Consider the following 60,948-nt stretch of genomic DNA (forward strand, 5'->3'; position numbering starts at 1 on the left):
TTATAATAAGTACTATATTAAAAATCGATCAAAATTAATTAAGTTATAATTACAATTCTCGCCTCTTTAAAAGTAAAAGTGTAAATGTGATTTTTATTAAAAATATTAAGAACAGTGAAAAAAACCGATAAAATTGTTCATTAAACATTAGGGTGGGTAAATTTAGGTTGGTCAACAGGAAAGAAAATTTCCCCAAGAAGCTATGAGTCTAAAATCAAAACCCAGCTCCCGCTGAGAGACTTCAAAATACACATTTAAGAAATTTCACTGTCCAACACATTGAGACTTTTTGATTGGAAAAGAATAGCGACCCTATAATAAGTTAATGTCTGAGAGATTCTTATTGTCAGAGTTATATCGTGGAATTTTATGGGGATAATTTTTGTGGAAGATCTTAACCCTCTATCTCCACTCTTTAGGGGTCAATTTGACCCTTTTCTCGAGAAAATCAAAAAAGTCCTTTAAAAAAGGACATTTAAGGATTAAAATATTCTACGAAAATGTTTGCCGGAAAATTTTAGTGGAGGTCACCAAAGACACCAAAGTGTTAGATAACGCTCTTTACGATTTTGCTATACACTAAGGGAAAAAACGTGCTAAAATCAAGATTTTACGTCCTAAATCAAAGCATTTCAATCTTAATAGTCTGTTAAATGCGAAAATTCTTAATTCAAGAATATAATCTTATTTTTTTACGATTGCTTATTTTAAGATCGTATTTAAGATTGTGTTCTTATTTACAATCTTAAATTAAGAATACATTTTGCAAAATTCAAGAATGTAATCTTAACGAAGTTCTTGATTTGAGATCGATTTTAAGATCATAGTCTTGTTAAAAATCTTAATTTAATCTTAATAATTAATATTAAACAAATTGAATTAGAATGTCGAAATAAATGTATTATATTTACATATTTATGTATTTAAAAAAAACGCAATTATATTATAATACATACTTAAAATTATATCAACTTTGGTCTTACACACACAGAAAAGAGTTCGATTGGAAATCAGTTCCCATTTTAAATATTTAATAAGATGAACTGAAATTAAGGTATCACAATTAAAAAACTATAATTTCAATAGATTTTGTATGATAGGAATTTTAAAAACACAATTTCAATCGAATTATGGTTCTGACAATACTAAAGATAGTCACATTAACCAAGTTAACGTTTTCTAAAATTTAAGTTCTTAATTCGTCTGCTATGACTAAATTAAATTCAGAAATATTCGTTTAATCCCCAAATATTAGTGGTTGTAATCGTAAAATTCGATTACGATATGAAAAATTCAAATTCGGTGTTCTCAACCGAAAGAAAAATTTCTATCTGTAGAAATTTTTGACAAAACATGTAGTTTGTATAAAATAAATTAAAATTCAGAAAATAATTTATTCTATTTAAAATATTTTTTAATTAAAAAATTTTAACAAATACGATCAAATAACTTTTAAATTAAACAAATGAGCATTAGGAGATGGACATAAAGGGTGAGTTTATTGGATTTATCTGAAATTATTCACTAAAGACGTGTTCACATATTTTTTTAGGTTTCATAACAACAATCACATCTGTATGATAAGGAATCGCTTAGCACTATATCCCATATTGGACGTTAGTTGCGAGAAGTCTGCCTATGAACGTCGATATTTATTTAGTTTAATTTTTCTACGTATTAAAATGTATGTTAATCTTTCGTTCTTATATTGTCTTACTGAATGTATTATTTCAACCATTTTATTTAAGGACGCAGAAAGGTCAATATTATTCAAGTTGTATACCAGCATCATATACATACATGTTTACATATCACCACCTACCATGCGAAAGAAGCAACTACCTATTGAAAAAATTCAAAAAAGTGAAATTACTGTAATGTTAATTACGCACTTTTACACATAAGATGAATTTTTCTTTATATATTAAGATTTTGTACATATTTTAAGAATAAACACATTCTATTTTTATCAATAAAAGGGAGAAAAGTTAAGAAAGTCCTTAATTTATTTCATGTGATAGAAAAAATCGTAATTATCCCTATTAACAGATTCTGCCCTTACTACCGAATTATTTTATTTCAAACAGTTGAGTCTACTATTAATTCAGCAACAGAATAACACAGCTACCATATATTCAGCCATCCCAATCGAATTTTGTGATAGTACGTGCAACCGACCAAATTCGATTGGCGACAAATTCGGTTGTGAACACGAATCTGTTTTCTCTGTGCATACATATATTCTTCCATTATTGATTGGATATAAATGAAAAGGAAGGCTAACAAAATCAGAAATTTTAATAATATAAATTCTACTAAGTAAATAACCAACTTCATAGGCTTGGGAGTGTTTATCGAACTCTTTTAAGGATTGCGTTGCAAATAACATAAACTTCTTCGTTTTGAATTAACATAATTTGAAATTCAATTTTAATCTGAAATTTGTAAGGGAAAATAACTTAATCTGAAATTAGCAATCGAAAACAACTTTCTCACCAATTCCGGCACTCTTGAATGACTTATTTTTGGCCACCTTCGTAGTAACTCAAGACTTCCTATTTTTGCCAAATCTTTCTGGAGGACACTGTATGTGAGTTTCCATTTATGACAAACTTCCTCCCAATCAGCGCTATCTCTGTTCAAGTATAGTTTATAAGCAGCTGCAACTTCGATTTGTTGATCACATTTCAGCAATTTCTTCTTCATCCAAACGAGATGAGCTTGTATCTAGGCTATAGTTGTTGAATGATGCAGCTTTAATAATAATTTTGTAATAAAATTTATAACGAAATTACCTTAAGTTCATTCTCAGTGGGAAAAAATTCGCCAATATCGGCCAAGTATGAAAGTGTATCCTTTCTTACGGCGTTCTGCTCAGATGATATTGTCCCTCAGCCAGCGTCAAGAAATCTTCACTCACAGATATACATACTTATAAGAACTAGTTCGTCTGAGTTCTGATTTTCTATTATTAATTAAATATTTTGTTCACTTTTTTTAAACACGTCTACTTCGATCAGCGTTTTGCAATTTATAACACAACAAGCTTTCATTATTGTAAAATTTCTTAAAAATCAAGAATTCAATCTAAACTTTGAGAATATGATCTTAAATACAAAAATACAATCTTAAAATTAAGATTATGTTCTTGATTTTTAGAATGCGTTCTAGAAATCAAGAAATTATTCTTAAATTTGAGAACGTAAATCTTACTGACCATAATTTAAGATTAAAACTTGAAAAAGTTTGCAATCTCCATTGAAGAATTTTTTTTCTTAAATTTAGATCGTCATATTTCTCTTAGTGTACGCCCGAACTAATATGTATTAGTTATATGTACTTATATATTTGTTTGATTATTGAAAATAACAAAAAGTTTTAAAGTTTGTATAACTTTAAATACACGAATCCATCCAAAATTCAATACCAATCAAGTATTAAGATAATATAATCTGATAAGATCTAGATAGCAACAAAGTCGGTTAAAAATATGTTCACTACTTATACTACGTTTATACTTAAGGTAGGATCACACGATTGCCACAATGCACCAATTATTGGTCTATTTTATACGTCAATCGTGTGATTTCACAACTTATTGGCTCATATGTCAAACCACAACAATATTGTGCTTATTTGGCCCAATCAAATGCAACCCTGGTGCGGCAATCATGTGAATGCTTGATAGGCAACATGCACCAATAAAAATGTTAAAAATACACCAATATTTATTGTGTTCTAGTGCGGCAATCAAAGAAGACAATTAGCGCCAATATTAATTTTTGTAAATGAAATATTGTTTTTGTGAGCCACTCTCTGACCCACATACATCTTTTAACATTTCTTTATTAATTTTTTTATATGATAATTAAGGCCGACGCAATTTTCTTTTTTTATTTAACAAATAATTTTTTCAAAAATAGATTGTTTTTACATTTATGTAAACAAAACAAAATTTAAAATCTAGCACAACAGCTGTTTCTCTGAGTTGCCGTAAACTAGAACAATCGTGTGACTGAAATGCGACAATTATTGCCACTAAATCGCTTTGCGCCAATTTACGACAATCAAATTTATATAAAATGAAGCAATCATGTGACTGCAGAGAATTTGATTGGGACAATTTCTTTATTGGGCCCCAATTCAGCACAATAAAAATTGTATTAAATTGGTTCATTGCGGCAATCGTGTGATCCTACCTTTAGTCTTTAATTTGCGTAGATTTACATAAATGGAAATAAAATAGTTTAATTTTATACAATGTTTTGTAATTTGACTTGTGCTGCTAAACGTTTATAATTAACACACTTTTAACTTAAATGTTAAAATGAATAGTCGGTCAAAACCGACCATAAAATACACTTCACCAGTTACGAGTTAATAAACGCTAACTTACCCTTTATTAAGCCTCACATTATTTAGTATAGGTAGAGTCCGCTCGAAGCCGAATCAATACTCGACTTAATCGAAACCTTTTTAATATACTAAACACTAATACATTTCATGTAAATTTACTACTAAGTTTCCATGTAAAATAACAGAAAATGCGTAAATTTAAGCGCAATATGTTGTCATGTCACGATATAGATCACCAGTAATAGTCAGCCTCATTTTCGAAATAGTGTAGTCCAATGACGCCTCAAGTCCAAAATCCGCACAAAACAATGACAATTTGTGGATTCAGCATCAAGGTGAAAATGTGTTTCATCTCTTAGTATGATTTTGACTTTCATTATTTTTGAAATATTGTTCAACAATGAAAACGCATTAAGGGTCCTCATGTAAACGCTTAAAAGCCTCGCAAACTGTGCAATCTGTGCATTTTTACACTCTCGCAAATGAAATGTGAAAAAATGTATGGAAATTCGTTTGCACAACTCCGATAAGTTTGCGCGACAATTTAGACTCGCAAACTTGAATTTATTGTGCATTTGATGAATCAGCTGCTTTTGTTTACTTTTATTTATAAGAAATAAAAATCAAATAAAATATAAAAATTTTGTGCATGTGAAAATTGTGTAACTTTGGAACAGAATGATTGTATTAAATGACATTGTGTATGAAAACATTAACCAACAGCTAGAACATAAACAAAGTCCTCCAAACTATGTATACCACCGTTTGTTCCAACGATTTAACTTTCATTCAACATTTTAAAATTAAAATTTATACAATTTGAAAAAAAATTATTAATGCTTTTGTTGAATTTATGTATTTTTATTTGACAAATATAAATTTTCTGTATAAACTTGCACAAAATTGAAAAGGTGGGTTCATGAAACATGTCGTGCAAATTTGCCAATTTGCACAAATGGGAAACTTAAGCGTTTAAATGAGTACCCTTATTGTTTTCTCGTGTACTGCACAAATGGCTTCAAATTTAAATATGAAGCTATATATAAGTTTGTCAATCCGTTTGTAATTTCCACAATATAATTTTACGACCCTATAAAGTATATATTGTCACGTTTTAACCTTTTCAAAACGCTGGTTTATCTATTTCCTTTAAATAAACCGGATACTTTTGATTGCAAATAGAAGCCGTTTAGTAGTTTAAAAATTGTAACAACTCTTTATTTATTTAAAAATGTACAACAACCACAGAATTAAATAGTCACTCAATGTTTCTTTATACACGTTTATAAATTCGCAGAAATACAGGCACACTTTAAGGCACTCGAATTCACTTGAAAAACATAGCACTCAGTTGATGTTTGTTCGAAAAGCGTCTCTGATACACTCACTAACGACTGCAACCTCTGCCAATATTTATAACACTGCATTAATATCTAGAAAGCTCTATTTCTACAATGTTCTTTAACTGAATATTCGAATTCGAATATATGGTCGCAGCAAACAGCGTTGCCAACTTACGATCAATGGTCAACTGAAAGCTTTTATTTAATAATGCCCACAGATATGTTACAGTTTGCTATTACAGTACTGTTATTTGAAAGCATTATGCTACTTTTAAATCAGCCCTTAAAATCGTTATATTTGAATTCAAGTACAATTTCGTAACAATATATTCTGGATCCTTATAGATAGCGGAGTCGATTAAGCCCCCAAATAACTTACATACACGATTCATACATCAATATCTCCCGAATTCTTCCGGCTCGGTGGCAATTTAAAATCGAGAAAATCGGTCCATAAATGGCTGAGATATAAGAAAAAAACCAGGACAACCTGGTTTTTTTGCAACGACGTATATAAGACCATAGTAAGTTGGACCTACAATGGGTTAAAATCGGAAAAAAATATTTTTTTTTTCACCAAAAGATTTTTTTCGTTAAATATTAAAAAAAAATTAAGATTTAAAAAAACAATACGAAAAATTTTTTTTTTCCAAAAAATGAAAAAAATAAATTTTGTTTACCTTAAAATATTTAAAATTTTTATTTTGAAGTATAATTTGGTGAAGGGTATATAAGATTCAACACAGCCGAATATAGTACTCTTACTTGTTTTCATTTAATTTAGAACAAGTTAAATGCCATATAACAAGTGCAGGGTACCTATGATTGTCGGTGATTTAACAATGTTTTCTTTAACAATAGTTTACCAGAGCTTCGAATTAATTAATTCAATTTGAGCTTAATTCACTAAAATATTTATTTGGAGTTAAAAAATATCGGCCGTCATTCATTCCATAAATTCAATCTCAACACCTAATTCTTTAGCTTCATTCAAAGGCTTTTATTTAAATAGAATTCATTCAAACTTTGAATGATTAAATGTTTGTTAATTGAAATCTAATTTAATAGAAATTGTCATTAAATTTTGGTTTGCTTTTAATCATTTACATAATGAATTGAAATATAAATAACTTCAAACTTTTTGTAATGGATTTGAGTTCATGAGCATTTTAATGGTTTAATAAAGAATTAATTCTATAAAGAATAAATTCTCAAAGGAATGAATTCAATACATTTGAATTACAAAGAAATTAAGCCTATTAATTATTTCATAATGAATTCATTAACGGAATGGTTAAGACATATAATTAATTTTCGGATTTCGGAAATTTAATTAAGAATTAATTCTTTCAAACCTTTGGTTTTTACATTGTTTTTATTGCCAATAAATATTATGTATAAATTATATTATTTACAAAGTAAAAGTTCGTAATGGAAATTTAAATATGATTTTTGATACGAGTATTACTTAAATGTTACACGTGGTTTTAATTTAATTTTAGTCAGTTCCATTTATAATTATTAAAGTGCAAGTGATACAACTGTTAATTATAGACAACAAAAACTGAATATTAAATCGACTGCTACTCGTTTGTCCTTATTATTATACTGTTCAAAATTTACGCTGCGTAGTATGAAAAACAAAACTCGAAACTGACAATGCGTAAGCAGCACACACAGAAATGTTTTTGCTGCTGAAGTCGTGTAATCACTGATTACTAATCAGTTCGGTAGAGTTGAAAACTGAAACATGGCGGCTGCTGATTCGTTTGGCTGCTGGAAAAAAACAAAATCGATTGCTGCTTGCTGTTATACTTGCCACCTTTTGAAATTTCCAAAACGGGACACCACTAAATGATCAGAGAACGATGGAAAATGACCTAGTGTGGGTTATAGACTTGCTGAGTACATTACAAATTGTGTCAAAAAATTTCAGAAACACCTTCAAATTCAGAAGTTATTCTGAAAAAACCGTTTACAGTGATGTTTTTCAACTTATCGATCTGTAACTCAGTCAGTTTTTGTTCAATTTTTATTTTTTTTAACGTGTTGGGAAAGACTTATTACGCTTCAAAATGACATGCATTTATTGATACATTTGTAAGTTATAAGTATTGTTTTTGTTACGATCTTTTTTGATTTGAGTCGCTTTTCATTGCTTATTTTGATATGAAAGCTTATAAAAATTTATATCAATGTATAAAGAAAAGTTCTTAATAAAACATGGTTTTAATTTTTCAAATCGGATGAAAACTGTAAAACTTATTCAACTTTTCATTAATACCTTTTTGAGTATTTTCTCCCCCAGCGCATATAAATGTAAAAAAAACTGGGTAAATATTTTCGAACTTTTTTCGAAAAAGTTTAATAACTTTTGCAAATATAAACCGATTTTAATAAGTAATATCTCCTTTTTGTCTATATAAAATTGTCTTTAAAGCACTGTGCAAAAAATGTTTTAAGATGTCTGAGTTAGAGGTATTGAAGTACTACCTACCCTAAAACACTTGTTTCAAAATAACTAAACATTTTGAGGGTGTTCAAAATCTTTGAAAACGGTTTTAGCATGTCCTCACCTAGGCATACAACCTCCATTAGGTCGCTTTTCAAGTTCTGACAAAAAGTGTTATTTTGAAGCAGTGTTATTATCCTATTTTATTTATTAAAATCAACAATAACACATTCATTTTAATTGTGTAAAATCTGGAGAACTATTACTGTGAAAGTCTTCGAACTTTATACAGGAGTAAATAGTTAATTTCGAATATCTGGAGTACTATAATTGTAAAGTATTTAAACTTTGTATGAATCAAATTCTCGTCACTATACGGAGATTGGCTGAAAATGGGCGAGATTGAATTTTTTAAAGTAAATAGTTATTTTCAAATATCTGGAATACTATAATTGTGAAATTCTTCAAACTTTATATGAATCAATTTCATATCACGACATGAAGTTTAACCAAATTGGGAAGAATCGGAACAAGGTTTAAGTCACCTACCACACAAAGGAAAATAAATATTTTCAGAACTATAATTGCGAGATTCCTCAAACTTTGTCCGATAGCTCACTTATCATTTTACATAGTTCGGCTGTAAAATGGTCGGGATTGGATTAGTGGGAGTGACACCTCCCATACAAAGTATATAGTAGGGTATTCATTCGACTAATGATCGTTCGATTAATCGAATAATTTCTTACGAATAATTATTCGAACAATTTAAAAATAGCCATTTTCGAATAACGAATAATTCGAACAATTTTATGTAGAATAATCGAATAAAACGAATAAATGTTCATATATATTTAAATTAATTAAATTGCTTAAAATTTTTCATAATTTCAAATTTAAATAAGTAATAATGACTCACAAAAATTGTATTGTTTCTGAAATTCGACAAATAACTAAAGACAAAGGGACTTTCGATCACCGTAGATGAGTGTTCCGATAGCTCCTTCTATAAATATATAAATATTACTGCAAGAAGTTACAATTCTAAAATCAAATCTTTAAAAATTTTTAACTTAGGACTTGAACCAATGAAAATAAAAGGTACGGAATAAAATATTTGTTATTTAGCTGGCGAAATATTAGAAGAATCGCAATTAATAATCAAAATTTTTACTTAGATTAAAGTGGAGTTGAATGTGACGGAGAATGTGATTTTGAAACGGTCGTCGAAAGTGATATTGAGGATGACATTTATAATGATTACATTGAAATAGATGAAGGCCATGATCATAAAATATATGTATATAAGTGATGTTATTAACCGCATACGTAAGTGTTGCAAAATATTTAATAAATCGAATGATAAACACAAATATTGCAAACAAACGTTTTGTTGCAAGAAAAGCATGGAGTTCGTCTTATACATGATTTTGAACATCGTTGAACATCTTTGTCTAACAGGATAATAAACTTTTTGCGTATTTGTAAATGCGTCAAACATGCACTACCTGACTTCAAATTAGCCACGTTCACTGACAATGATATCAAACTTTGGACAGATTCCCTTTATTGTGTAATTCCCCAAGACCACTTTATTAAGCAAAGATTCGGCAACGTTGATAGAGCTTGATGTATAATACAATTTGTTATAAATAATTTAGAAATAGTGAATAATTAATTCACTAAAGAATTAGTTACTCAATTTAAAACCCGAATTAATAAACGACATAATAAAGTTCTTAATACGTTTATATTATATTTGAATTCAGGATCAATGTCCAACTAGTTCAAATTTTTTAAAGCATAGCTCCAAAACGGAAACTAAAGGGTTTGCTAGTCAATTCTTTTGTAGATTGTTCGGGAGTTAATCTGATCACAATATTTCTGTTGAAAATTTAATGATGGCTTTTGTTTTTGAATGTTTTTAACGTTATTTTTTGTTTTTCTTTAACAATAAAATATTAAAAAACCGACATCAAAACTTCATTCATTCCTTTTTTAAAAAAATTTAAATTATTCGAATAATTCGATTAATTTTAAACGTGTGATCGAATTATTCGAACAAGTTAAAATCTTCGAATTATTCGTTTTATTCGAATAAGAGAAAAATCGATTAATTCGAATACCCTAGTATATAGTTAATTTCGAATATCTGGAGTACTATACTTTGTATGAATCAAATTCTTATCACTGTACAGAGTTTAGCTAAAATGGTCTAGATCGGAACAGTGGGTGTGAAACTTTCCATTCAAAGTACATAGTAAATTTTGAATATCTGGATAATTAAAATTGCGAGATTCTTCAAACTTTGTCTGAAAATTTATTTTTTATAATTTTACCTAATTTGTTTCACCTCATTACAAAAATAGTTTATAAAATCTTTAAAATTTTTTTATTTTATTTCTTAGGAGTAACGAAGCGCAGCGGGTTATTTAATAAAGTTTACCTATTTCAGTCCATAATTTAAAATTTATATTTTTAATCGCTTTTATCAGCTTTTTTATTATTTGAAGTAATAAATTCAATAAACTCAGTCCATTTCAATGGACCAACAACTCACCTTTAACTAAAGGTACAAGCATCCTGGAGCGAGTATCGTGCCATTTATTTTTCATGAAAGTTAAATAATGTTTACTAATGAGTTTATTGAATGCACTAAGTACCTATGTATATTGTTAAATAGTGATATTCAGTTTTTAGAAAATACTATATTTCAGAAAATAAAGCATCCTCTATCGGTATTTCCAATTTTTGATTTTTTTATATTTTTTATGGTAATTAATGAAAAAGTTATGTTTTTTTTTTTTAAACGGGACAAATGGCGTCCCGTTCAGAGTATCGCCGGGACACGGGACATTCGACTCTAAAACTGGTCTGTTCCGACGAAAACGCGACGGTTGGCAAGTCTATTTGCTGTTGTAATGTGTGTGCACAGTCAACTGTTTTCAGTAACCAAGTGATAAAAAACTGAAACTAGTTACTTTTTATTAAGCATGGGACTGTAAAAAGTTAACTATTCAGTAAAATGCGACTGCTTTTAGTAGTTCTTCGAAACTCTGGTTCAAATAACTAAAAGTTCTTGATTTTCAAAGACAATGAAACTGATTAATAGTTTTCAATTAACCGAAATTCTATAAATTTTCAGCAAAAATTCTTTTGAATAACTTAAAATATATGCGTAAAATTCATAATTTGGGACTTGCTATCTATCCGATTACACAGGTCAACAACAAAAAAAGGCTTCACTAACCACTATATAGATTTGATGCATCATGGTTACCTAAGTACAAAAATGGTAAAATTTTTAAATTCTATGGATAGATTTTTTTTTTAAATTTTTTTTCTAAAATTTTGAATTTTTTTTTTTATGTTTCTACACATAATTTATGATAACTCAAAAACGGTTAGTCCGACATTACTGAAGTAAACTTAGAAAAGTTCAAATTTACATAACCTTTAATCTGTTTATATATTGCGTTTTAATCGGCTCAGTAGTTTCGGAGTTATAATAACAAATTGAAGCCAAAAAATATATTTTTTACGTGAAAATAGCTAATTTTTGTATTTTAAAAAACTCATGAAAAATCGAAAACGGCAGAACTTGTTCAGGTTTATTACTTATATAAACAGATTAAAGGTTATGTAAATTGGAACTTTTCTAAGTTTACCTCAATAATATCGGACTAACCGTTTTTGAGTAATCTTAAATTATATGGAGAAACATTTAAAAAATTCACAATTTTAGAAAAAAAAAATTTTAAAAAAAAATCTATCCATAGAATTTAAAAATTTTACCATTTTTGTACTACTGGAACCACAATACATAAAAATTGTGTAATGGTTTAAAAAGCCTCCAACATTTTTTCCATTTTGTTGCCCTGTGTTATTAAATGATTAAGTTACAATCCATAATATGAATACGTAAATACGAGGGCGTGTCAATAAGTCCGTGCCTTTTTGAATGAAACACAGGTTTTTTGATAAAAAAATTATTTTATTTTTCAACACAGTCTCCTTTGAGATCTGTTCAACGTTTCTCCAATTTTTTTCATTTCTAAAATATTCCCTCTGAGCCGTTTTCTATAACCAAAAAGATAAAACAACTATATTTCTTTAATTTTCACCAAACCCCGAGAGTATTTTTCTTTTACTCTTTCAGCCACGCTTTTTTGTGTATAAGTTCAAAATCAAAACAATTGCATTTTTACTTTAATCAAAACATGAAAAAACCACTCCATTCCAACGTTTTTTGTGTAGTGAAAAATTAAAAATAACTATGATACAAATTTTTGTCTCGTATAATTATTTTTGAAATCGAATATTTTTGACTAAATTTTCTGACCAAACAACCGAAATATCAAAGTAACACTGAATTCGATGAACAATAAACACTCTGTACTTTTTTTTATTATATGAGTGAAAGTCTCTTAAAAAAACAGATTTTTACAATATTTTCAAATTAATATATTTATCTAACCAGAGCACCCTGACGGCAAAGTTTTGCAAGAAAAACATAAACGAAGACTTCAAAAAATATAATTGTTTAGCAGAATGACAATAGATGACAATAAACTATGTTTTAAAGACTATAGAAAATGTGGTTAGTAAACTAACCACCAAACCGCAAAGAGTTAATGTATACTAAGCTGAAGGTTACATAAGATTTAGCACATGATTAGCCCATAGTTTATTATACTAATAAATCAGATAATTATCATGCGTCATGTTCTTATTAATTAAATTATAAATTTTGCGATACATTTTTAATTCATACTTACTTCATTCATTTATTAAGTAGCGCAATTATAAGTAATTAGTTATTAATGAGTTTAATACAAATGCGGAATTCTAACGGTCTGCTAGTATTAGGTCTTATTGTCATATTTGACCTAATATATTATGATAGTTTAAAATTTTTTTTGCTGTTCTTCAAACAAAAAAGTTCTAAACTAATAACACTTTTTTAACTATGTTTATTGTATTGTCATAAAATAACACATTATGACTTAATAGCAGACCGTTTGAATCCCCCAAATTTAATTTAAATTTGTTGTAATTTGTATGGGTAAAAAATTTTGTTCGAATTTTGAACGGTGCCAGCCAGAATACTGTGTGTGTTCACTAGGTCTAAAAGTTAAGTGCTGAAAATTTGAGACGCGCATTGAGGTCAAAGGTCAGATATATGCAAATTTTACTATTTATATGAAATAAATAAAATAAAACTCGTTAACCTTCTGCATTATTTTACAGAAATATGTAGATTTATTTATTTTAATGAAAAGTTACAGTAAAATTAATCTCTTGGAGTTTAACCCTTATATCTCCTTTGGGTCAATGTGACCCTAAAAAACTGAAAAAATTTTAATATGGTGATTTTCCATGAAGAAAAATATAAAATTTGAATTAATGTAAAATTCAAAATTCATAACGAAATTTGGAACTAATATAGACTCAAATATCCTAAAATCAGTGATTATAATTTTTCAAATTTTTTTATTTTCTAATACCAAAATTCCTGAAACGGAGAAAATGTGTTCCAAAAACTGAGTTTTTTTTAGAAAACTGCCTACATAGACGTTATTTAGCGTGCGATAGTAAAAAATCTTTGCAAGTATTTAAGAAACATATAGGGATATACCAATATGGAGCTATTTCGAGGATAGATGCTTTGACTTTTTAAAATATTTTACTCAAACCAAACATCTTTTTTAAATTGGCCAAGTTTGGGTAGGTCTGGGGCGACTAGGTCCGCTTAAGTGAGTCAAGTTTTACTTTACACGCTTTTGCATTAGGTTCTCTTTCGGATCATATACAAATTGTATATAGTTCCGAAGAAAATTTTTTTCTACAAAAGAAAAAATATAGGGACTTTTTTTGGAAAAAAAAGTAAAAAATACGGCCCTTTTTACATGTTCCAAATTTGGATGAGTGTAAGTTTTTATAGGGACGACATAACTGTTAACAAGTTGTTTTTATTTTATTTAGAATTTTATCGCCAATATATCTGATATTGTAAAAAAAAAATCGACCCTCCGTTGGCCCGCCATATCTAAAAAACCAGCAAAAATTAAAAAAGAAATAAATCAATAAACCTAAATATCTCGCGTATTTTTTTTTATAAAGCGTATTTTTGGTAGATCTTCTCAAGGACTATTTATATTTTAAATTTCAGCTCATTCGGATAATAAATGGATTTTTGGCGATTTTTTTAAAAATTTGAGACCCGAGGTATCCAAATTTGAGGAGCCACGTACTGGTCCCCATTACCCTAGAAGCTGAGTAACTGTAAATCAACTCGAAAACACTTCAGCTCCAACCATGTGAAATTTCTTAATAATATCTCTAACAGTTCCTGAGATACCGTATTGTTACGTTTTAACCTTTTCAAAACGCTGGTTTATTTATTTCCTTTAAATAAACCGGATACTTTTGATTGTAAATAAAAGCCGTTTAGTAGTTTAAAAATTGTAACAACTCTTTATTTATTTAAAATGTACAACAACCACAGAATTAAATAGCCACTCAATGTCTTTTTATACACGTTTATAAATTCTCAGAATTACAATTTATAATGTACACGAATTTACATGAAAAACACAACACACTTTAAGGCACTCAGTTGATGTTTATTCGAAAAGCGTCTCTGATAAACTCACTCACGACTGCAACCTCTGCCACTATTTATAACACTGCCATCTGCACTCGAATATTCTAGATTGCTCTTTAACTGTCAAAGTTCGAATTCGAATACAGCGCTGCCAACTTACGATCAAATCAACTGAAGCTTTTATTTAATAATGCCCACAGATATGTTACAGTTTGCTATTACAGCACTGTTATTTGATACAGCCCGTAAAATCGTTATATTTGAATTCAAGTACAATTTCGTAACAGTATTATTGCTAAAAAATACGTTTCTGCACCACTGTGAGTCGTAGGAAATCTTCGGTATGTGTGAAATCAGTACGTCTTCGCCTTTGAATCTGCCAGCGATGATTGTTGCCTCAATTAAATTTAGTATGTTACCAAATTATTCGCTTCAGAGTAAAATATTGGCTTCAGAGTACACCACTGTGAATTAAAATTTTCACAATGATATTATCCAACGAAATGAAAATTGTCATTGTCTGAACGTTGGAAATGAAAAAAAGCATATATTTCTCGAATGAAAAAAAAATTTTGGGTCGACAAAATTTATTTTTTTCCAAAACAACAACAACAACAATCTATTTGTTGACAAAATATTTCTTTTTTTTGATGTCATTAGCGGTGTAGTGTAAAAATTTGATTTTGCCACGCCCCTCCGGCCACAAATCAAAAATCTGACTTTACATTGTTATAATGATTTCGTAACACATTTTAACTGATAAGTAAAACACTGCAAAATATAAAAATACATTTGTGTGTAGATCACTTTTTTCAAATAAACCCAGCAAGTGAAATTGATTAGCTTTCATTCCCTAATTTAATTAAAACGTACTTTAATTAACTCTAATATCTCAACAACTTAATGTATCTACTACTAGTTTAATACAATTATACACAAAACTCGTAAATATCGCTAATTACAACAACTTACTTAGGTAGTTAGTTAAATTGTTTGAGTTATAATACTCTAGATAAAATCTATTAAAATTAATAGAATTATAATTACAATTAGCGCCTCTTAAAAATAAAAGTGTTAATTTTATTTATTTTAAGAATATCAATAGAGTGATCAAATATTTGACATATCGGAGATTTCATGCCAAGTGAATTTTTAAAATCTATGTCTTCCGATCGGTATGAAATTTGCACCAAGGTTAGACCTATTGGATAGTAATTCAGACACAATTTTTCAACAAGTTCGGTCAAGAACTCTCTGAGTTATAGGGTGTCAAAATTTTACATTTTGGCCAAACATCTGTTTTTTCTCATCCATGTAACTTATTACTTATTGTTCTTAGCAAAATGTGTCCCAAATAGTTTAGATAGATATTTCTTCAATCTTTCGAAAAAAAAAAATATTTAAAAAATATAAAAAAAATTTTAATATATTTTTTCCGAAATCAAAAATTTGTTTGACTTTTTTATTCAAAATGGGCCCTTTTTTAATTTTTTTTTTTTTGCTCAAAAGAAAGCTTAGATATTTTACTTGAAGACCTTTTTAGTCGCTTAGTGGGATGCGAGTGGGATATCTATCAAAATAAATATTTTGTAACTCAAGACATACAATTTTTGATTTTTTTGCAAAATCTAACTTTTTTCCCGATAGACCCAAGGTCTAACCTTGGTGCAAATTTCATCCCGATCGGAAGACATCGATGGGGACATGAAATCCCCCATATACATTTGGTTTTGATTTCGAATAATTCGAAAATGTGTATGTAAGTCGCTTAGTGGGATGTGAAAAAGCTAATTTTGAAAAAAAGGCAAAAAAGTTTTTGATTTTGCCAAAAAAAATTAAAAAAATTGTTTAAGTTTCAAAGCATTTGTTTTGATGGATATCCCACTCGCATACGACTAATCGACCAAAAAGACCTATGATTTATTTTGAGCTAAAAGCAAAAATGGCCCATTTTGGGAAAAAAAAGTCTAAAACGGCACATTTTTGAAGAAGAAAAAAAGTCAACAAATTTTAATTATTTTGCATAATTAAAAATTAAAAAAGTCAAAAATTGTACGTCTTGAGTTACAAAACATTTATTTTGCTAGATATTAGGGTATTCGAATTATTCGATTTTTCTCTTGTTCGAATAAAACGAAAAAGAGATTCTAACTTGTTCGAATAATTCGATCATACGTTTAAAATTAATCGATTTATTCGAATAATTTACATTTTTTTAAAAAAGTAAAGAATGAAGTTTTGATGTCGGTTTTTTAATATTTTATTGTTAAAGAAAAACAAAAAATAACGTTAAAGTTAACAATTCAAGTATTGATAATGTTAAAAACATTCGAAAACAAAGTCCATCATTAAATTTTCAACAGAAATATTCTGATCAGATTAACACCCGAACAATCTACAAAACAATTGACTAGCAAACCCTTTAGTTTCCGTTTTGGAGCTATGCTTTAATAAATTTGAGCTAGTTGGACATGATCCTGAATTCAAATACAATATAAACGTATTAAGAACTTTTTTGTCGTTCATTAATTCGGTTTTTAAATTGAGTAACTAATTCTTTAGTAAATGAATTATTCACTATTTCTAAATTATTTATAACAAATTGTATTATACATCAAGCTCTATCAACGTTGCCGAATCATTTCTTAATAATGGGGTCTTGGTGAATTATACAATAAAGGGAATCTGTCCGGAGTTTGATATCATTGTCAGTGAACGTGGCTAATTTGAAGTCAGGCAGTGCGTGATTGACACATTTACAAAAAGTTTATTACCATGTTAGACAAAGATGTTCAACGATGTTCAAAATCATGAATAAGACGAACTCCATGCTTTTCTTGCAACAAAACGTTAGTTTGCAATATTTGTGTTTATCATTCGATTTATTAAATATTTTGCAACACTTTCGTACGCGGTTAATAACATCACTTATATACACATCACTTATATACACATCACTTTTATTCATCTATATCAATGTAGTCATTATAAATGTCATCCTCAATATCACTTTCGATGACCGTATCAAAATCACATTCTCCATCACATTCAACTCCACTTTAATCTAAGTTAAAATTTTGATTATTAATTGCGATTCTTCTAATATTTCGCCAGCTAAATAACAAATATTTTATTTAGTACCTTTTATTTTCATTGGTTCAAGTCCTAAGTTAAAAATTTTGAACGATTTGTTTTTAGAATTGTAACTTCTTGCAGTAATATTTATATATTTATAGATGGAGATATCGGAACACTCATCTACAGTGATCGAAAGTCCCTTTGTCTTTAGTTATTTGTCGAATTTCAGAAACAATACAATTTTTGTGAGTCATTATTACTTATTTAAATTTGAAATTATGAAAAATTTTAAGCAATTTAATAAATTTAAATATGTATATATATGAACATTTATTCGTTTTATTCGATTATTCTACATAAATTTGTTCAAATTATTCGTTATTCGAAAATGGCCATTTTTAAATTGTTCGAATAATTATTCGTAAGAAATTATTCGATCGATCATTAGTCGAATGAATACCCTACTAGATATCCAACTGCAAAAAAAAAGTCAAATTTTGACCTCTCGAACTCAGAGTGTTTTGGACCGATCTTATTGAAAAATTGTGTCTAAATTGCTATCCAATAGGATTAACTAATTTCATAACGATCGGAATATATCGGTTTCAAAAGTTGGTTCATTTGACGTGAAATCTCCCATATATAGATTTGAAATTTCCACATGACACTGCATATTGGCGGATATTGAATAAAAAATGCCAGTGTTTATTAGTGTTGTTAATATTTATTTCTATAGAATACAAATACATTCTAAAATTTTATTATTCACATCTGAAAAAAAATAAAAAATGGAATTAGGGCTATAACTTTTTTACATTTTTTGTAAATATCAAAATGGCCATATCATAGTCGAAGAGACCATTGAAATTTATTTAAAAAAATGGTATTACTTTGTCAAAAAAGTTCATCGACAAAACACGGTAAAGTTTGGAGATAATTTTTTTATCCAAAAAACGCAAATAGATTTTTTTTTATAAATATATCAACTATAAACAAAATAAAAAAGGAATAAAAATTTAAGAAATTTTTTACTTAAAAAATCGTGTGATTCTAGAGGCAAAATTTGGTTATAGCCCTAATGTACATATTTAATCACTCTGGCAATTGAGAACAAAATTTTCTATTCGCCATAATATGTTGTTCTTAATAAGGCAAAAATCTATAAGACATGCTAATGACCTGAAAATGAAAGGAAAATAATTAAAAATAAATAAATGGCAAATATAAATTAACAAGTGACACCCACCTTCATATACGACTCAAAGGACACGGCAGCAAAAGTGGGCGGTGTTATACACGAGGGTCGTTGACATCGGCTCATAATTAGCAATATCATTTTCTTGTATGTAATGCTGGCATTAAACCAATTTTGATTATAGGCAGCATCACCAACTTTTAAGCTCTGCATTCGAAAAATTAAAGAACTAGTATTACTATTATTCAAAGCTCAGTGACATTACTATAAACTATATTTAACAAAATAATATATGAAAAACTCTCAGATTAATTCAATTTGAGATTAATTCACTAAAAAAATATTAGCCATTTATTCACTAAATCTATTCCCAAAATCGAATACTTTAGCTTCATTTAAAGGCTTTTATTGAAAAGGAATTCATTCATCGTTGAATAAATTCATAATGGATTTAATTCCTAACAAAAATTGAATCATTTAAAGGTTGAATTAAATGATTAAATTTTTGTTTATTCAAATCTAATTGAATTCAAATATTTTTTCTTCGTTCAGTTTTGTTTTGCATTTAATCATTTACAAATTGAATTGAATTTGTAATAGATTTGAATTGAATTCAAGAACATTTTTGGGATTTAAAATGGAATTAATTCTATAAAGAATGAATTAACAAAGGAAGTACAAATGAATTAAACCTATGAATTAATTCATACTGAATTCATTAATGGATTAATTTGATTTCGAAAATGGAATAAAGAATTTAAATTTAAAATAAATTAAAAATGTTAAATTATAACACTTACCGCCGTCATTAGTTCATCTCCATAGTGACATACAATGAACACCTGCAACATGGAGGCCAACAAGAATATACAATACATTATAATCACTTCCAGACTAGAGGTGGTCACTTGGAAGCCGATAAAACAAATCGTCAATGAGGCAGTAAAAAAATTGAGCAGCAGTGAAAAACTATCGACGCACAGAGGGTTGAAATGTACCAAAAGTGGCGATTAATTCAAAAGCTGAACTTTATCTGTTTCAGTCATGTTTGGTATTGGGTTAAAGTGCATTAAATAATACATCACAAAATGCTAAAATTACAGTTGTGAGTAACTTACTTTATTGGCAGTGAGCGGTCAAAGTCAAATAATTTTTACAAATTTTGCGTGCTGTGTTTAAAATTGAAAATTGTGATATTTCGAGAGCTTATATTTTTTGTTAAATCTGTTAAAAGTAGAAATATTAAAATGGAACCATCAACTTCAGGTATTTGAGAACATAAATAAATAATTTTTGTTTAGATAAATGTTTTGAAAATATTTTTTAAGATTTTTTTTAAAGTTCTCCATTATTGGGGTTTTTTCGATATATAGATTGAGTTTAAAAAAATCAGGGCGAAATTGGGTAAATTCCATTAAATGCGCTTAAAATATGAACTTTCAGCTTCTATATACAGAAAAAATATCGTGCGGGTTTATTGAGGTTTTTTACTTATTTAAGTTATAGTGAAAGAACTCCTCTTGCTAAAAAAACATATTCTGATACAAAATAGGTTAAAACATTTTTTTCTTACATTTTTTTTAAAGTTGTGTTTTTATGTATTTATGATTGTTCATTACAAAAATTTATAATATTGTCTTTTGTGGCTTTTTTTAAAAAAATTTGTACATTTATAAAATTTTGTGAAAAACAAAAATTAGATTTTAAATTAAATTTATACTAATATAAATACATATAATAAATTTATAATTTTATTTTATTTTTTAGTAGCACATGAAGTATGCTTTAATTTCCAATTTTATTCATTAATTTATCGCTTTCCATTCCAAAGTTATAGTATAAATTGTGAGCTAAGGACTTTTTTCCAAAAAACACTAAAATGCATTAACGGGTTAAAAAATTTTTTTTTTTAAACTTTTTTTTCTAAAGTGCTGTGTTTTTATGGATTTATGATTATTCAGTACTAAAAAATTATAATATTCTCTTTTATGACTTTTTTGAAAAAATTTTTAAATTTATACAATTTTGTATAAAACAAAAATTGGATTTTAAATTAAATTTCTATTAATATAAATACATACAATAAATTTATATTTTGAATTTTTTAATAGCACATTAAGTATGCTTTAATTTCCAATTTTATTCAATAATTTATCGTTTTCCATTCCAAAGTTACAGCATAAATTGTGAAAAAAGGTCTTTTTTTCCAAAAAAGTATAATGCGCTTAAAGGGTTAAAAAAAAATGTTTAACCTTTTTTTTCTAAAATGCTGTGTTTTTATGTGCTTATAATAACTCATCAATAAAAAAATATAATATTTTAAAACTACGGCTTCTATGAATTAATCGGCACTTTGGGTACCATTCAACCCACTGTACGACTGCTGAGTCTGTGGCAAAATTTATAATGATATTTTTAATTTCGTTTGCAAATTTTCAAATAATAGTTGAATAAATGAATAAATTTATTGGGGTGATCGATTCTTCGAAAAATAGCAATTTAATATAAACCGGTTTCGGTTTTGTTATAATAACCGGTTAACCGGTTTTTTCGGCAAAATATGAAATAATAGTGATTACAACATTTTTGATTACTTTTTTTAAGCTTCACAAGGTCTTTGGTTCAAATTTGGCCCATTTTGAAATTAATATTTAATTTTTTCTAAAAGTGAGTGGTTGATATTTGTGATATTTTATGAATTTTATTTTATTTCAAATGTCAACAACTACGTTCTAGGATTTTAGAAAAACAAATTGGCGAAAAAAATATCTATAAAATTGTTTGGACTTAAGGTCTTTGGGTCGTATTTGACCTGTAGCAAAATTCTTTAATTTTTGTTACGCACAATTAAGTTAAATGTTTTCAGAGCTTTGGTAGCACTGCAATATATCATTGGTAGCTCTAATATATGTATATCTTTCACTTTTCATTATAGTTGCTGAACATTATACGCGAATGAAAACTGGCATTCCTTGGGTAAATACCAATGCTATGTTTTTCTTATCCTTCATAAGGTCTTCGGGTAAAATTTTACCCATTTTAAAATTAAAATTGAATTTTTTTTATGATACTACATTCGTTTACTTACTCCAAACTATTTATATGCTGCTTAATAATACGATTTAAAAACTCCAAATCCTTCCTCTCATGATTTTCATCCGGTTGATATTGTTCCAATTCCATGGATAAGTAATTAAAATGCATATTCAGTTGAGTGATCGAGGTAACCAGCAATAAATCGGCCGACAAGAATGCCACACCAGCCAAATAGGCACCATGAACCTGGCCAAAATATGTCAACCAATAAACCCAAGTTTTGCCTGTCTCATCATAAGGATACCAAATTAAGAAGCCCAGTCTACGCTCAAATTTCTCGGCACCCAAAAAATAATACTCAACGAATGATTTACAGGCGGGATACAAACTGAACGTTGACGTATAGGCCAGGCATAATATAGAGAATATAACCATCACACGATGCATAATATGTTCGTGGTGGTGCAAACGATTTAGCTCAGTACAGTACAGTATTATGCACTAGAGCAAGTTGCTTGAAATCTGCCACCAGCGAGGAACCAATACAGTGGGCCACAGCTATAGCACCCAAAACTGTGTCCTTGGACTGGACGGCCTTGTAGAAAAATATTATTTCGCCCAGCACCAAGATATTGAAGTTAGCAAAACCCTCATAAAGTAAACACTTTAACATTAGACTCAAACGCCGCTTATTGGAACGATAATCGAAAATGTCTTCTCCAATGGTTTTATAGAAAACCACCGGAATCTTCATGAACTCCACGTAGCTGCGCAAATGCTTGGCCATTTCTTTTTATGACAATGTAACCGTTTTAGTTTGACAAGTTAAAAGAAATAAATTTATTTAAAAACTTGCTATCGTTTTTATATCTTTTTCAAGGAGTGCTCGTTATAAAGCGTTATTAAGTTTTAATAAGCATTTCCGTACAATGTATTAGAAATTACTTAAAGAGGTGGAGGTGTTTATGAGAATTTTCTCAGTTGCTTAAAATAGTTTTATAACACCTTAAATTTTTGTGTAAACTTTGTATAATTTAATTATGTGTTAAACAATATATTGAGTGCCAGCAACAATTATTATTTTTAATAACTATGTACTTTTAATAAACAAGTATTAATGAACGTTTAGATGTTTTATACAAACCCCAGGAATTCTTTTTATATTGCAAACTACATATTAATTTTTAGGAGACTATATCAAATGTAATGTAGTATTTTGATTTAGTTGTAAATTGAAATAGAATAAAATTCAGATTCCGATTGCAATGCATTCCAAACCAGTTCCAGTTCAAGGAAATTTTCAACGTTTTTTTTAAATTTGTCATTCTAAATAACAAAGTGTAAAATAGCTTGTCAAAAGGTCAAAGGGAATCTTGCAATTCCTAAAAATTGAAGCGAAAATCCCAAAAATTTTATTTTTTAAAATTTTGCCCATAGGATCCACATTTCCTTCGGTGATGGGAACATACTTTGGGGAAGAATAGGAAACACATCAGAGTTTCCCAAGCTGCCTTCCGTTCTCTGATCCCAGCTTTGGGATTTTTTAAACATGTTGAAATTTCCAAAGTTTAAATTTTTATAAAAAATAGGTAAAATTCCGAAGTGCGTTTGACCTAACATTTGGTCCAAAAGTACGCCCTATATTTTTAAAAAAGCGGACCAAAATATGGCAAACAATTTTTAATTTCAACTTTTAAATGCCTATATAACTCGGAAATTATAAGGCATAAATAGCACACGCAAGCATGTTTTTTCAAGACCCAACCGAGGGCTTTCCAAATCGGATAGGAAACAATAAAAAATTTAAAATTGTACATGTCGAAGATACCCTAATTTCAGCCTTCATAGCACCGCCCCTACAGCATTTGTAGGCAGCGCCCCTGGTGGGCCCATGAGATCCAAGTTCAAAACTTAAACTCCTCTTTGTGCATGTGAAATTTCATTCAAATCGGACTTACCGTTTAGAAGTTACATATCTATTTCCCCCTATTTTTATACCCTTCACCTTCGTGAGAAGGGTATATATAAGTTTGTCATTCCGTTTGTAATTTCTACATTTTTCATTTCCGACCCTATAAAGTATATATATTCTGGATCCTTATAGATAGCGGAGTCGATTAAGCCATGTCCGTCTGTCTGTCTGTCTGTCTGTCTGTCTGTCTGTCTGTCTGTCTGTCTGTCTGTCTGTCTGTCTGTCTGTCTGTCTGTCTGTCTGTCTGTCTGTCTGTCTGTCTGTCTGTCTGTCTGTCTGTCTGTCTGTCTGTCTGTCTGTCTGTCTGTCTGTCTGTCTGTCTGTCTGTCTGTCTGTCTGTCTGTCTGTCTGTCTGTCTGTCTGTCTGTCTGTCTGTCTGTCTGTCTGTCTGTCTGTCTGTCTGTCTGTCTGTCTGTCCGTCTGTCTGTCTGTCTGTCTGTTGAAATCAGTTTTCTGAAGACCCCAGATATCTTCGGGATCCAAATCTTCAATAATTCTGTCAGACATGCTTTCGAGAATTTTGCTATTTAAAATCAGCAAAATCGGTCCACAAATGGCTGAGATATGAGGAAAAAACCAAGACAACCTCGATTTTTGACCTATTTTTTTACCTATATCTGGATTACTAAGACATTAATATAGACAATATGGATATCTAATGATAGATATTTCAAAGACATTTGCAACGACGTATATAAGACCATAGTAAGTTGGACCTACAATGGGTCAAAATCGGGAAAAAAATTTTGAACCCGAATTTTTTTTTTTAAAAAAAAAAATTTTAAAAACAAAAAAAAATTTTTTAAAATTTAAAAAAAAAAAAAATTTTAAAATTTTAAAAAAAAAAAAATTTTAAAATTTAAAAAAAAAAAAATTTAAAATTTAAAAAAAAAAAATTTTTTAAATTTAAAAAAAAAAAAAATTTAAAATTTAAAAAAAAAAATTTAAAATAACAATCGAAAAATTTTTTTTTCCAAAAAATTCAAAAAACAACTGGAAAAAAAGTTAAATTTTGTTTACCTAAAAATATTTAAAATTTTGAAGTATAATTTGGTGAAGGGTATATAAGATTCGGCACGGCCGAATATAGCACTCTTACTTGTTTTCTATACCACTGTGCGTTCTATGTTCCTGACCACTTGCTGAAATAATCCATAACCACTAGAACCTAACGGTTTCCGATATCGCTGACAGGAAAAGGACCAGCTACATCCATTGCAATCCCCTCAAATGGTACCCGAGTTGTACTGCTGAAGTTGTCCACAACTTCTTCTTACTGGGCCCTTGGCTGCTATGCATTGTGGACAATTGGCTACACAATTGGTTACTGCTTGCTGACATCCCACCCAATAAAACGTTGTTTTAACTTTTCTAGGGTTTTTGTCACATCAAGATGACTACGACTGCGACCGTCATGGAACTTTTCATTACTTCGTTTACTTTAGAGAGCGGTGACACCATTAGATTTGTCACCATTTTGCTGTATAAGTAGCCATTTAATAACTGGAGACAATTCCATAGGACCCAGTATGATTTCATCAGTGGACGTTCGGCGAATATTTCGTTAAGGGTAGGCTTTCTGTGTCTGTACTCTATATGTATTAGTCGAACATCGATGACACATTCCTAAAATCTAATTATTGCAAAAAAATCATTTTTATTTCCTCTAAAACATAAACAAAATTTATCTTATTTTGTAAATAAAACAGAAATTTTTTTTTTTCAAAATATTTTTAATTTTGTTGACCAAATTTCTCATTTAATAGTTAACATAAGATTTGAATGTTAACTCCAGAGTTAAAATCATAGTCTGTTATCAAAAACCTAACTCTCTAGTCAAAATCGTCAACATGAGTGTTTTTCTCATAGTTTTTTTACTAATACAATCTCACCACTTAGATTTTTCATAACTGAGTTAGGTTTTTGACAAAAGAGTTTACGATCTGTGTCTATTTATCTATAAACTACACTCTGGAGTAGAAATTGTTAGACTCTGTAGTGATAACAAAAAGACATAGAAGAATTTTAAATCAAATAAAAACAAAGAAAAATAAATATAATTTGCAGCAGAATTGAGTGCGTACACTCCATCATGGTAAACGTAACTTTATTCTCGAACTTTTCGTTGTTCCACATGAAGTTGCGGTAATTCCACTAATTTTAATGCAATGTGATTCTCAAATTTTAAATCTTTGTACTTAAAATCTGTCGAAAATTTGTAAGTTTTTATTAATTTTGCCAAAGAAATTTTAACAAATATTAATGCATATCTCCAACCTATAATGTAAAAAATATAAAATTTTAAAATCAATAAAAGCATGCATGTCTTCAATTTATAATATATTCGACTGCTGCTTACCAATACAAAACCGTTTCCCTTTCGTAAATGGAATAAATGCGAATGGATGACGTTCGTTGACATTTGAAGGCAAAAAGTTATCAGGATTAAAATCGTCTGCGTTGGGACCCCAAATATCTTTGCGGCGATGCAAGCGAAATAAATCAATGCTAATCATTTGACCAACCGGTAATGTTAAACCATTGCTAAGAGTAAGATCCTCATTTAAAACTTTACGAAAAACCATGGGTACTGCGGGACAAACTCTCAGTGTCTCATTTAACACCATTTCTAAATAGATCAATTGATCCACCTGTGCTAATGTGATATCAGTGTCATCATTATCATGGGGTAGTACGTTTATTACTTCCTCATACGCACATTCCTGATACTGCGGATGCATGGCCAGCAATGACACCACCAAAAACAATGTGGAAGATATGGTTTCAAAGGACTTCCGAAAAAATTTATTTATAGATTATTATTTTTATGAAATATTATTCAAACTTACTCCCTCAAAGAGTTGCAACATATGCGGTAATAGTTCAGACCATTCTAGAGTGTTCTGTTGAACTCCATTTAAAGCATAATCTAAGGAACTATTTACTGCGGGCAAATAGCTGGGATCTGTTGTATCATTTTTTTCCAAAATATCCACAGATTCATTGACCAATCTTATAAACATATTCAATCCCTGCATTTGACTTTTATACACAGTGATCTTGGCCAGCTTGCGTATCCAACTAATGCTAATAATGGTATTAAAACAATTTTCAGCTAACATCTCTAGAATTCTAAAAATAAGTAAAATTATACAGTTAGGTCTAGATATTGCGAAGAGATTGTGAAGATTTGGTTAAACTAACACTATATATGATGATTATTATGGTTATATGTCCATACTATGGATGCCCAGCCGGCCTGGTTTTCCACTACGTTTACAATTAGAATTTCCAAAAAAAACCGAAGAAATTGAAAAGCTTAGTTTCGGTTTTAAAAAACTGAAAACCCGTTAGGTTTTGGGCTAGTTAATTTTATAAATCTATCTTCTATATATATTACCAAATAAGAGAGCTATATTTATATACCCTTCACCAAAATATACTTTAAAATAAAAATTTTAAATATTTTTAGGTAAACAAAATTTAATTTTTTTTCCAGTTGTTTTTTAATTTTTTTTTTAAATTTAATTTTTTTTTTTTTAAATTTAATAATTTTTTTTTTAATTTTAAAAAAATTATTTTTTTTAGTTTTTAATTTTTTTTTTAATTTTTTAAAAAAAATTCGGATTAAAAAATATTTTTTCCGATTTCGACCCATTGTAGGTCCAACTTACTATGGTCTTATATACGTCGTTGTACAGGTCTTTGAAATATCAAAATTCGAGGTTGTCCTGGTTTTTTCCTTATATCTCAGCCATTTGTGGACCGATTTTCTTAGCGATTTTAAATAGCAACCGAGCCGGAAGAATTTCGGAGATATTGATGTATCATTCGTGTATGTAAGTTATTTGGGGGCTTCAGAAAGTTGATTTCAACACACAGACGGACATGGCTATATCGACTCCGCCCGCTATCTATAACGATTCAGAATATATATCCTTTGTGGGGTCGCAAATGAAAAATGTAGAAATTACAAACGGAATGACAAACTTATATATACCCTTGCCACTCATGGTGAAGGGTATACAAATGAAATGGTCCATGTATGTAATAGCATCACGTGAGAATGGCTGGAGCGATTTGGCTGATTTTTATACCCTACACCACCATAGTGGGGAGGGTATTATGCGTTTGTGCAGATGTTTGTAACGCCCAAAAATATTAGTCTGACACCCACCTTAAAGTATACCGATCGACTTAGAATTCTGAGTCGATTAAGCGATGTCCGTCCGTCCGTCCGTCCGTCTGGTCGGCTGGCTGGCTGGCTGTCCATGTAAACCTTGTGCGCAGAGTACAGGTCGCAATTTTGAAGATATTTCGATGAAATTTGACACATATTATTTTTTCGGCTCAAGGACCAAGCCTATTGAAACTGGCTGAAATCGGTCCATTATTTCACCTAGCCCCCATACAAATGTCCTCCCGAAATTGGACTTTATCGGTCATAAATGTTTAATTTATATATGTATCTCCACAAATTCCGCTCCAAATAAGTTTTATATACACAAAATTCATGTCACCAAATTTTGTTACGATCGGTCCATAATTAGTCATAGCTCCCATATAGACCCGCTTCCGAAAATCACTTTAACGTGCATAAATCGCTTAAAAATGTTGGTAAACACACAAAATTCAACATAGTTAACTTTAATATAGACATAAATCACACGACCAAATTTCATGGTGATCGGTCCATAATTGGTCATAGCCCCCATATAAGGCCCACTTCCAAAAATCACTCAAAAATATAAATTATTGATATTTTAAAAAAAAACATTTTTTTTGCTCTTTTACTTAGTGTAGGGTATTATATGGTCGGGCTTGACCGACCATACTTTCTTACTTGTTTTTATTCAATTCGAAATTTTCAGGAGATGGTTTGTAAAGAAAAAAAAATCCGAAATTCCGGGTAAAACTCGGATTTTTTTTTTTGAATCCAGTCAACTGTAATAAAAAGCTCCCTAAAGTATACAGTACAAATTTAGATATTTTATTTGCAAATAAATTTGCAGGCAGCTGTATGTGGGTTGGAGAAACTTGAAGAACTAACATTAGTATTTAATAAATTTTACAGGAATTGACACAGCTAGTACATATGTATGTATTAGCGTTATGACTATAATATTTTTGTGATGATAAATTACAAAATTTATGTTGCTCTTGCTACTTACCCTTCAGCATTTTTTGACATAGCCATCGAGTCCATATCTGTCTGATCTAAGTCTCTTTTTAGTACTGTTTCTGCAGAGGAAATAAAATTAGTATAATGAATTCAATACAACTTATTTCGCTATATTTATGATTAAAATAACCACAATAGTTGAAGATATCATTAAAATTTCGTCATACAAATTAAACATAACTTACTTGTGGACATTTTTAAAGTTAATAATCGAAATATCAATAACATATCAACATCCTCTGCATTATCAAGACTTTTCTGTACTTTTTGAATTAAACTGTTGATCTCTGTATTAAATAACGGCACAAATGAGCTCAAGTTCTTATGTGAAAAAGCTTTATTTAATATTTTACGATGTTGACTCCAATGTGGTTCTGCCAAATATAATTTTATTAATATTTAATTGGTTAATAAATCATCACAGACATTTTGTTTTAACAACATACCATTTTCAGTTATTAAACCATGACCGGCTACTGCAGAAATTCCGTTGTATATTAATGCTGGTTTATCTATACAATTTTTTAATGTTAAAATTTCCTTTAATATCTGTGGTTCCGATGAGAGGAAGAAAGGGAACGGTCCCACCCAAAATACACTGTTTGTACCATATTTGTTGCCATATTCATACAGGTATGATATCATTTCTGAAAGAAATTTGGTGATTTTTATTTACACAACTGCTGTGAGGGTGGGTCAATTTCCTGGCTATTAACAGAAATTCTGAATTGTGAACAGAGTACTAGGCTTTAAGCATTATTTTTTGAGGAAAAAAAACATTACTCAATTAAAGACATCACTCAATTTCTATGATAAACAAGTAATAGATCTATATTCGGCTGTGCCGAATCTTAGATACTCTTCCCCAAATTATACTTAAAAATATTTTTTTTTAAAATATTTTTATGTAAACAAAATTTAAATTTTTTTATAAAAAAGTTTTTTTAAATTTTTTTAAAATTTTGTCTATTTGCAATTGTTTTTTAATTTTTTTTAAAAACAGTTTTTTCCAAAATTTTAAAATTTTTTTTTTGGAAAAATAATTTATGACAAAAAAAAATTTTTATGAAAAAAAAATTTTTATGAAAAAAAAATTGGGCTTAAAAAAATATTTTTCCCGATTTTGACCCATTGTAGGTCCAACTTACTATAGCTTTATATACATCGTTGCAATGGAGGTCTATCATTAGATATCCATATTGTCTATATTAATGAGTTACCCCCATTAACACGAAGTCTGGTTATGCCTTAACTAATAGTTATACAGTCGGCTAAAATTATTTTTGTATGAAAACTGTCAGTATAACTATTAGTTAATCGTGTTACTAGGGGTTAGTAATCCAGATATAGATTAAAAATCGAGGTTTCCCGGTTTTTTCCTTATATCTCAGCAATTTGCGAACCGATTTTCTCGTTTTTAAATAGCAACCGAGCCGGTAGAATTACATAGATATTGATGTATGAATCGTGTATGTAAGTTATTTGGGGGCTTCCGTCAGACAGACAGGCGGACATGGCTATATCGACTTCGCTATCTATAACGATCCAGAATATATATACTTTGTGGGGTCGCAAATGAAAAGTGTAGAAATTACAAGCTTATATATGTATACCCTTGCCACTCATGGCGAAGGGTATGTGGTTTAATGAATTTCGGTAGATACCGAACGTTCTGGATACTCAGTTGTGATCTCTACACCCGAAATAATTGAAAAAATTACGATATGGCGTCGGAGAGATAGGCATCTCACATGGCTCAGTAGTTTCAATTTTGAATGATCACTTGGGTATGAGAAAGCCGCGTTTGCTCACAATCGGGAATACAAATTACACTGTACAAAACAAAAAAAAAATTACAGGTTCGACCAATAAATTCTGATAGAGGAGACAAAAAAAAAGACACGTATATCGGCGCACAGAGGGATTTTGGTGTCAAAAAGTCAATTTTTCAAACACTCAATTTTAAAAATCAAATGATGCAGTTTTGTAGAGAAATGTTTAAAGATGAAATATACACTTAGAGTTTTAAGAAAAATTTAATTTTATTTTTAAAAAATTGAAGTAAAGTCCATGCAAGGGAGTTAAGCAAAAATTTACTTATATTTTCACACAATTCAGTGGTTTATATATAAATAATTTTCCATTTACCTTTAACATATTTGAAAAATATAATATTTCTCCATAAATAAAAAAAAATACGGGGATATCATAAACCGTTAAGGATATATGCGCAAATCTATGCCTATAAAAATTAATTTATTTTTGATTTTCCATGGAGAAAAAAATGTAGCCCCACTTTCCCCCAAGCTGTTTCTTTAATAAAATGAAAGTTGGGAGTGTCTTGTTTCGATTAAAAGAAACAAGTAACAGAGCTATATTCGGCTGTGCCGAATCTTATATACCCTTCACCAAAATATACTTTAAAATAAAAATTTTAAATATTTTTAGGTAAACAAAATTTAATTTTTTTTCCAGTTGTTTTTTCGAAATTGTTTTTAAAATTTTTTTTTAAATTTAAAATTTTTTTTTTAATTTAAAAATTTTTTTTTTTTTGGTTTTTAATTTTTTTTTTAATATTTAGTGAAAAAAAATTTTGATGAAAAAAAAAAATTCGGGTTAAAAAATATTTTTTCCGATTTTGACCCATTGTAGGTCCAACTTACTATGGGCTTATATACGTCGTTGCACAGGTCTATCATTAGATATCCATATTGTCTATATTAATGATTTAGTAATCCAGATATGGGTCAAAAATAGGTCAAAAATCGAGGTTGTCCTGGTTTTTTCCTTGTATCTCAGCCATTTGTGGACCGATTTTCTCGATTTTAAACGAGCCGGAAGAATTTCGGAGATTTTGATGTATCATTCGTGTATGTAAGTTATTTGGGGGCTTCAGAAAGTTGATTTCAACACACAGACTGAGAGACGGACATGGCTATATCGACTCCGCTATCTATACCCAGCAGTTCTAGGAGACAGTACCGAACTAGTGATTTTACCCATCATTTAGGGTGGGAGCTAGTTACTTCAATAGCCACGTGACTAGCCATTTTAACACGGGCATGTCCTAGGCAGGGGCTCAATTGTCTCTTTTTGATTACAATGGGACTGTCTAATAGCTGGTCCAAAGTAGGCAACGCATTGGATTCACATACTGGTTACATAGCGTCAGTTACCTTGCTAGTGGTGTAACTGGTTACTTGATCAGCTACTTGACTAGTTATTTTTACCCTTTTGATTACAATGTGACTATCGGTTAGCTGATCGGAAGTAGTCAGCGCTTCTGGTGGGTAAAATAAAGTGCAGTACAAAAGCAAGTTTGAAGTGACTTCAACATAGTTTACTAAGAGACACTAAAGTGACTATTGACTTCATGCTATGTTACGTGGGATATCAGTATACTTAAGCAAAAATAAAAATAAACTGTATGAGAATTATATTAACACAATTTGTAAAAAAACTAGTTTGTACGAATTACTCACAAAACGTTTAAAGTGAATACGGTCTAGATTACTTAGAGACAGTTAAGTGACAATTGTCTTCACGCTAGACTACTTGGGATGCATAAAGTAACCAATTGTCTTATCTCTGCACTACAAAGGGCACATACGTGTCAAATGACCAAAACATATAAAATGGAGTCAGCCAAGTGATAATACATTTGTGACAATTACAGTCTTTAAGTAGTCAATGACTTGCTTAACTGCTGGGTAACGATTCCGAATATATATACTTTGTGGGGTCGCAAATGAAAAATGTAGAAATTACAAACGGAATGTCAAACTTATATATACCCTTGCCACTGATGGTGAAGGGTATAAAAATAGTTTTCGGAACAGGATGAAAACTTAAATTTTTTGTCGAATAATAAACGAAATATCAAAAAAATTCTTATCTATGTATGGGTTTCGTGGGCGGTGGGCATGGCCGATTTGAATCTTATTTTGATTCAAAAAATACATATACCAAATTTCTAGACTTTTACTTGGATAGGAACAATTTTATGCGAAAAAATCTATTTGGATTGTATGGGCAGTGGGCGTTGGGAGTGGTCGATTTTGATAAAATTTTTTTTTTTTTTCTTAGTTTGGTCCACGACCAAACTCAGACCAGCTCTACGACCGCTCCTTATAATTTTTGCCAAAAAATGTATGAAGCCATCCCTCTGTGCGGCGTTTTTAAAGTTTACATCTGAATTTCATTTGACGGGGGCTTAAAGTTTCCCAACTCTGGCACATTATTATTGTTAATCGGCATAAGAAACTATGTGATCCTTACATTTTAGGTATAAAATGTGTTGAGAAAATTTATGTATAATGTTACGGAGAACATTTTTCTAAAATATGTTAACCCTCTAAATACTCAAGACATGGGTCTTTTTTGTCCTTCTTTTAAAATATAGCAAAAAAAACACCATTAAAACCGGGATTTAAGGGGTTAAAATGTTTCGCAAAAATATTATCCGTGAAATTTTACTATAAGTCCTTGAATACAGCAAAACGGAAAATTCAATCAGAAAGTCAGAAATAAGATAAAACAAAAAAGAGAGCCTAGGGTTAATTTCGAATTTGTTAAGAATTTTATTTTAAAAAGGTTAACATATTCTACAAAAATGTTCTCTGTAACATTTTACCTAAATTTTCTCAACACATTTTATACCAAAAATGTAAGGATCACATGGATTCTTATGCCGATTAACAATAGGAATGTGCTGGAGTTGAGAAATGAAATTCAAATGTAAACTTTCAAAAACGCCGATACACGTGTCTTTTTTTTTGTCTCCTCTGTCAAAATTTATTGGTCGGACCAATAAATATTAGGTTACGAAATGCTCCCGCTTTCACCCTATTCTCCGGATTTGGCCCGAGTGACTATTTCTTGTTTCCAAACTTGAAGAAATGTCTCGGCGGAAATAGATTTGGCTCCAACGATGAAATCATCTCACTTATCTTATTTTTTGGAAGGGATAAAACATATTGGAGAAACTTTGGGCAAAGTGCATAGAGCTCAAAGCAGACTATGTTGAAAAATAAAATAATTTTGTATCTAAAAACCAGTGTTTCATTAAAAATTGCACGGACTTATTGACCCGCCATCGTAGTTTCGAGGATGAAATCATAATGAACAGATTGACGCTTAAACAACGCTACCATATTATCCAAATTTGCTTAGACTGTTTTGACGCAAAATGTTCAGCGAAAGGTTTATTTTTAACTTAACTGGTTTGTTAATAAACAAAATTGCCACACATGGAGTGAGATCCATCCACAACAGACTCTACAAAATTTATGCCGGGCTCGCGTCATGCTCATTGATGTTTTGTTTGCAAATATGGCGCTACGTGCTATACGGTTGAAATCAAAATTTGGCGTTAACTTTTGAGAAATATTTCTTTCAATTGGTATCCAATATCGTTTTGACACCTCTCGATTATTTCCTGTGGGGATACGTGAGGTCACACTGGTTTATGCTGATAAACCAGCAACAATTGATGTATTAGATTCCAACATTAGTCAATTCCGGCCAAAAATCCATAACTTCTTTATTTCTTCATAAAAATTTATGAAATTTGGTATTTGTATTAAGAATAACATAACCGATCGATCGATAAATATTTCGATGTTCTAATACAGGGTTTGGCCAAAAAGTATCAAAAAAATTGCATGTAAGTGGCTGAAATTTAGTCCAAAACTAAAGAATAAAATATGTGATCGAAAAAAAATTGGTCATTTAAATTTCTTATTCATATACAGGGTTTGGTCAAACAATCATGGACGTTTTAAAAGTATCGAACAAATTAGATTATAATTCATAAAAATGCCTAAAATTTAGTCCAAAAATGAAGAATAGCATAAGTGATTGAAAAAATGGTCGTACAAATTTCGGGTTTGGCCAAACAATCATGGATGTTTTGAAATTATTGGAATAGTTAGGTTATTCATTAAATTCCTCAAATTTGGTGTACATTTAAGATCAACACACTTGATCCATTGCAAAAAACATTGGCCAAATAAACATTGACGTTATAAAAGTATCGAAAAAAGTATTTAATTTTTGTAAATGGCTTCAATTAGGTTTATAATTTAGAATAACATAAATGATACATTCAAAAAATTTCAACATACAAATACATGGTTTGGCCAAATCAGCATAGACGCAAATAACTCTCAAACTTACATAATTTTTGAAATTGACCAAAAAAATACAAAAAAAATTTGTAAAATATGAAGGCAATGAAATCGTATAGTACTTACTCTTAACACTTCACAGTATTAGATGTAATTTACACTTAACCTCTAATTGCCCCTTTTAATTTGTTCTGGCCTTTGAAACTTTTTTTTTAATTTTGTTTCTATAGGTTTACAACCAGTTCCTAATCACTTTACTTTTATATAAAAAGAACACGCAAAAAATTCGTAATAACTACATGGAATGGTTAACTGTTTCATAAAATCTGTGCTAATTTGCAAAAAAAAAAACTTTAAAGAAAAAAGCACAGGCTATTTCGATTCAAAAGTAAAAAAATACATTTTTCTAATTTTAAAATGACAAGAAAAAACCTTTGACTTTACAGCATTATAAATAATCATATAGTTACTTTATAGCCAAAATAATGATGATACATGCAAATCCCGGTATAACGAATCTCACTTTAACGAAAATCCAATTTAACGCACGGTCGAATTTGTAACATTGACCAACTTATATAACGAACGTTTCAAAAATTGAATGCTCGATATAACGAATGATGAGAAAAAACAAACAAAATCAAACAAACGACCAAATTTTTAACATTGACAACCTTATATAGCGAATATTTCGAAAATTGTACGCTCAATATAACGAACAAAAAGTATAAAAAACAAAAGTAGTAATGAATGTAAAAATAAGAAAATAAGTCGTTACAATACCGTTTTCAATGGTCAATAATTTTTCAATGGTTAATAATAGATGCTGTCATTTGTTCTATAGTGGTTTTAATTGCTTGTTTTCACAATATCGAATGAAAGATTTCGTTCGCATTCTAAGAGAAAGAAAACTGATTCGTTCACATAAACATGAAGTTAGGGAATCCAAAATCAGCTTAGAATGTGATCGAAATCTTTCATTCAATGTTGTGAAACAGGTTATAATTCACGAGAATTAAATATGGGAAAAAACGTAGAAGAATTTCATTAAAAGAAAAACTAAAAATTTAGATGAGTGAATGAAATATGGAAAAACAAAATACTCAACATGTATTTTGAAGAAAATAAAAACAAACATTTTATCGTGACTAAGTGTTTCCTATAAATTATCTGTACACAAATTAAGTGGAATCTGGAATCTTCAAAATCTGTTTTTTTTTAATGTTTGTCCCTGAGTTTAATTTTGTACAGGTTGATTTATTTTCAGAATCGAAATCCCTTACAATGAAGGCTTTATTAATCGTGGATAATGCACCAAGTCATCCTCCAGAAGAACAATTAGTAAAAACTACTAAAGATATACAAATTTGGATGATATTCATGCCTCCTAATGTCACACAGCTCATCCAACCTAGGGATCAAAACGACATACAGTGGTGGCCAGGAATTTAAGACAAAAATTGTTTGCTAAATCCCATAAAATTGTCAATTATTTTTTCAAATATTTCCACAAATATGTATGCATGAGGACTGTTTTAACACAGAAGTGTGTTTTATTCGACTGTGTCAATTCATACATATTCACAATGAACACATAAGATTTTTCTACAACTTGACCAAATAATTTTTTTTTTAAATAAACATATTTTCTCACATTTATACATTATAATTTTATTATTATAAAATATTCGGACCAAATTTCGTATTTTTAGTTCCATTAGTTTCGGTCATATCATGTTATTAACAGCGGATGTTCGCTGAGGTGGGTCAACGTATTTCCACATATCTTTGTCCATATATGTTTTACTGATTTTTCCAAACATTTTTCAGAAACTAGAAACATTAATAATAAATTTCATACCCTTAGAGGTCCTTTTATTTTGGCTCTATCTCACTTAAAATTCAGTTGATGGAAAAAATTCAAGTATTTGTCTTAAATTGGTGGCCACCACTGTACGTTTAGTTAAATTCCAATATAGAAAAAGTGGTCAAAAGTTAAAAAAAAACATCTCGATATAACGAATTTTTCAATTTAACGAATGGGCCTGACAGCATATCCTTCGTTATACCGGGATTTGCCTGTACTGTATATTCTGAAGTGTTAAGTAAAATTTACCATCAAAATTTTATAAAAATTAAAAAAAAAACAAAAAAAAATGTTTGGCCGGAATTTACCACCGTACATTGTTAGTGTTATTCGTGACATACGGCCAGCAATCCTCGAAAAAGTGGCTCGCAATTGCACGTCCAGAAAGCCCGAAATCATTTTTAAATGCTAAAAAATAATTTATAAAATTTACTGTTCTGTGTTATTTTTAATATTTCTAGTTTTATTGGGCTACAAAAAAAACCTTTATCCAAGATCCAAACTTAAAATCGACGACACAGTATTATTTATTGAAGGTTTATTTTTGTAATATAAGCCACGACATTGAACTTTCACTATAACAATCCACATTAAAATTTTTTAGGCTCGCAAATTAAAATTATAGAAATTAAATAAAGGTTTGGTAGACCTCTCGTGGCTTTTTAAAATACATGAAATTTCAAGAAGTTAAATAGATTTTTTTTTCACTCTATACTTATATGTTTTTTAAACAGTCCATATAATCCTTATTTATGTATACACGGATATTTTTCAAATATTCTATTTTATAATTTTCACACTTTAAATACTTCACTCTATACTTATATGTTTTTTAAACAGTCCATATAATCCTTATTTATGTATACACGGATATTTTTCAAATATTCTGTTTTATAATTTTCACACTTTAAATATATTTTACGATGTCATTATTGTTTCTTAATTATATTCCTTTCCCGTTGTCCTTTACCTTCTTTCGTAAGTAGTTTACCCCAGCCAAAGAATGTATGCAATCTATTCGATGGTACTGTATAGGCCAGTCTCACAAATGCTCTGGTATTCCAACGATTTATAATCCACGCGAATACAATAGAGGCAATTGCGAAAAAAATTAAATCCATTTTTAACAGATCTGAACACTAAATCAAAGTGACTGATCTTATTAAGTTAACGTTTCATTTATATGAAATCAATATTGTCGTTTGAGAAGTTACCCCAAGTAAGAAAAAATTAGCTTTTACATATTTTTAACTGTACATTAAAATACATTTGTATCTAGAACACTTTTTTTTTGCAAATAAACTCAGGAAATTCAATTGTATTTCTTTTGCCGATTAGCTTTCATTCACTAATACAATTAAAACTTATTTTAATTAGCTGTAATATCTCACCTAATTAATAGTTTTAGTAATCTTTTAACAAACATCAAAGGTCACTAAGTGATATTAGTGACCTTGGATGTTTGTTACAATTAATACAATTGTCAACATATTACTTAGTTAGGTATTTAGTTTAAACGTTAGAATTATAATACTCGAAAAAAAAGCGTCACATTAATTAATAATGTTTAGAGTATGATCGAAACCGAGTTTTTTTTAGAACAAAACCGAATCAATACTCGACTTAATTCGAAAATAACCGAAACATTTTTAATATACTACACTCTAAAACATGCAAGTAAATTTACTACTATAGTGCTCAGTGGTTTAAAAACTTTTTTTTTGGAAATAATTCGGTATCTTGGGAAGTATTGGAAATATTGTTACGAAATTTCACATGGTTTGAGCTGAGGTGTTTTCGATGGGGGCAAGTACGTAGCCCCTCAAAGTTGGTTACCTCGGGTGTCAAATTTTTTTTAAAAAAATCGCCAAAAATTCATTTATGATCCGAATGAGCTGAACAAGTGTAGGTTATCTCTATTAGTTGAAGAGATATTCAGGTTTATTGATTTATTATACCCTTCACCTTCGTGAGAAGGGTATATATAAGTTTGTCATTCCGTTTGTAATTTCTACATTTTTCATTTCCGACCCTATAAAGTATATATATTCTGGATCCTTATAGATAGCGAAGTCGCTTAAGCCATGTCCGTATGTCTCTCTGTCAGTTTGTCTGTCTGTCCGTCTGTCTGTTGAAATCAATTTTCTGAAGACCCCAGATATCTTCGGGATCCAAATCTTCAATAATTCTGTCAGACATGCTTTCGAGAATTTTGCTAGTTAAAATCAGCAAAACCGGTCCACAAATGGCTGAGATATGAGGAAAAAACCAAGACAACCTCGATTTTTGATTTATATCTGAATTACTAAGACATTAATATAGACAATATGGATATCTAATGATAGATATTTCAAAGACATTTGCAACGACGTATATAAGACCATAGTAAGTTGGACCTACAATGGGTCAAAATCGGAAAAAAAATTTTAACCCGAATTTTTTTTTCACAAAAAACAATTTTTAAAATTTAAAAAAAAAAATTAAAATAATCGAAAAAAATGTTTTTCCAAAAAATGAAAAAAACTACTGAAAAAAAAATTTAATTTAGTTTACCTTAAAATATTTAAAATTTTGAAGTATAATTTGGTGATGGGTATATAAGATTCGGCACAGCCGAATATAGCACTCTTACTTGTTTTTTTTTAATTTTGCTCGATCTTTTTATGGTTCTTTAAATATGGCGGGCCTACGGAGGGTCGAAATTTATTTTTAAAATATCAGCTATTTTGGCGATAAAATTCTATATAAAATAAAAAGAACTTGCTAACAGTTATCTCTTCCCTATAAAAAGTTATACGCATCCAAAGTTAGAACTTGTAAAAATACCGCATTTTTTAAATTTTTCCCCAAAAAAGCCCATTTTCTTTTGTAGAAAAAAAATTTCTTCGGGGCTATATACAATTTTTATATTATGCGGAAAGATAACTTAATGCAGAAGCATGTAAAGAAAAATTTGGCTCACTTAAGCGGACATACCACCCCCCAGTCCTATCCAAACTTGGACAATTTTATAAGAAAAATTTCGGTTTGAGTATTTTTTTTTGAAAAAGCTCTATATTTGTATAACCCCATATGTTTTTTAAATACGTACTAAGTATTTTTACTATCACATGGTAAATAACGTCACAGTAGGCACTTTTCTAAAAAAACTCAGTTTTTGGAACACATTTTCCCCGTTTTAGGAATTCCAGTATTTGAAAATAAAAATTTTCAAAATTTCTAATGCCATTGATTTAAGGACATTTTAGTATATTGGTTCCAAATTTTGTTTTGTTATCTTTAATTGTTAAAATTTTACATTAATCCAAATTTTATATTTTTATTCGTGGAAAATCACCATATGAATTTTTTTTAGTTTTTAAAGATAAATGAAGTGCCAAAATTTTATAAAATTATTTAATTTTACTAAAATATCAATCCTCAAGTCATAGTGTTTTCAACAATAAAATATCAAAAGCCTTTATTTACTCCTCATAAGTTCCACAAACCTAATCAACTCGAAAGCACCTCAGCTCATACCATATGAAATTTTGTAACAATATCTCCAATAGTTCCCAAGATACCGAATTATTTCAAAAAAAAAAGTTTCTAAACCACTGTGCGTAGTTTGACAGCATTTCGCACGAAATTTTGAGCAGAGTACTAAGCTTAATGCACAAATGGCTTTAAATTTAAATAATAAGTGAATTTTGGATCATTCATTATTTTCATTTAATTTAGAACAAGCGATTCTCAGTGATTTAATAATATTTTCTTTTAGTTTGCAGAGCTTCGAAATAATTAATTAATTCAATTTGAACTTAATATACTAAAATATTTATTCAGAGTTAAAAAATATCAGCCAATCCAATCCCAACACCTAATTATTTGGCTTCATTAAATTAGAAGATTAAATCTTTGTTAATTGAAATTTAATACAAACCGAATTAGTTTTCATTAGAAAAGATTTAAAAGCAATATCAATTATAGATCCAAAAATAAAAGATTTTCAATTTAAAAATTCAAAAAATAGTATATATTTGCTGTTTTTTTGGGCGAAAAGGTGACTTAATTCTTTTATATCGAGGGTTTATATTCAAATAGTGCTATAAGGAAAATCAACATTTTACAGGTTTATTTTACAAAAAAATATTTTACGACATTATGACAATACGATATAATAGCAGACCGTTTGAATATATAACAATTTTATGTTTTTCTGTAAGGTATCTTTATGGAAAACATTTTGTAATAAAAAACATGTCCTATTTTTGGAATATGTCTCCCATACGCCCTTCGGAATTTAACCTATTTTTTTTATCAAAATTTCAACTTTGGGCCACATGTTCTAAAATCCCAAAGCTGGGATCAGAAAACGGAGATCAATATTTTCCCAGCCCCGAAGGAAATGTGGACCCTATGGGCAAAATGGTAAAAAATAACATTGTTTGGAATTGCGGGAATCCCTTTGACAAGTTTTTTTTACACTTTATCAAACATATAACATGTGTGATGCCTATGGCTTTCATAATCTCTCGCACTTTTAATCTCCGATAGGCCAACAACATATCGTCATTTGTTAAATTATGTTGAGACCTTAACTGGACGTCCAGAACGTTATTGATTTTCCCAAAAAAAATCAAAAATTGTATATCTTTAGTTACAAAACACTTATTTTGATACATAACCCACTCGAATTCCACTAAGCGACCAAAATTTTTAAAATGAATAGACCTAAGCTTTCTTTTGAACAAAAAAAAAATATTTTAAGAAATGGCCCATTTTGCAATAAAAATCTAAAATATTTTTTTTAGAAAGATTGAAGAAATAGCTATCTAAACTATATGGGACACATTTTGCTAAGATCAATAGGTAATAAGTTAAGTGGAAGAGAAAAAACATCTGTTTGGCCAAAATTTCAAATTTTTAACCACTCTAACTCAGATAGTTCTTGACCGATCTTGTTGAAATTACTATACAATAGGACTAACCTTTCAAATTTCATGCCGATCGGAAGACATCGATTTCAAAAGTTGGTTGATTTGACATAAAATCCCCCATATATGTATGTATATAGATTTGAAATTTCAGCATCACACTGCATATGTCATTCGTACAAGTTTTCAAATTGTTACGTTTTAACCTTTTCAAAACGTTGGTTTATTTCCTTTAAATAAACCGGATACTTTTGATTGCAAATAAAAGCCGTTTAGTAGTTTGAAAATTGTAACAACTCTTTATTTATTTAAAATGTACAACAACAGAATTAAATAGTGACTCAATGTTTTTTATATACGTTTATAAATTTGCAGAAATACAGACACACTTTAAAGAAAAATGTGCAGTTGAAATGTATAGTACTTACTCTTAACACTTTACAGTATTAAATGTAATTTACACTTAACCTCTAATTGCCCCTTTTAATTTGTTCTGGCCTTTGAAACTTTTTTTTAATTTTGTTTCTATAGGTTTAAAACCAGTTCCTAATCACTTTACTTTTATATAAAAAGTACACGCATAAAATCCGTAATAACTACGTGGAATGGTTAACTGCTAACGGTTTTATAAAATCAGTGGTAATTTGCAAAAAAAAACTTTAAAGAAAAAAGCACAGGTTATTTCGATTCAAAAGTAAAAAAATTACATTTTTCTAATTTTAAAATGACAAGAAAAAACCTTTGACTTTACAGCATTATAAATAACCATATAGTTACTTTATAGCCAAAATAATGATGATACTGTATATTCTGAAGTGTTAAGTAAAATTTACCATCAAAATTTTATAAAAATTAAAAAAACAAAAAAAAAAAAACATTTTTGGCCGGAATTTATCACCGTAGAAAAAAAAGAGGAAATAAATCTGTAACTTCTAAACCCTTAGTCCAATTTAAACGAAATTTCACATGCGCAAAGAGGAAGTGTTGTCGAGTTTAGGTTTTTAACTCGGACTTCATGACCCCACCACGACCGGGACCAGTGGTGGGGTCGGAACCCTTTACAAAATAATTAAGAACATATTGAACATATCTATTTTAGATGACCCAATATGTTCTTAATTATTTTGTAAAGGGTTCCGACCCCACCACTGGTCCCGGTCGTGGTGGGGTCATGAAGTCCGAGTTAAAAACCTAAACTCGACAACACTTCCTCTTTGCGCATGTGAAATTTCGTTTAAATTGGACTAAGGGTTTAGAAGTTACAGATTTATTTCCTCTTTTTTTTCTACGGTGATAAATTCCGGCCAAAAATGTTTTTTTTTTTTGTTTTTTTAATTTTTATAAAATTTTGATGGTAAATTTTACTTAACACTTCAGAATATACAGTATCATCATTATTTTGGCTATAAAGTAACTATATGGTTATTTATAATGCTGTAAAGTCAAAGGTTTTTTCTTGTCATTTTAAAATTAGAAAAATGTAATTTTTTTACTTTTGAATCGAAATAACCTGTGCTTTTTTCTTTAATTATTTGATATCGACTATGCGATTTGAGAATTTTTGCTCCAAAATTGAATTTTACATAAAAAATAGGCATTTTTGAATGGTATCAAAAATAATAATTTTTTTTCATTTAAAATATTTGATGTAAAGTTAGCTTTTCAAAAAGTACAAATTCATTATACATCCTCCTAGAAATATTTTAGATAACTTAAAAAGAATAAAAGTACTTTTTTCCCCAAAAAATAGCGAAAAATCGCCTTTTTTATTTTTTTAAATTCAAATGCATGTAACTTTGGACTCAGCCGTGATTTTTAACCAATTCTTCCTTTATTTGATATATACATCTGTTGTTAATCCAATAAAAAAAGTGGAAAAAATTGTGAAATATTTCTAACCGTCATCAAAAAACTGGAGTAGGGTGGGTAAAATGTTGAAAATTTAATTTTCAAATGCGAATATCTCCTAAGCTATAAAAGATAATTGATAGCTCGATGAGAAGATTCTATATATGTAAGTTTTTTGAAATCGGAACACAAACGAACATATAGGATCATTTTTAAAATTGAACATACCCGATGTGTCCTACTTTAGGGACCCGTGGTCCCGCTCGTGTTGGGGTCATGAGGTCTAAATTCAAAACTTAAACTCGACAACACTTCCTCTTTGCGCATGTGAAATTTGATTCAAATTGCACTAAGGATTTAGAAGTTACAGATTTATTTCCTTTTTTTTCTCATACCACTGTGCACCGTGCATTGTTAGTGTTATTCGTGACATACGGCCAGCAATCCTCGAAAAAGTGGCTCGCAATTGCACGTCCAGAAAGCCCGAAATCATTTTTAAATGCTAAAAAATTATTTATAAAATTTACTGTTCTGTGTTATTTTTACTATTTCTAGTTTTATTGGGCTTAAAAGAAACCTTTATTAGCTCTATTTGATATGTTTATAAGGACCAAGATCCAAACTTAAAATCGACGACACAGTATTATTTATTGAAGGTTTATTTTTGTAATATAAGCCACGACATTGAACTTTCACTATAACGATCCACATTAAAAATTTTTAAGGTCGCAAATTAAAATTATAGTTATTAAATAAAGGTAAAAAAAATTCTATTTAACTTCTTGAAATTTCATGTATTTTAAAAAGCCAGGAGAGGTCTATCCTAAAATACATGAAATTTCAAGAAGTTAAATAGAATTTTTTTTCACTCTATACTTATATGTTTTTTAAACAGTCCATATAATCCTTATTTATGTATACACGGATATTTTTCAAATATTCTTTTTTTATAATTTTCACACTTTAAATATATTTTACGATGTCATTATTGTTTCTTAATTATATTCCTTTCCAGTTCCCCTTTACATTCTTTCGTAAGTAGTTTACCCCAGCCAAAGAATGTATGCAATCTATTCGATGGTACTTTATAGGCCAGTCTCACAAATGCTCTGGTATTACATCGATTTATGATCCACACGAATACAATAGAGGCAATTGCGAATAATAATAAATCCATTTTTAACAGATCTAAACAATAAATCAAAGTGACTGATCTTATTAAGTTAACGTTTCATTTATATGAAATCAATATTGTCATATTGGCCAGAGCTGGGCAATGGCGGAATAGGTGGAACAGAGTCTCTTCTTCGTTTTGAGTGATTCTACAGTAATCGTTAGATCCATTCTCCTAGCACCAATTATGCAGTGTCCTGTAAAAAAAGAAACACTTAGCCTTATATGCTCACGACGGAATCCTATAAGTAGATTCGTCCTGCCGGAGTTATATACGAGCCAGGTCGACCTCGCAATAACACTGGTGGATTCATTGGTCCATCTGTTCTGTGCAGTCTCAGCAGACTCAGCCGTCGCAGCTCCGCGGCGATTGGTCCATATTTCTTTGAGAACGACACACAGTGGTTTAGCAACTTTTTTTTTTTGGAAATAATTCGGTATCTTGTGAATTATTGGATATGTTGTTACGAAATTTCACGTGGTTTGAGCTGAGGTGTTTTCGAGTTGATTTACGTTTGTTCAGCTTCCTACCGATAATGGGGGCCGGCGCGTAGCCCACCAAAGTTGGTCACCTCGGGTCTAAAATTTTTTAAAAAAATCGCCAAAAATCCATTTATGATCCGAATGAGCTGAAATTTTAAATATAAATAGTCCTTGAGTGTAGATTATCTCTATTAGTTGACAAACTTGTAAAATGGGGCAAGGTTTGTGGAACTTCTGAGAAGTAAATAAATGCTTTTAATATAAGTATTTAATATTGTTGAAAACACTATGACTAGAGTATTGATATTTTAGTAAAATTAAATAATTTTATAAAATTTTGGGACTTCATTTACCTTAAAAACTAAAAAAAAATTCATATGGTGATTTTCCACGAATAAAAATATAAAATTTGAATTAATGTAAAATTTTAACAATTAAAGATAACATAACAAAATTTGGAACCAATATAGACTAAAATGTCCTTAAATCAATGGCATTAGAATTTTTTATTTTCAAATACTGAAATTCTTAAAACGGGGAAAATGTGTTCCAAAAACTGAGTTTTTTTTTAGAAAAGTGCCAACAGTGACGTTATTTACCATGTGATAGTAAAAATACTTAGTACGTATTTAAAAAACACATGGGGTTATACAAATATAGAGCTTTTTCGTGGATCAGTGCTTTGCCTTTTTAGAATTTTTTACTCAAACCGAATTTTTTTAAATTGGCCAAGTTTGGATAGGACTGGGGGTGGTATGTCCGCTTAAGTGAGCCAAATTTTTCTTTACACGCTTTTGCATTAAGTTATCTTTCCGGATAATATAAAAATTATATACAGCCCCGAAGAAATTTTTTTCTACAAAAGAAAATATATATGGGCTTTTCGTAACAATATCTCCAATAGTTCCCAAGATACCGAATTATTTCCAAAAAAAAAGTTTTTGCACCACTGTGCTTCATTCTTTCACAGGCTTTTATTTAAATAGAATTCATTCATCGTTAAACTAATTTATAATAAAATTAATTCATAGCAGAATTCATTCAAACTTTGAATGATTAAATGTTTGTTAATTTAAATCTAATCTAATAGAAATTGTCATTACACCCTGTCTATACCTGATAAATTTGTATCTCGATAAACGTTAAAATGGTTGTCAAGATACAAAATAATCAGATATAGTTTCCATTTATTAGTGTTATTGATTCGTTATGGCAAAATTGTTAGTGCTTTTGCTCAACTTTGTCTTGACAACAAATGTCATTAATTGTTATGATAAATATTTAATTGTTTAATATAGAATTAATTCTATAAGTAATGAATTCTCAAAGGAATTAATTCAATACATTTGAATTACAAAGGAATTAAGCCTATTAATTATTTCATAATGCATTCATGGTTATGGAATGGTTAAGACATAAAATTAATTTTGATTTCGGAAATTTAATTAAGAATTAATTCTTTCAAACCTTTGGTTTTTACATTATTTTTATTGCCAATAAATATATTAGTATAAATTATATTATTTACAAAGTAAAAGTTCGTAATACAAAATTTAAATATGATTTTTGATACGAGTATTACAAAAGTGCTACACGTGGTTATAATTTAATTTTAGTCAGTTCCATTTATAATTATTAAAGTGCAAGTGATACAACCCTTAATTATAGACAACAAAAACTGAATATTAAATAAAAGTTCTTGATTTTCAAAGACAATGAAACTGATTAATAGTTTTCAATTAACCGAAATTCTTTAAATTTTCACCAAAAATTCGTTTGAATAAGTTAAAACATATGCGTAAAATTCGTAATTTAGGACTTGCTATCTATCCGATTGCACAGGTCAACAGCAATAAAAGGCTTCACTAACCACTATATAGATTTGATGCATCATGATTACCTAAGTACAAAAATGGTAAAATTTTTAAATTCTATTGATAGATTTTTTTAAACATTTTTTTTTTCTAAAATTGTGAATTTTTTTAGATATTTCTCCACATAATTTATGATAGCTCAAAAAGGGTTAGTCCGATATAATTGAAAGGTTATAGAAAAGCTCAAATTTACATAACCTTTAATCTGTTTATATATTGTGTTTTAATCGGCTCAGTAGTTTCGGAGTTATAATAACAAATTGAAGCAAAAAATATATTTTTACGTGAAAATAGCAAATTTTTGTGTTTTAAACAACTCATGAAAAATCGAAAACGCCAGAACTGGTTCAGGTTTATTACTCTGTCGCAAAGCCGCATATAATACCAACAAAATGAGATATCTAAGATAAAAATCGATTGATTCTTTTCGAATTTATTCACAATTAAGTGAATTCGCTCATTTTCACAAAATTTAAATTTTTTCTTTGATATACATACATAAAATTGAGTAGTTAATGTTCTTTCTATTGATTGAATGATGAAAACTTTTTCCCCAAATTTTTACATATATATTGGGTTTTAATCGGCTCAGTAGTTTCGGAGTTATAATAACAAATTGAAGGAAAAAATTATTTTTTTTTTTTTTGTAAAAATATCCAATTTTTTTTTTATTGCTTTATCGCAAAGCCACGTGTAATAGGAACAAAATGAGATATAGATCATAAAAATCGATGGATTATTTTCGAATTTATTCACAATTAAGTTAATTCGCTTCTTTTCAGAAAATTGTATGCACTGTGTTATTAAATGATTAAGTTACAATCCAGAATATGAATACGTAAATACGAGGGCGGGGCTTTGACAGTTGTTAGAACCAAAAAGCGAAAAAGAAATTATCAGCTGTTTGACTGACTCCACCTTGTATAAATTCGCCTTGGTACAATTGTCTAAACAATTGAATACAAAAAAATAATCAGCTGTTCTTCTGAGGTCACCTTCTATAAATTCGCCTTGTCTGCTAACTATCAATGGCTGTCAAACACAAACTAAACAAGTAAGAAAGTATGGTCGGTCAAGCCCGACTATATAATACCCTACACCAAGTAAATGAGCAAAAATATTTTTCTTTTAAAATATCAATTATTTATATTCGTGAGTGATTTTCGAAATGGGCCTTATATGGGAGCTATGACCAATTATGGACCGATCACAATGATATTATGTCTGTATGGGAGTTATTTATGTTGAATTTGGTGTATATACCGAAATTTTTAAGAGATTTATGCACGTTAAAGTGATTTTCGGAAGCGGGTCTATATGGGAGCTATGACTAATTATGGACCGATCGTAACAAAATTTGGTGACATGAATTTTGTATATATAAAACTTATTTGGAAAGTTGTGTAGATACATATATATATTAAACATTTATGACCGAAAAAGTCCAATTTCGAGAAGACATTTGTATGGGGGCTAGGTGAAATAATGGACGGTGAAAATAATGGACAGTTTCAAATAATGGACAGTTTCAAATATCTTCAAAATTGCGACCTGTACTCTGCGCATAAGGTTTACATGGACAGCCAGCCAGCCAACCAGCCAGCCAGACGGACATCGTTTAATCGACTCAGAAAGTGATTCTAAGTCGATCGGTATACTTTAAGGTACTATGGTGGTGTAGGGTATAATGACACAGGAGTCAACTGACAGATTCCTGCAGACAGTAGCAATGTTGCCCTTTCAGTTAAGAGCCGGAAATTCAAAAAGTCATGGACTTATTGATCCGCCCTCGTATAAAAAGTTTTATTAACAGCTAATTTGTTAAGTACAATTAAAACTGTTAAAGCGATTATTTTTATTTCTTATATCTTGTTTAATGGTGTACTATATCTGATCAAAAATATCAAATGTTTAAACATTCTAATAAATTGAAATCTATTTAACTGACTATTATCGGGAATTAGAATAAATAATAAATTATTTCGAAAACATTTATGTTCCCTCTGATCAGTTTTCTATAACCGACAAGATAAAACAAATATATTTCTTTACTTTTCACCGAACTCCGAGAGTATATTTCTTTTAACTCTTTCAGCCACGCTTTTTTGTGTATAAGTTTAAAATCAAAACAATTGCATTTTTACTTTAACCAAGGTTGGTTTATTATAAAAAGTAAGAAAAAAAAATAATCAAAACATGAAAAAACAAAGATTTTTTGTGGAGTGAACAATTAAAAATAACTATGATAGAAATATTTGTTTCGTATAAATTTTTTTGAAATCGAATATTTTTGACTAAATTTTCTGACCAAACAACCGAAATATCAAAGTAACACTGAATTCGATGAACAATAAACACTCTGTGTTTTTTTGTTGAATGAGTGAAAGTCTCTTAAAAAAACTGATTTGTACAATATTTTCAAATTAATATATTTATCTAACCAGAGCACCTGACGCAAAGTTTTGTAAAAAAAAAAAAACAAAAACGAAGACTTCAATATAATTGTTTAGCAGAATGGCAATAGATGACAATAAACTATGTTTTAAAGACTATAGAAAATGTGGTTAGTAAACTAACCACCAAACCGCAAAGAGTTAATGTATACTAAGCTGAAGGGTACATAAGATTTAGCACATGATTAGCCCATAGTTTATTGTACTAATAAATCAGATAATTATCATGCGCCATGTACTTATTAATTAAGTTATTAATTTTGCGATACATTTTTAATTCATACTTACTTCATTTATTTATTAAGTAGCGCAATTATATGTAATTAGTTATTAATGAGTTTAATACAAATGGGGAATTCAAACGGTCTGATAGTATTAGGTCTTATTATCATATTGACCTAATATGTTATGATAGTTTAAACAAATGTTTGCTGTGTTTCAAACAAAACTAAAATAATAAGACTTTTTGAACTACATATCGTCCCCTTAATAAAACAATAGTGAATAGTTTTTTTGCAACATCGAAATAATTGAGTTTAACATTTTTGTGTTAGTAGACATCTAGAACAAATGTAATCATTGAGTGGGGCTCTTGAAAATCAATTCTTCAACTTTTTTTGTAAGTTATCTAACAAAACTCAATTTAAATCCTCTTCAAATGAAATTGATTTTATCTCAGATGAGGAGCTCGAACAAAATGATTCGATTGCTAAAAGGCTAAAAGATATTATTAATAAATGTAAAAACCCCAATTAACAATAACGAAACCAAATTATAATGTAGATTTTCAACTTGCAAAAGAAATAGATCATTTTATTTCTGAAGGAACAAGATGAAAATACTTGCAGATTTGTTATAAGTATTTGCAAACGGGTTTGCCAATGTGAAAGATGTTTTTCGGCAGCAGCATATGTCGAAAACAAAATTCGTTCCAGAATGGCAGATGAAACCATAGATGCAATAGTATTCTTAAGAAGCTATTTAAAATAAACTCTTTTTTATACTAAAGTACGGTTTTTCACCAGTATGTCGATTTTTTTCACGAAAAATCGTATAGCAGAAACGCATTCTACGGAAAATTCTAAGAAGAAACCAGATGTCTAAAATCAAATCCTATCGCATTTCGTCTTTTATCCAATGATATTTCAGTATATATATTTTTTTTAATAGTTTTTTTTATTGGATAATAGCCGAAATGCGCAAGATAAGATTTGATTTTAGACATATGGTTTCTTGGAGATAATTTCATAGAATTTTGCGTAGATCGCATTTCTGCTATACGATTTTTTACGTTTTGATCGTCCATACAAATCGAACCGGCCTAATGTACATACTTTATTGGTTTTTCTTCTTATATAATGTACTCATGCAAGTATTTTATGCTTTTTAGTGTCTAATAAAAATTAATTGCTAAATAAAAAATGTTCTTTCAATTGTAAAGACATAATTATGTACGTTTCTTTCTTATAATTTATTCAGGAAATCTAAAATCCCGAAACCCCGGGTCGGGATTTCGGGATTCTTTACCATATCCCGAACCCCGGGATTTTTAAAAATCAGTCCCGATTAGCATCTCTAGTAGACACACACTAGGTCTAAAAGTTAAGTGCTGAAAATTTGAGACGCGCATTGTGGTCAAAGGTCAGATTTTACTATTTATATGAAATAAATTTTGTAAAACTCGTTAACCTTCTGCATTATTTTACAGAAATATATAGATTTATTTATTTTAATGAAAAGTTACAGTAAAATAAATCAATTAAGAGAGCTATATTCGAATCTTATATACCCTTCACCAAATTATACTTTAAATTAAATTATTTTTTTTTATTTTCGAAATTGTTTTTTAATTTATTTTAAAAAAGTTTTTTCCAAAATTTTTTTGGTGAAAAAAATTCGAGTTAAAAAATATTTTTCCCGATTTTGACCCATTGTAGGTCCAACTTACTATAGCCTTATATACATCGTTGCAATGGACTTTGAAATATCTATCATTTGATATCCATATTGCCTATATTAATGACTTAGTACTCCAGATATAGATCAAAAATAGGCTAAAAATCGAGGTTATCACGGTTTTTTCCTTTTATCTCAGCCATTTATATACCTATTTCGTTGATATAGGAACCGAGCCGGAATAATTCCCGATATATTGATGTATGAAAGTTATGTGGGGGCTACGGAAAGTTGATTTCAACATACAGACGGACAGACGGACATGGCTATATCGACTTCGCTATCTATAACGATCCAGAATATATATACTTTGTGGGGTCGCAAATGAAAAATATAGAAATTACAAACGGAATGACAAACTTATATATACCCTTGCAGTGGCAAGGGTATTGTAATATGGTGATTTTCCATGAAGAAAAATATAAAATTTGAATTAATGTAACATTTTAATGGTTAAAGATATCATAACAAAATTTGGAACTAATATAGACTCAAATATCCTAAAATCAGTGATTATAATTTTAGAAATTTGTTTATTTTCAAATACCGAAATTCCTGAAACGGGAAAAATGTGTTCCAAAAACTGATTTTTTTTTAGAAAACTGCCTACTGTGACGTTATTTATAGTGCGATAGTAAAAAACCTTTGCAAGTATTTAAGAAACATATAGGGAAATACTAATATGGAGCTACATACATAGTATTTCGAGGATAGATGTTTTGCCTTTTTAAAATTTTTTACTCAAACCAAATTTTTTTTTTAAATTGGCCAAGTTTGGATAGGTCTGGGGGCGACTAGGTCCGCTTAAGTGGGTCAAGTTTTACTTTACATGCTTTTGCATTTGGTTCTCTTTTCGGATCATATACAAATTATATAAATTATACATATATGTATACAGGGACTTTTTTGGAAAAAAACGTAAAAAATACGGTCCTTTCTACATGTTCCAAATTTGGATGAGTGTAAGTTTTTATAGGGTCGACATAACTGTTAAAAAGTTGTTTTTATTTTATTTAGAATTTTATCACCAATATATCTGATTTTGTAAAAAAAATTCTACCCTCCGTTGGCCCGCCATATCTAAAAAACCAAATAAAACAATAAACCTAAATATCTCTACAACTAATGGAGATAACCTACACGTGTAAGCGTATTTTTAGTAGATCTTCTCAAGGACTATTTATATTTTAAATTTCAGCTCATTCGGATCATAAATGGATTTTTGGCGATTTTTTTTTTAAATTTGAGACCCGAGGTGTCCAAATTTGAGGGGCCACGTACTGGCCTCTATTACACCTAGGAAGCTGATTAACTGTAAATCAACTCGAAAACAACTCGTAATAATATCTCTAACAGTCCCTGAGATACCGAATTATTGCGAAAAAAAAAAAGGTTTCTGAACCACTGTGAGTCGTTGGAAATCATCGGTATGTGTGAACTCAGTATGTCTTCACCTTTGAATATGCCAGCGATGATTGTTGCCTCAATTAAATTTGGTATGTTACTAAATTATTCGCTTCAGAGTACCAAATTATTGGCTTCAGAGTAAACCACTGTGAATTAAAATTTGTATTGATTAGTTTTCATTCCCTACTGTAATTAAAACATACTTTAATTAACTCTAATATCTCAACAACTTAATATATCTACTAATATTTCAATACAATTATACAAAAAGTTCGTTAATATCACTAATTACAACAACTTACTTAGGTATGTAGTTAAATTGTTATAATACTCTAGAAAAAATCTATTAAAATTAATAGAATTATAATTACAATTAGCGCCTCTTAAAAATAAAAGTGTTAATTTTATTTATTTTAAGAATATCAATAGAGTGATCAAATATTTGACATATGGTGGGATTTCATTTTTAAAATCGATGTCTTATCTATTGGATAGTAATTCAGACACAATTTTTCAACAAGATCGGTCAGGAACTCTCTTAGTTATAGGGGGTCAAAACTTGACATTTTAGCCAAACATGTGTTTTTCCTCATCCATGTAACTTATTACCTATTATTCTTAGCAAAATGTGTCCCAAATAGTTTAGATAGATATTTCTTCAATCTTTCGAAAAAAAAATATTGAAAAAAAAAAAATTAATATTTTTTTTCCGAAAATATAAACCTTTTTTTTGGTCCCTTAGTGGGATGCGAGTTCGATATTTATCACTTGACATGAAATCCCCCATATACAAAACCAAAGTTTTCGAATAATTTGAAAAAGTGTAGGTAATTTTTAAGAACCGATTTTCGGTATCTTCCGGTTTGAATAACCGTTTTTTTTCAAAATAAACACTTTTTGGTCGCTTAGTGGGATGTGAAAAAAAGCTCATTTTGAAAAAAAAAAAGTTTTTGATTTTGCCAAAAAAAATTAAAAAATTTTATGTCTTAAGTTTCAAAGCATTTGTTTTGATAGATATCCCACTCGCATACCACTAATAGACCAAAAAGACCTATGATTTATTTTAAGCTAAAAGAAAAAATGGCCCATTTTGGGAAAAAAAGTCTAAAAGGGCACATTTTTGAAGAAGAAAAAAAAGTCAACAAAGTTTTTAATTATGCAAAAAAGTCAAAAATTGTACGTCTTGAGTTACAAAACATTTATTTTGATAGATATCCAACTCGCATCCCTCTAAGCGACCATAAAGCTCTTCAAGGAAAAGATCTAAGATTTTTTTTAAAAAAAAAGTCAAACATTTTTAAATTTTGACTCCCTCGAACTCAGAGAGTTTTGGACCGATCTTGTTGAAAAATTATGTCTAAATTGCAATCCAATAGGACTAACTTGGTACTAATTTCATCACGATCGGAATATATCGGTTTCAAAAGTTGGTTCACTTGATGTGAAATCTCCCATATATAGATTTGAAATTTCAACATCACACTGCATATTGGCGGATATTGAATAAAAAATGCCAGTGTTTATTAGTGTTGTTAATATTTATTACAAATACATAGTCATTCTAAAATTTTATTATTCACATCTGAAAAAAAGAAAAAAATGGAATTAGGGTGGCCATAGCATAGTCGAATAAACCATTGAAATTTATTTTAAAGAAAATGGTATTTGTGGTAAATGTTTGGAGATAATTTTTTTATTATCCAAAAAACGCAAATGGTTTTTTTTTTAATATATCAACGTGCCTCGAATTTTAAAATTTTCTGTAAAGGAAAAAAATCCGCTGTTTTACTATAAACAAAATAAAAAAAGGAATAAAAATTTGGAAAAATTTTGACTTTGAAAAATAGACCCGAAAAAACCGTTATCGTTAATTACACAAAATTTACCATCGCGATGTTCTAGAGGCAAAATTTGGTTATCGCACTAATGTACATATTTAATAACTTTTGTAATTGAGAACAAAATCTATAAGACATGCTAATGACCTGAAAATGAAAGTAAAATAATTAAAAATAAATAAATGGCAAACATAAATTAAGAAATGACACCCACCTTCATATACGACTCAAAGGACACGGCAGCAAAAGTGGGCGGTGTTATACACGAGGGTCGTTGACTTCGGCTCATAATTAGCAATATCATTTTCTTGTATCTAATGCTGGCATTAAACCAATTTTGATTGTATGCAGCATCACCAACTTTTAAGCTCTGCATTGGAAAAATTAAAGAACTAGTATTACTATTATTCAAAGCTCAGTGACAATACTATAAACAGTATTTAACAAAATAATATATGAAAAACTCACAGATTAATTCACTAAAATCTTAATTCGAAATAAAAAAATATTAGCCATTTATTCCATAAATCCATTATCAAAATCGAATACTTAAGCTTCATTTAAAGGCTTTTATTTAAAAGGAATTCATTCATCGTTGAATAAATTCGAAATGGATTTAATTCATAACAAAAATTCATTCAACCTTTGAATGATAAAATTTTTGTTAATTCAAATCTAATACAAATTGAATTCAAATATTTCATTAAAAATTTTACAAAATGAATTCAATTAGTAATAGATTTGAATTGAATTCAAGAAAATTTTTAGGATTCAATATGGAATTAATTCTATAATTAACAAAGGAAGTACAAAGAAATTAAGCCTATGAATTAATTCATACTGAATTCATTAACGGATTAATATGATTTCGAAAATGGAATAAATTACGAAAATGAAATAATAATTACCGCCGTCATTAGTTCATTACCATAGTAACACTATGAACACCTGCAACATGGAGGCCAACAAGAATATACAATACATTATAATCACTTCCAGACTAGAGGTGGTCACTTGGAAGCCGATAAAACAAATCGTCAATGAGGCAGTCAAAAAGTTGAGCAGCAAAATTTATAATGATTTTTTAAGTTCATTTGGTATTTTAATTTCATTTGGTATAATAATGATATTTATAGACGACAATATTGTGCAATGTGTTATGAACCAAAATGTGAGACAACATCAACCTCAAAAAAAGTTTATATTTTTCAAAATCCTTTCAAGTGCTTGAATTTTTACAATAGTTATTTAGTGCTTATTGGAACTTAAATAAATGAATCATTAAAAGTGAAATTTACCACTAACATGATCGGATCTACCATATTTCTGACGTGCTTTCGTAAATGTCTTTCTTATGGTTGTGAATAGAACTTTATGATTATGAACGGACAACCCAAATATTAAAATAATCTGGATTTTTACAATATACGGTAGAAGGGGGACCATACACCACTTTTTCTTTGAGGCGATCTCAAATTAAAACCACAATACATATTCTTAATTTTTTCTTGTTTCGGATACTTTAGTTTTGATCATTTCAATCTTGCCTATCCCATCTTCATATACATACATATTTTGTTAACATTTGTAGACTGACCAAAAACGGCGAAATCAACCCACCCATTGGGTAAATACGCCAAACGGGTGGGGCAGATTTGACTTTTGTAAAATAAAACAATAAAAATCAAAAACAAGTAAGAAAGTATGGTCGGAAAGTTAAATATGTTGAATTTTGTGCGTATACTAACATTTTTAAGAGATTTATGCACGTTAAAGTGATTTTCGGAAGCGGGTCTATATGGGAGCTATGACTAATTATGAACCGATAGTAACAAAATTTGGTGACATGAATTTTGTATATACAAAACTTATTTGGGGCGGAATTTGTCTAGATACATATATAAATTAAACATTTATGACCGATAAAGTCCAATTTCGGAAGGACATTTGTATGGGGGCTAGGTGAAATAATGGACCGATTTCAGCCAGTTTTAATAGGCTTGGTCCTTGGGCCAAAAAAATAATATGTTCCAAATTTTATCGAATTCAGTATGAGTTAATTCATAGGCATAATTGCTTTGTACTTTATTTCATAATGCATTCTTTATAAAATTAATTCCATATTGAATCCCACAAATTTTCTTGCATTCAATTCAAATCTATTCATTTCAATTCAATTTGTATTAGATTTGAATTAACAAAAACTTAATCATTCAAAGATTGAATGAATTTTTGTTATGAATTAAATCCATTATGAATTTATTCAACAATGAATGATCCATTTAAATAAAAGCCTTTAGATTTTGGGAATAGATTTATGGAATGAATGGCCATTATTTTTTCATTCCGAATTAAGATTTTAGTGAATTAATCTGTTCGCTATTCATATATTATTTTGTTAAATATAGTTTATAGTAATGTCACTGAGCTTTGAATAATAGTAATACTAGTTCTTTAATTTTTCCAATGCAGAGCCAAAAATTTGGTGATGCTGCCTATACTAAAAATTGGTTTAATGCCAGCATTAGGTACAAGAAAATGATATTGCTAATTATGCGCCGAAGTCAACGACCCTCGTGTATAACACCGCCCACTTATGCTGCCGTGTCCTTTGAGTCGTATATGAAGGTCATTAGCATGTCTTATAGATTTTTCGCCTTATTAAGAACAGCATATTATGACGAATAGAAAATTTTGTTCTCAATTGCCAGAGTGATTAAATATGTACATTAGGGCTATAACCAAACTTTACCTCTAGAACCACGCGATGGTAAATGTTGTATTATTTTCTGATCGATTTTTTAAAGTAAAAATATTTTCCAATTTTTATTCCTTTTTTTATAGTAAAACGGCGGATTTTTCCCATTACAGGAAATTTTAAATATAGATTCGAGGCACGTTGATATATTTATAAAAAAAAACTATTTGCGTTTTTTTGATAAAAAAAAAAATTATCTGCAAACTTTACCGCGTTTACTTTACTTTTTTTACAAAGTAATACCAATTTTTTTAATAAATTTCAATGGTCTAGACTATGCTATGGCCATTTTGATATTTGCAAAAAATGTAAAAAAGTTATAGCCCTAATTCCATTTTTTATTTTTTTCAGATGTGAATAATAAAATTTTTGACTGAATATGTATTTGTATTCTATAGAAATAAATATTAACAACACTAATAAACACTGGCATTTTTTATTCAATATCCTCCAATATGCAGTGTGATGTTGAAATTTCAAATCTATATATGGGAGATTTCACATCAAGTGAACCAACTTTTGAAACCGATATATTCCGATCGTTATGAAATTAGTTAGTCCTATTGGATAGCAATTTAGACACAATTTTTCAACAAGATCGGTCCAAAACAATCTGAGTTCGAGGAAGTCAAAATTTAAAAATGTTTGACTTTTTTTAAAAAAAAATCTTAGATCTTTTCTTTGAAGAGATTTATGGTCGCTTAGAGGGATGCGAGTTGGATATCTAGCAAAATAAATGTTTTGTAACTCAAGACGTAAAATTTTTGACATTTTTATACCCTACACCACCATAGAGGGGAGGGTATAATGCGTTTGTGCAGATGTTTGTAACGCCCAAAAATATTGGTCTAACACCCACCTTAAAGTATACCGATCGACTTAGAATCACTTTCTGAGTCGATTATTTCGATTAATTCACCTAGCCCCCATACAAATGTCCTCTCGAAATTGGACTTTATCGGTCATAAATGTTTAATTTATATATGTATCTACACAAATTTCTCTCCAAATAAGTTTCATATATACAAAATTCATAAACCTGCATAAATCTCCTAAAAATGTTGGTATATACACAAAATTCAACATAGTAAACTTTCACAGAGACATAAATCACACGACCTAATTTCATGGTGATCTGTCCATAATTGTTCATAGCTCCCATATAAGACCCACATCCGAAAATCACTCAAAAATATAAATTATTGAAATTTTAAAGAAAAATGTTTTTGCTCCTTTACTTAGTGTAGGGTATTATATGGTCGGGCTTGACCGATAATACTTTCTTACTTGTTTTTATTTGTATTTCACACAACTTAAAAACAAAATTAAACAAATTGTGACTGAATTTTTCTATATTTTATCAACATTTTGCTCTACGTCAAAGGGATTCCTTGTATTTGGCGAAATTATTTTCGTACTTCAAATTACATGGTCGAAAAAACTATTGTCACTTATTGTTCACTATTATTGACATTCTATCACCAACCAATATCTTTTTTGTATCACAAAACCTAATGAAGTTAGCACAACAAATTCATACACTGAAATATTTTTAAAGCTTGTTAGCGTCTGCCTCACATCATATGTAAAATTAAACTTTCCAACTTTCAGGGACGATAAATAATCGATAAACGAAAACATAACTTGATAATGTAACAAAATCGTTTACTCGGTTTTTAAGTTATTCGGTGTTGGCAGATGTGCCCCTATGGCAAATGATCCCCCTTCTACCCTACTAAATATTATTGAATTGAGTAAAGACATGGTTCGAAGATCTATTTTAGAATGGATGTAAATAATACTTGATAATTTGGAAAACAAAAATAACAAATTACAAATCTACACCAACCGCCCACCCCCCGAAGCTTTTGCTGTATCCGCGCCTGCATTTACCCATATATTCATATTTTATACGATACTATATTCGTTTACTCACTCCAAACAATTTATATGCTGCTTAATAATACGATTCAAAAACTCCAAATCCTTCTTCTCATGCCTTTCATCCGGTTGATATTGTTCCAATTCCATGGATAAGTAATTGAAATGCATATTCAGTTGAGTGATCGAGTTAACCAGCAATAAATCGGCCGACAAGAATGCCACACCAGCCAAATAGGCACCATGAACCTGGCCCAAATATGTCAACCAATAAACCCAAGTTTTGCCCGTCTCATCATAAGGATACCAAATTAAGAAGCCGAGTCTGCGCTCAAATTTCTCAGCACCCAAAAAATAATACTCAACGAAAGATTTACAGGCGGGATACAAACTGAACGTTGATGTATAGGCCAGGCATAATATAGAGAATATAACCATCACACGATGCATAATACGTTCGTGGTGATGCAAACGATTTAGCTCCTGATTTTTGTTAGTATTCGGAAATATGCTTTCCATTTGGTCGAAATGTTTTTGTACAGTTTTCTTATTATGCACTAGAGCAAGTTGCTTGAAATCTGCCACCAGCGAGAAACCAATACAGGGGGCCACAGCTATAGCACCCAAAACTGTGTCCTTGGACTGGACCGCCTTGTAGAAAAATATTATTTCGCCCAGAACCAAGATATTGAAGTTAGCAAAACCCGCATAAAGTAAACACTTTAACATTAGACTCAAACGCCGGTTAGTGGAACGATAATCGAAAATGTCTTCTCCAATGGTTTTATAAAAAACCACCGGAATCTTCATGAACTCCACATAGCTGCGTAAATGCTTGGCCATTTCGTTTTACGACAATGTAACCGTTTTAGTTTGACAAGTTAAAAGAACTAAATTTCTTTAAAAACTTGTTAACGTTTTTATATATTTGTCAACGAGTGCTTGCTATAAAACTAAAATAAGTTTATTGAGTTTTAATAAGCATTTTCGTACAATGTATTAGAAATTACCTATAAAGGAGGAGGTGTTTATGAGAATTTTTTCAGTTTCTTAAAATAGTTTTTTAACACCTTAAATTTTTATGTAAATTTGTAAAATTTAATTATGTGTTAAACAATATATTGAGTTCCAGCAACAATTATTAT

At 29.5% G+C, this 60,948-nt stretch overlaps 1 protein-coding gene and 2 pseudogenes across 1 annotated transcript; all 3 read right to left on the reverse strand.

Moving 5' to 3' along the window:
* Nucleotides 1–18,956: 18,956 nt before the first annotated feature.
* On the reverse strand, nucleotides 18,957–22,854 carry LOC135961394 (odorant receptor 67c-like; annotated as a pseudogene).
* A 3,292-nt stretch (nucleotides 22,855–26,146) lies between these two features.
* Nucleotides 26,147–29,866, reverse strand: LOC135961395 (probable cytochrome P450 313a4). The gene is made up of 6 exons (XM_065512894.1): nucleotides 29,668–29,866; nucleotides 29,407–29,595; nucleotides 29,211–29,280; nucleotides 26,889–27,171; nucleotides 26,399–26,831; nucleotides 26,147–26,316 (listed from the first exon to the last, which is right to left on the reverse strand). The coding sequence occupies exons 1-6, from the start codon at nucleotides 29,864–29,866 to the stop codon at nucleotides 26,147–26,149; spliced, it is 1,344 nt and encodes a 447-aa protein (XP_065368966.1).
* Nucleotides 29,867–55,224: 25,358 nt separating this feature from the next.
* Nucleotides 55,225–60,646, reverse strand: LOC135961396 (odorant receptor 67c-like; annotated as a pseudogene).
* Nucleotides 60,647–60,948: the final 302 nt, after the last annotated feature.

The sequence above is a fragment of the Calliphora vicina genome, chromosome 5 (genome assembly GCF_958450345.1).
Source record: "Calliphora vicina chromosome 5, idCalVici1.1, whole genome shotgun sequence".
Taxonomy (NCBI): domain Eukaryota; kingdom Metazoa; phylum Arthropoda; class Insecta; order Diptera; family Calliphoridae; genus Calliphora; species Calliphora vicina.

Bases quoted from the DNA above. Each gene is read 5' to 3' on its own strand.
- LOC135961395 (XM_065512894.1), bottom strand. From the start codon at position 29,866: ATGATATCATACCTGTATGAATATGGCAACAAATATGGTACAAACAGT. The intron at 26,832-26,888 runs GTAAGTTTGAAT...TTTTTTCGGAAG, and splicing joins TGTTGCAACTCTTTGAGGGA to TCCTTTGAAACCATATCTTC. The intron at 26,317-26,398 runs GTAAGCAGCAGT...TTTACATTATAG, and splicing joins AGGGAAACGGTTTTGTATTG to GTTGGAGATATGCATTAATA.